The sequence below is a fragment of the Aptenodytes patagonicus genome, chromosome 18 (assembly GCF_965638725.1).
Source record: "Aptenodytes patagonicus chromosome 18, bAptPat1.pri.cur, whole genome shotgun sequence".
Taxonomy (NCBI): Eukaryota; Metazoa; Chordata; class Aves; order Sphenisciformes; family Spheniscidae; genus Aptenodytes; species Aptenodytes patagonicus.
The window spans coordinates 2,445,697-2,515,410 of NC_134966.1; the positions used below are offsets into that span (position 1 = coordinate 2,445,697).

At 49.9% G+C, this 69,714-nt stretch overlaps 3 protein-coding genes across 3 annotated transcripts; 2 read left to right on the forward strand and 1 right to left on the reverse strand.

The window, feature by feature from the left end:
• Positions 1-367: 367 nt before the first annotated feature.
• Positions 368-13,494, reverse strand: LOC143168697 (ectonucleoside triphosphate diphosphohydrolase 2-like). Its single transcript, XM_076355408.1, has 9 exons — positions 13,364-13,494; positions 11,007-11,124; positions 9,155-9,305; positions 8,224-8,383; positions 6,669-6,896; positions 5,296-5,568; positions 4,313-4,408; positions 3,186-3,320; positions 368-2,147 (listed from the first exon to the last, which is right to left on the reverse strand). The coding sequence occupies exons 1-9, from the start codon at positions 13,475-13,477 to the stop codon at positions 1,917-1,919; spliced, it is 1,506 nt and encodes a 501-aa protein (XP_076211523.1). The 5' UTR covers positions 13,478-13,494; the 3' UTR covers positions 368-1,916.
• A 2,667-nt stretch (positions 13,495-16,161) lies between these two features.
• NELFB (negative elongation factor complex member B) lies at positions 16,162-28,935 on the forward strand. Its single transcript, XM_076355407.1, has 13 exons — positions 16,162-16,317; positions 16,571-16,734; positions 16,926-17,025; positions 17,803-18,033; positions 20,107-20,292; positions 21,688-21,800; positions 22,465-22,567; positions 23,550-23,645; positions 24,992-25,134; positions 26,102-26,208; positions 27,170-27,311; positions 28,136-28,244; positions 28,500-28,935. The coding sequence occupies exons 1-13, from the start codon at positions 16,216-16,218 to the stop codon at positions 28,635-28,637; spliced, it is 1,734 nt and encodes a 577-aa protein (XP_076211522.1). The 5' UTR covers positions 16,162-16,215; the 3' UTR covers positions 28,638-28,935.
• Positions 28,936-53,983: 25,048 nt separating this feature from the next.
• On the forward strand, positions 53,984-55,445 carry LOC143168840 (P2Y purinoceptor 4-like). Its single transcript, XM_076355771.1, is given in 4 exon segments — positions 53,984-54,283; positions 54,285-54,827; positions 54,829-54,868; positions 55,303-55,445. Coding segments are annotated over 4 exon segments (1,026 nt in total).
• Positions 55,446-69,714: the final 14,269 nt, after the last annotated feature.

Genomic DNA, 69,714 nt, shown 5'->3' on the forward strand with positions numbered 1-69,714 from the left:
GAAGTCTCAGGAATTTCCCCGATGTCACTGACTCCCTGATAACCCTTTTTTTTTTTTTTCTATGCACGCTTGCCTGAACCCCTCCTATCTTCTTCAGATGGTTTGAGCAAAGAACACATCAAAGATGTAGGCATGTCTCTCATCAACTAAATACCAGCAGCCAGGTTATCTGAAGTAATTTTCTGCCTGCCTGCCACTGGGAAGAAAGTGCCTTCAGGGGTTCTCATTGTGTACCCCGAAAGTATACGGCATAAGAGCTCTTGAGTAAACAGAGGCAAAATCAGCATCCCCCATCCTCCTCACTGAAACACTTTGTATTCACAATAAAACCCCCACTTTGATCTCTTGCCAAGAATAACACAGACAGTCTATTAAAACATCTTTAATAACATGATATAATTAAAAATATCTAATGTGCAACTCAAAGAAATGAATATGAAGCTTGTTTGAATCTGTTTCCACACCCCTCCAAACTTGACTGACAGGTTCCAAACCTTATTAATTGGCCTGAAAATTTATGAATACCCCAATATTATGGGGGAGGGGGATGTCCTATATATGAGTTGGGAGCACAAGGGATTAATCAGAGTTGAAAGGATTTGGGTGCCATGGTAGCTTTAAAAATCCCGCAAGGCACATGACTGCATCTTTGAGCATTTAAATTTCTGTTTAAAGTGGTCTGAAATGAGTAGGAGACACTCGTCCCTTGGGCTTTTAACAGCCTGTGTGTTTGAGTCTCTAAAGCAGTCTGAGAAGTGAACTCTAAATGCTTTAGTCAAAGGACAGTGTTAGTCTGAATTCATCCCTTTTCTTCACAATAACATGGGGAATTTGTACAGCACCTCATCTTCTAGACGACCAGACCAGACCAGAGGAGCTGGAACAACTGCCAAGTCCCAGAGGAATCCCAAGTATTGGATTATAAAGTAACTCTGGTCACAGTCTAATACAAAAGTCATTGGACTGACAATTAGGAAAGCTTCTGTTCCTGGGTCTGCTCTTGTCTGAAGGACAATATTAGATGGGAGACTTCATTTTCAGAGTCAGCGAGACAAGCAGTTCAGTGCAAATGAATGAACTGGTGAACTTCAGCACAGCATGCACCCGATTTTAGTAGATGTGAAATGAAATCTGTTAATTTAAGTCCTGGTTAAAGAGTTTAAATTGGCAATTTTAACCCTGCGTTGCCATGACTCAGCTGAGAGACAGGAACTCAGCTGTGTGTCTGTGCCCTTTGTTTCTCCTTTGATGCTCTGCACGTTTTGTAGAGACCAAGACCAAAACCCATTGCTTTTGAAGGATTCTTGGTCAGCAGGAGCATTCGCTGGAAGGGATGCATGGATACTGTCACTGAGGTGGGAGAACAGACAGATCAGTAGTAGCAGGCAGAAAATACCTGCTTTTTCCCTAGAACATGGAAGCAAGTTGGCTGTTATATTCTGATTATATTTTAATGCTGTTCCAGTCTTCACTAGTGGCGATACTGCAGGTATTGTCTATCTTGTGGGCACAGAAGAGGACAGAGCACCTTCTTCAGACACCACCTCTCCTGATTAGACAGGATTATTCAATATTACCTTTACAATAGCTCAGAGCCTGCCTGCTTCAGAGGCATCGTTTCATTAGGCTGATATGAGTAATCTCAGCTGCAGCCCAAGCAAGACCTGTGCAGGCTGCTCTCTCATTTGGAGAACAAATAGCTTGCCATCCACCGGGAATCACAGGCTTCCTGCAGAGCAGGATCCGTTGTCTCAAAGTACAGTAGTGCAAGTGCTAGCAAGTTGAAATAAGGTACTGAGGCTCTGTGGGTCCTGCAGGAAAATCACTTGCATCCTCCAGTGACTTACACCTGTGTGATTTCTGTATGTACCCTGTTAACTGCCCTCTGGCAAGAGTATCAAGTCCCAGAATAACTGTCAGTAGTCATCAAAAACACTGCTGTTCCTGTTACTGAAGCTGTTTTCCTTGACCATCACTCGGTATGAGATGCGCATGAAAGAGCCAGTGAGCAGCACGACAAAGAGGATAAGGAGCAAAGACCAGACCCCTGGTTCAATCCCCTTGAGGAAGCTTGGGCTGTCCTGGGGGATGCTGTTGGTCAGACTCAGCAGGTAGCCAAGAGTCCAGCCAGATGATGTATTGCCCATCTGAAATAAAAAGGAGAGGTCAGAAGAGAAGGAGACAGTCTGGACCCCAGCTGTGTTTCTGTGCACAGGCCTTGTATACGTTATTTGAGACTGATCCAAGGATGAGGCTTGAAATGAGGAGCTCTCCCACTCTCAGTGCCCCGAGTGCACTAATAGGCCTTAATTGCCCTGACCAGCCTCACTTGGGGCTTCCACCCACCCGCTCCGCCCGTGGGCCTGGGAGCTCCATTTAGGCTCCGGCCTGGGCAGCCACCTCCTTCCTGAGCTATGCAGTAGGTGTGCGCTGTTCCTTCTCCTGCTTACTGACTGGTTTTCCCAGATGGACCTCAGGTCTACATTGTGGTAGTTCTGTCTCTGGCCCTGTTGCCTGGTTGAACCTCAGGCCTATGTTGTAGGTAGCTTGTCTCTGGCTTTCCAGGCTGGGCTCCCTGGATGGACCCTGGACCTACCTCATTACCTTGCCTTAGTCTGATGATCACCACGTGGCTGACTGAACTGTTATCACTGATGTGGCCCTGCTCAATGGGACCATGCCTTTGCTGGTAAGTTGAGAAGAGGTCTGGGAATAGGCTTTCTTTTCTTCTGTGAAGGGGAGGACTTGAATCAAATCCTCCTTTCCTTAGGGGCTCCAGATTCTGAAGCAATTTCAGACCTTATAAACCAGTTACAAGCTCTCACTAGCATAAAGGTGATTGCAAAGAGGTAGGGCAGCATCTTTTGACTCAGGAAATATCGTCAGCAGTTTGTCCTTAGCATTAAGTGGTGATCAAGCCATACCTCCTTCCCTATTGGGCATAGATTCTTGAAGGTGGTATTGCTCCAGATGAGGTTTTGACTCGTGTGTTTTCAGTGGGGACAAGTGTAATCTCTAGCTCTCTGACACTGGTTTTCTTGCTTATCACAACTGTGAATTTATTTCACAAAAACATCTTGCTGGAGAAACCTAGCTGGTTAGGGCCTGTAGGAGCGGGGACAGGCTGGCTTTACTGAAACCAACCCTCCCTTGTAATTGGAAATACCACACTGTGGGTAACTGACCTTCTTCTGGAATGCAGTCCAGACAGACCTGTCAAAGTCAAACGTGTATCCCTTTGTACTGAGATGAAAGATGAAGGCAGACACAATGCAGTAATCAGCAAGTGTATCCAGGCTTGTTTGGGACTCCTTGACCAGCTGGTGTCATTTCCAAAAGAAGATGGGGTGGGGGGGGAAATAAAAGTAGTAAATATTCAGTAGCTGAATTTCAGGCCTGCTATAACCTCTCCTTTCCTGCTCTGGGACTGACTGTGGGACGGGTTTGTGTCCTGTGCAGACTGAAACCATGTTTCCTGCACCCACTGGGCTGGTGTCTGGGAACCAGTGTCATCTCTTAGTGCCTTTGTTCCCATCTTATTAAAGACCAGGCAGTTCCAAGAGCAGCAGGACTGGCAGCCAGGTCTCCTACAGTTGCCTCGCAGGTGAACTGCTTGGTATGATTCTCTGCTCTCTAATTAGGTTGAGCTAATGCTGCAGCCTTTCTCTCAATAGTTAACTAATAAATTCTCTTCTATCCAGAAGAGAAAGCTTTAGGGAACCGCTTATGGGCTTTGCTACCCCATTAGCAAACCCTGTAGAAATGGTCCAATTGCATGTTACTGTGGATGCTCGGTCAGTGTAGGTGCAAATGAGGATGACCTCATAAGCCGCCAACTGAGGGAAAAACTTACAGATTCCCCCTGGCTTGGTCTCTATGGGCCCAGGTGAAGTGGGAAAGCCCCTGAAGTCTGAGTGGATGTGTTCCTTGGACTTAAGGAGAGGAAGATAACAGGAAGACCAAGGTGATGTACAGGAGTGAGTAGACAGCCTTCCTGTTTACTCCTTAATATGCAGTAAAAGGTACTTGTGGCTTTTCATTTAATTAAGTCCAGGTGTTACCAGCAGCTGGGATTTGAGAGGAAGGAAAATAAGTGGGGCTTGTTTCCTCAAAGTAAAAAAAACAAAACACACAAACCCAAAACAAACAAACAAAAACCCAAAAAGAAACACCCCAAACAAACCAGGCAAATCCAAGTTTTTCCCTAAGGAAGACTAACTTATGGCTCTGTCAGTCTGAGCCACGTGGGCTTTTACAACAGACTGTTCCTTGCTTCCCACTCTCCCTGCACACTAAGTTATTCCACAGTTACCTCTTTGACGGACATCCCACAAAGCCTGTTGACTGCCTGACCCAAGTCGGGAGAGGGTACAGTTTCTCTCATGAAGTCCATGGCCTCAGAAATCACCTACAACAGCAGCAGAAATAATCATCAGGTCGGACTGCGCTCTGCATCCTTGCATTGCATACAGTGCCAATAGGAAAGTAAGTGGCAGTAGCTGTGGGGCACACTGCCAGGGTGCCCTCTCTGTGTGCCTGTGTTGGTGGTTACAGTGCCTCTGATGGGTGCAAGGAAAACAAGCAGATCTATTACTGTCTGGAGATGGAAACTGGCCTGCTTCTAGCTTGCTTGCATGCAGCAGCCTTCCTGGCCCTGCCTGGATAAGTAGGCTAGTCCTTATGCTCCTTGGCACAGTGTCTGTGGGAGGCTCTCAGAAGCAGGGAGCTGGGGAGACTTCTGAAATTCCTCCCTCTGCATTCCTTCACTGAAATGTGCTCAGCCTCTTCTAGGATCTTGAGATGGTCCTGGCTTAACAACCCAGTGACTCTGGACACTAGATCTAGGGTCTCAGATATAAGCATGCTTGTGGTGGAGCATGCCCAGATGTTTGCTCAGAGCGGCAGAGGATCTTCAACTTCACCACATACTTGGTGTGGGAAGACCTGCTCAGCACACAACTGCTGACTACCCTATCCTTGCTGGCTCATGTGAGGTCCTTTATGGTGCTGGAGCCCCAAAGTTTGCCTTGCAAGCAGACATTGCTGAAACATGGATGAAGAAAGCCCTACCACAGTCACTGATGGGAAGCCTGTTGTCCATATTTGAACAGCTGTGTGGAAATGAGGGGGAGAGGGCAGGAGAGCATGTGTACAATGTTAGCCAGAGCACTGGCCCTCTTGGCTAGCAGAGGGCACAGTGTGGCTGTTCCCACTGTATTTTTTTAATGACCAAACTGTTCCCATTTCATGGGTTCTCCATACCAGTTGCCTACCCCAGTGTAAATGAGAACCCACCAGAAACCTGGTCCGGAGGGGCTTGAAAATACTGCTGAGGGAATGCTTGAAGAAGCTGCAGGAAGAGGAAGAGTTGAGCAGACTTTGCACAAGTCTCATGCAGGTGGTGGGATTGCTGGAGCCGGTGATGTTGAAGACCTCCTCAGGGCCGGGGATGTCTGATGTGTCATCACTGACAGCACAAGGCCCAGCATGCACTGATTGCCACCGCACTTCCCGGGAGTAGGTGAGGGGCCAGCAGGGATTAGACACAGTTTTAGCACTTCTCTGATCCTAGAGAGGCAGAATAAAACAGGGACACAGGCAGCAAGAAAGGAGGTTGGCATCCCAGGACTTCACAAAGAAAGACAAAATGCAACACAACGAAGAACAGTTTTCCTCTGGCACCACAATGTTGTAAATGAGCAATCAGGCTGCAGAACGTTTGCCAAACCTTATCTCAGCAAGTCAACTGCAGCAGGCTCCCAGCTCCTGCAGAGTTCAGGGCCTGGCAATGCCTGGACCTGCTGTGGGAGGCTGAGGAGTCCCAGCCCTACCTACTCTGCCTTAGGCCAGAAATAAAATTTCAATGAATCCTGTACTCTTTCTAGTTGCAAGAAAGAGGCTGTTCTGGTCTGCCTTCCAAATGGCTCAACCCGTCAAGAATCAGTGTTTCTCATCTCTAGGAATTCCCCTATACAACTGGGGTGAAGTGGGTCTCCATGTGGGACATTCAGGTCTCAAATAAGGGGAGGTGTGGTGTACAGGGAGGCAAGTGGATGGGCAGTGAGTAGTTTATTTCTGAGAAATTCAGTTTTGGTGGAGACTGGTTCCTGACTTTGCATCAGATCCTGCCACCTCCCCCCCCCCGAAATAAAGTTTGGAAGAACCAGAACACCTGTATGTTTTCAAAATGAAATATTGCTCTCTTAAAGACTGCTTCAGGGTTAAAGTCAGCAAAGGACAGAAATATCCCAAATGAAAGGTCCCGGTTTGTTCCTGGGTGCTGTTGTTTAGGCTCCCCTTCTAGGATGGAGGAGTAGTTCAGAGAAGCCAAGGGAAGTCTTTGCCTTGCTCCACCCCGAAGGTGGTCTTAGCACCTCCGGAGAGCAACGCTGTGCTCATGTGTATTAAGTAAGGAGCCAAATAGAGCCTGCAAGTAGGAAACTCTGGAATGGGTGCCTGTGTGTCTGCTTGGAGGGCATCAATTTGGGCATAGAGAGTATGTTTGACAAATGCACTGGGCTTTTTTAGATACATGCAAATGCCTTCTATTAAAGACAGTGATCGACATTTTGCCCATTAGCAGCTATGTCTTATGCAACTGTCATTCAGTGCAGAGGGTTGATATTGTATTCAGGAACCTTGCAAATGCCCTTCTGGCAGGTACTCACTTGAATGAGCATAGACAGCAGCCTGCTGCGGAGCTGGTCTGTGCCGTGGCAGGGGCAGTGATGAGTGTACACGTTGTGCGTCTGTCCATACAGCTGCAGCCTCACTCCCTCTTTTGGTGCCTGGTTCCCTTCTTCCACCTTGGAAGTGAGCTGTGCTGAGGTTCCTCCCACAGATAGGACTCCTGCCATCCCCTTCCTGGAGGGGACCAACTGCCCTCGCCAGTCGTACTGACCCAAAAAGAACCAGAGAGGTCAGTTCTTAAGACTTCTACATCTGGGTCACGGTCAGAAAGAAGCGTTATTGCAGAGAGAGAGAAAGCAGCTTTCTGGTGCAGTACAGCCCAACTTACTTTTTTTGCCCACAGGGCATAAGGATGCTGAACTGGTGGCTTTGGAGGGAACAGAGGAGCCATTGTACAAGCACTGCCACCTGCGCAGAGAGCTCCCCACAGCCAGCAAGAGCAACCAGGGCTCCCCACCCTGGATAGCTGTTCAAAGCACTGGTCTTGGTGGGTAGGAGCAGGGGAGAGAGGAGAGGGTGGTGGTTGTGGTGGGGAATGGGAGGGAAGTTTCCAGGTGGGCAGATATGGGTTTCAAGTGCTGCCTTGATGCTGAAGTGATCCTCCTGTCAGAAGAACCCTGTGGTTTCATCTCCTGTCATCTTGCAGAACTGAGTTTGGCAATGCTGAAGTTAGCAGTACAGAGAGGAAGGTTTACGTGAGTGTAAGCACTCTGTCCCTGGCCGGGGGAGGCTGTGTTGCTGCCAGCAGGGCTAGCAATTCCCTAATCAGTGCATGCTTGCTCCTGGTTATCAGAATAGCTTTTCACTTCCCCAGTGTGGAATAACTCAGTCTAACCCACCTTTCTCTTGCCCGTTGAGTTCTTCTTGAGACCCTTTGGCTTGAGAAGCCATGGGTAGAGCAAGGAAAATTAAATGTATTCTTTTTGTTTAGCGAGTGCCTTCTGAATACAGACCAGGCCCCTATGCTGGGGACACCCAGCTATACTCTTGCTAGTGTCTCAATGAGAGGAAATTTGATGGGCTTTTGCTTTGGCAGCAAAAGACTCTGCTTCTCTGTCCACCATCCACAGGATGTCCCATGGGACAGCTGGACTCCAGTGGCAATCCCACAGCACCCCACAGACATAGCAGCAATGCCTGTTTGACAGTGGTGCTGAGCTAGAGCTGCAGGGACTCGGGGCAGTGGAGTTCTTGTTGACACCCCAGGGCCAGACTGTGTAAGGTTATCTATGTGAGCATCCTGGATGTGCTGTCCAGAAAGCCTCACGTCTGTTAAGCCAACTGCATGAACATGCCCATGAAAGGCTATATTAGAGGTTTAGGCCTTCAGCCTAGTTTTAACCATCTCACATTATGTCCCCCAGCCAGCTGGTGTTGGATATAACCTGCCTTCTCTAAAAGACAATGGAAGTTGTGCTTAAGCATTGTTTAAAGTACAGGGCTTTAACAATCCCTCCACATGTCTCTCTAGCTGTTTGCTAATGGTAGTTGCTCAGCTCAGTTCTGTACTCCCCAGGCAGGATTGTCCTTTACCTTGAAGAAGTTCTCCAGGACATAATTAACAGCAACCCAATTGAATGCTTCCTCGTCTGGACTGGACAGGATTTGTGCTCCCTGAAAGTCAAAGGGGGATGACTTCAGGGCCACAGTCAGGGCTGCAAGGAGACCGCCAGAGAGGGTGGGATGGGTGAGGCTAAACAGAAAAGAAAAAGAAGGCACATTTGTTGTTACAGGACCCTGCCAGGAGCAGCCTGCAGTGGGGGTACAGCTGCAGGGCTTCAGCTGTGCTCCCCACTTTGGGTAGTAGCACAGAGACACCATGACAATCCCACTCCTGCTGCTACTTCCCTCTCCCCTTGCACGGCACTGGGGGCAAAAACAGCAGAGGGATGATTTGAGCAGTTGTGCCACCATTCAAGAATTTAGGAGTTCAGTACCCTCTGCCACTGAGGGATCTTGTGGCCTTGCCCCACTGACCTGGCCCCCTCCAGACCTTACTTTTCCCCAGTGTCTAAAAGGAGATAAAGGTCCCAGTAATGAGGTGACTGAGAACAGGGTCCACAAAAGTGTGTATGATAAGGTGGATCTTCCCACCACCGCTCCCAACCTGCTAACAAGCACCCCTGCAAGCCCATGTGGGTTGTCACACAAACTGAAAACACTTCAGCTTCCAGACTGACAGATGTTTTTCCAAGCACTAATTGTGAAGTCCTAATTGTGAAGGAGACTTTACACAGACTGGTAGCAGTAGCAAGACTGTCATCCTCATGGCTGCTTGAGGGGACAGTATGGAGGCACAGCCATACCGTACTCCCCTTGAGTGCGTGGGGACCTGAGGAAGGTTTACCTGACTAGCAGATTAGGGATGAAACACACTGCAGAGCAGACAAGGTGAGATGCATTTACAGAATGATCCGCATGACGTGTGCTGATCTCTGGGTGTGGGTTTGCAACATTCACTCACTTCAGCTGCCTCATGCTGGCGGTTGCTCCCAGGTAGAGGGGGGTTTGGCTGTGCTGCTCTGCTGGGATCTCTTTCTGGGCCCAGTTCAAACATGGCTCCAAGCTCTTCCCTACTTTCTGAGGAGAATCTGAGTAGCTGGAGACTCCCGGACCTGAGGACCAGGGAAAAGAATGACATTTTCTAAGGAAAGATATGGGAGAAGTATGAGAGCTGTTACCCAAGAGGTTGCTGTCCTAGGGCATGGTTAGAGACAGGACCTGTCACAGGCAGAATGAAGGAGTTCCTCCAGGTAGCCATGCTGCTAAAATATGGTACAGGGAGCAAAATGGCACATGCACATAAATCCCGAATAGCACAAAGAGAACCCTAGCTCTGCTGCTGAGACATCCTGTAAATGACCATGTATCAGCCACAAGTCTGCTGCAACAGCTGAGGCTGTCTCAGCCCACAGAGGAAGAAATGTGGCTTTAGCCACATAAAAGATAAGCAAAAGGACACACTGCCATGCAGCTAGAACTGAGGCTGATGTGTCAGCTCTCTCCTCCATCCACTTCCTCTTGTGTTGGTGGAGGTGGCTTCCGAGCCCCACGCCTGCAAGCAAGACATCTCTGCTCTAGAGGAAGCTGGTGCTGTGTGGAGAGCAGCTGTGTGCAAGCCTTGACTCATCTTTCCAGCAAGATTCAACAGGGTCTTAAAGGCTGGTTTTGAACTACTACCCAAAAAGAGCCTCACTTCCCCATCCTCTGGCCAACTTGTCTTCCTGGCTGTGCGACTCCCTCACCATCTGCTTTGCTCTCCTGGGCCCTGTATAGGGCTGAGCTGCAGCTTGCCTGCAGCCACTCAAAGGCTGTGACCATACTGCCATGCAGACCAAGGACAACTACTCACACCTGGGAGAGAGACCTGCCTGGACCTCTTGTTGCTGCTGACACACTGTTGCAGCAGCAGGTTCAAATAAGTCTTCAAGCACCAAGCTACAGTTGCTGTTTTTAACCCAGCCAGTGAATATGGCAGCAGTCAAGGGACGCATACAAGGTTTCAGGGAGCCCTTATTGCATCTTCTGTATGTGGTTTGTATTGCTTATAGTCTGCAAGGGCACAAACCCTCTTCCCTGCTTGTTGTGCAGCTGCCCTCCTACAGCACGCTGCTACTGAGAGTTCAGGGTTTCCCAGCATCCTGCTATAATCAGACTTCAACATCAAAGCAAGATTGAGAGATAGAGAAGGAAAACCCCAAGCTTTAATGCATGAAACCCTTTCAGCTGGCTTTGGCAGGGCCAAACTGATTCAAACTAGTGAGGAAGACCCTAATATTCTCCAAAATGTGACACCTAAAACCAAACTGAACTCATGCTTGTGCTGTCAAACCTTGCATAGGGGGTTGGAGTCTTCGCACTTCTGTTGTCCTGGAGCTACGCCACTTACTGCCCAGAATACAGTCAGGAGGGGGCAGAAGATACCAGGAGTCACCCTGCAGCCAGATTTGTCTCTGTTGCTGTTCACTGTCTCACCTGGGTGAGAAGCTCAGCAACCTTGGCTCTACTGCTGATCCACGTGGACGTCAGGACCAGCCCCTCTGTGTGCTTCCCTGCCTGCAGCAGGCCAAAAAAACCTGTCACCTGCTACTGCTGAGTGCTCTGATGTCCAGCTGTGTACGGCTAAATCTGCCCATGTTGAGAAGACCCATGCTGAAAATAAGCAACCTGTGCTTCACAGTCACCAATATTTCAGTGTACAGCTAGATGATACAGGAGCTGAGGAAATTGCAGCAATGGTCCATGCACAGATCTCTAGGTTTCCATCCATCCCATGCCAGTCCCACAGACCACCGAGCATGAATCAGGCATCTTACCTTGTACAGAACAGGAACTACATTCCCTGATCACCCCGGTCTTGTTTGCCTTGGTGGTGGTCCACTGGTAGATGAACAGGATGGTGTGGGATGGGCCAGCATCCAGAACAATGCCGTACTGGAAAACCCCCAAAACATTCTAGATAAACACCACTGAATGCATGTTGCTTTGTTATTCTAGGGTTACTCAGCGTTACGTAGGTATTCTGGGTAACCCATGGGCGTGCACTGCAGTATTTGAGTTAGCTTTTTACATTCAAAGAAAGGGTGAAGCCAGAAGATGATGTGGATTTGCAGGGAACCATCTGTATTTCTGAATATACATGAGGAGCAGCAGGAGTGGAGAAACACCCAGAAGTACGTCAGACCTACGGTGGCATGCTCTGCAGCTGTTCCTGAAATCAGGTAGAGGGCTTCCACTGAGAGCTGAGCCATCTGGAGCTCAGGAAAAACAGGTCCTAAAGCAGTGGGAGATGGCACTATACAGGCTCTCGACTGACTCTGGGACTCAAACTGCTGCTGGATTGGTTTGCTAAAGAGGTAAGGGTTTCGTGCAGGAATCGGAGGGCTGTGGCTTGTTCCTGCTTCTGAGGAACCCGAGACTCCCACATCTGTTTGATGCCCCACTGCAGAGATGGTGCGACACGGGCTGGGTTTGCCCCAGTGCGTGCCAGACCTCTGGGAGCTGCAGCGCGCTGGGACCAACCAGCACATACACTGTCCAACGCAGCAGCCCTGAGGAGACCAAGATAATGTCTTGGCAGAAACGGCAGCAGTGAACGTGAGATTTCTCAACACCTTCTCCACTGACAGTTCTCCTATTGCCTAGCAGTGAGGCCGAGGGCTTTCTTAGTCTCTTTGCAGCCCAGCGTCTGGTCTATTTGCTGCTGACTAAGCCTTGCTGAGCTGCATCTCATATGTGAGGTTAGGAAATGAGAGGCCACTGGGGTACCCTGCAGCACAGCTCTGTGGCTGTTTTGGATGTCCCCACACTCAAAATAGCCCCGGGGCTAGCCTAAGGTCTCCTACTCTCCCCTCTATTACATAACCCCAAACTGGGACATCTCCTACACAGACGGGAAAGAAACTCATGAGATCTGGGAGGTACGCGGTAGTGCATGGTTTAAGCTGTATCTTGCACAGAAATAGTTGTATCTGTGACTGAGTGGGAGGAGAAACCTCCTGAGAGGTTGACATTAACACAGTCAGAAGGGTTTTAGCACAAGACAGAGCTTGGCTGCAGCCTCCGAGCAAAGCTGGCTGCCTGCTGCCTTCCTGGGAGCTCCCAGCTGCACCAGACACAGCGCCCAGGCCAGGAGCTGGTGGGACTGGAGCTGGAGCAGAAATGCGGAAGGAGAATGGAACTCCCTGTCCGAGCCTGCTGGCATCCTCCCACACGAGTGACAACTCATATTTCTCGCAGGGCATGTCAGCTGCTGCAGAAGAGGAAGAAACGAATGGTATTGGCGGAGAAACCTCGATTTTCTTCCTTCTTCACAAAATGAGAGGCTGCTGCTGGGAGTGCAAGGGAGAAGGAATCACCACGTTTCTGCCCCAGCTCAACACCAGGGAAGGGCAGAATGCTCGCTGGGCAGAGCATGGAGCAATGAAGGGGTTTTTTAATCCGATTTTGTTTCTGAGAGGAGCGTGGAGGAGGGGTAGTATCTAAATGCGCAGGTTAACCTACTTCTGTTTGAGTAAACCACAGCGTGCCACTGGTCTCACCTCAGCAGTGGTGCACCAAGAGGCAGAGTGGATGGACAGCAACCCCCCAGTCACCGGGCAGATCTGACCCTGCTGCATAAAGCAGGTTGGCTCTTCAGTTAAAATCAAGAGAGGACAGAAGAGGAAAAGGCATGGAAGATATTTTTTTTTTTTTTTAAAGACAGAAGCAGCAGTTCAGTGCCAAATTCCTACTGACTTTCAAGAGGGACCTAGATCTTTCCCTCCACTGACACCACTGGTCCCTTGCTGCTCTGGGGTCGCTCCTGACACGGGCTGCCTCTCCTCAGCCTGTGGTGAACATCTCTGCTGGATGATATCCAGCCTGTATTTCCCTGACCAGCCAAAGGGGTTGGCTTGTTTTTGGTTTGAAAAGCTACAGCATGTTGAAGGATGCAAACCCATCCTCGCAGTCTTGTTCTAGTCCCCTCCTCAGTTTGTTGTTTTGGGCTAGTAACTAAGTCAGTAGTGCAATGAATGTAAAAAGCAACGAAACACACCAGTTTAAATGCCCACCTTGCACAAGGAAACAGGCAGGTTCTCCTTAAGAAGCAGCCCCACAGACGAGGAGAAGGTCTCCTCTGCCCCGCTTGACCCCCAGCTTGGCCGCCCCTTGGGCAGGTGGACGCCCTTACCTTGGTCCTGGGAGGGGTGATGGGCACATCTTTAGTGGAGACACAAAGGAGCATGATGCCCGTCAGTCCCGCTACGATCACCAGCCAGGGGGGAAGGAGTTCACGACAAGACATGAAGCGCTTTCTCCTTTCGCAAAGAGTCAAAAGAGGAAGCAGCGGAGCGGCAAACTGACAGCGGCTGCTTTTTACAACCTTTAAAAAGAGGAGAAAGGCGGGGCTGAGGCCAGGCTCTGACTTCAGCCCAGCCCCAAGCCACAGGGACCACAAGGAGCGCGTGGGCCAAGCTGCGATGTGTCAGGCAGTTCTCCCTTCCATCGCTCCACGCAATAAATAAAACGACGGCTTCATGCCCATTCCAGTGCTAGCTTTGCAAAGGCATCGGTGCAACCTCGAAACTGCCCCAGGCGTCAGGATTGAGGTAAACAGAAATGTGAGGTTAGCTCAGCTGTGTAATAAGCAGAAAGCAGGCAAAACTCATCCGTTTGGTATTCTGCGCCTGGCAGTGCTAGCTGCCAAAATTAGATGCAGGGAAACTCCTTGTCGCTGGGTTTACTTTATACCTGAGGGCTCCAGGGTGGACCCGGGGCGCTTCCCCGCAAGGATGTGTCCACTGGGTTGGGGCAGAACGCGGGCACTCTGTCCAGTTCCTTCAGACTGCCTCCTCGTTCACTCTCGGGCAGCACCCAGGACAGGAAAACATCTGCACGTTTGGGTTTCCACCCACAGGAGACTCTGGCTGGTTTGGTCTTTGCTGTGGGGGGGAGACGGCGGGGAGGACTCAGGTCTTTTGCCCCCAGAAGGCCAGAGTCAGTGTAGGTGACTGTACACCCCTTCGCAACAGCCTCCCTATGAAAGATAACCAACCCCCAGACTTTGCAAAACACGTGCCCACTTTCTCCTTTTTGGTGCCACAAAGACACAGCCCCGAAACCAGAATTTCTGAAGAAAAATCTGTTGGACCCGGGAGAGGTGCTTCTTTCAGGCTGTCCCCATCTGTTTCCCGGTGATTTGGTCTAGGAATAAAAGTGCAGCTCCTTTAAAGAAATGTTTTGATTTGTGTCAGCTGGACCATTTATTGGCAAGGCCATCTTGCCCCCAACCAGAGGACTTCACCAGCCAGGCCTCTGTCTGCAGAACTAAAGGAATGACACCTTCTTGGTCTTGCAGGGATATTTGGAGACACATCTCTCTGTCTTAGAGTTGTTTTAAGCAAAGTGCCAGAATTCCCTCATCTTCCTGCAGACTTTAGACTCCAGTTCAGATTTTGCTGGTCAGTAAGTAGAATGCAGCTGCAGATGTCCTGTAGTGACAGGGCAAGGGGCAACAGTTTTAAACTGAAAAAGGGTATGTTTAAATTGCACATAAGGAAGAAATGAGGGTGGTGAGACCCTGGAACAGGTTGCCCAGAGAAGTTGTGGATGCCCCATCTTTGGAAGTGTTCAAGGTCGGGTTGGACAGGGCTTGGAGCAACCTGATCTAGTGAAAGAAGTCCCTGCCCATGGCAGGGGGATTGGACTAGATGATCTTCAAAAGTCCCTTCCAACCCAAACCATTCTGTGATTCTTTGTTTTGCTTACACTTGCGCTGACAATGCTCTACTTTGCAACGGGGACACGGATTAAATTGCCAGAGTGCTGACAGTCCTCCTCCCTCTGCTCTCGCGTCTGCCCGGGAGGACAGGCAGGCTTTCACGCGCTTCCCTGGTGAGGAGTCGTGCAGCAGTTCAGCTTGCTGCAGTGCCGCAAACAAAACAGGTGCCCCAGGCGTCCTCCTGTCCCAAAGAAATGCTGCACGTGGGATGCGTGGGGCGGCTGCTCGCACTGTGGTGGTTGGCCGATTGCTCATGCCCATGGGCCGGTCATGGTAGTTTATACCAATATCGTGATATACATCAGCACCTGAGGATATCCAGCAGCTACTGAGCATCTGCCAGATCCTGCCGTGGTCAGGCCAGTCGTGCTTTGCTCCCGCAGAAACCACCCACCGGCAGAGCAGTGTGCACCTCAAACTGCGCAGGGGTTGCTTTTGCAGCTGGGACACGGAGAGGAGAAATGAAGGACCTAAGGATGTTGCAGCAGCTCGTGGCTGGGAATAGCAGAGCGCATCCGTTCTCTCATCTGGATGTCGGGGTTCACGGGGGTCTGTTGACAGATCCACGTGGTATGGGGGGCTCTAAATCACATAGGTTTTGCCTCGATAGTTATACTAACTGGTGGGCAGACGCCAAAGGGTTTCTGTGATGGGTTGGACTGACACAGTTTTATACAATCCTAGCGCCTGGCTGCAGATCTCACGAAGGCCAAAGTCGGATTTTTTTCCCCACTCTGTAGCAGCTATGCTGAAAGTACAGGCCTGCAAAGGTCAAATCATGACGGGGAAAGGCCACTTCTTCTTTGTGAGGCTGTTTTTGGTTGCGTTTCTCGTTTTCATCGCTGTCTGCCAGGGGTCAGCCAAGAAGTCGTGGCCGTCCTGCTGGGAGGGACGCCTCATGCACCCGCAGGAACCCCAACATTTGCTGCCACGCTCCCGTATTGGTGTTGATTGGAGCAGCGCGCCTTGGGGCCCTGGGGCCTGGCCGCCTTCCCGAGCGCTCAGCCGGCAGTCGCAGCGAGCTCCCCGGTACGGCGGGTGCTGTGGCCCCGGTGTCGGTGTCGGTGCCGGCGGGGGGTGCGGGGAGCCCGGGCCCCCCCCGGCGGTAGCGGCGGAACCTTTGTGCGGCGGAGCGGGTTCCGCGGGGCGGGGAAGAGCGCCGGACCACGCTGAGCTGGGGGACCCGAGAGCGGGGCGGCCCGCGGAGCGGGGAGGGGAAAGCTGTGGCGGGAGCGGGCCCGGCGGGGCCCGGCCAGGCCGCCATGTACGCGGGGCTGCAGGAGCTGGGGGTGGCCAACGGCGAGGACCTGAAGGAGACGCTGACCAACTGCACGGAGCCGCTGAAGGCCATCGAGCAGTTCCAGGTGGGGCGGGTCGCCATGGAGGTGCCCGGGCGGCGGGGGTGCAGCGGGGCCCTTGGCAGGGGCCGCCCGTGAGGGGCCGGGGCTGTGGGGTGGTAGGGAGCACGAGAAGGCCCGAAGTGGGGTCTGTTTTGTGGGGGTTTTCCTCTTTTTATTTTTTAACCAGCATGTCTTTAGCAGTCCCTGCTGTCGTTTGCTGGCTAGCGGAGCCGGCTTACCCCCCACCTCCGTCCCTGTCCGGTGTTTGTGTTGGCAGACAGAAAATGGAGTGCTCCTGCCCTCGCTGCAGTCGGCCCTGCCCTTCCTGGACCTGCACGGCACCCCCCGGCTGGAGTTCCACCAGTCGGTTTTCGATGAGCTGAGGGAGAAGCTGCTGGAGAGGGTCTCTGCCATCGCTTTGGAAGGGAAAGTTGAGGAGAGGTTTGTTGGCAGTCTTGCTGGTTATTCGGAGTGAGCTGGGAGTTTTGGGTGAAAATTAGTTACAGTGGACGAGTAACGTCTGCAAAGGAGAGTTAGATGCCTGGGGATCAAGTTCCAGTGGCTTTGAGATGAGCCACTTTGGTCCTTTACTGTAACATAGTACTTAGTCTCTTGCTCTTACATGTTTTCAGATACAAGAAGCTGGAAGATCTCCTAGAGAAGAGCTTTTCCCTGGTCAAGATGCCTTCCATACAGCCTGTGGTAATGTGTGTCATGAAGCACTTGCCCAAGGTAAAACCGCTCTGCCGGTTAGCCTGTTCCATTACATCTCTGTTGTATAGCTTCTCTTAGCTGCTCTGGTGGCTGGGCTGCATGCTCCATCTGCAGACCTTCTGCAAGTTCAGTGTTAGGAACTGACTGAAGATTTACTACATTCTTGTATCTGGTAACAACTTAGACTAATTCAAAAAGCATTTTACCTTTTCATAATCAGATGAGACTATTTCCCTATTTTATTCAATATATGCAGCTTCCTAAAAGTAGTCGAGTTCACCGATAGGTGAATTTTTCCACAGCTGATTTAAAAATCTATGATAAGTGGAAAATAAGATTTGAAGAATGCAACTGGAAGTAGACAGGAGTGAGATTCAGCTCAGTGAAACAAAAATCTCTAGGAGTAGCCTTATTAAAAGCATCATATTGTACTTAAGGTAACAGATTCAAAACTACTGCTGGAGCTTTTGTAAGTTGCTGAGTTTTGAAATGTCACCCCAAATCTTAGCATCATAGGTTTAAAGGAAGTCTTACTCTCTTTGAAAGAAATAAGGAAAAGCTTGGTGCGTAATTGGTTGTTGAAGTTAAGTGTCTTAGGACTGGCTTAGTGTTACAGGAGTAGGAAAGGGAAAAGATGAGTCTATGATATTTGCTTTTGTTTAGTTGCATTGTTGTGTAAAGTACCAGACTGCCTGAGATTACGATTTGGATGTCTTCTGTAGTCAGTTACTTCTTACTTGAACAGTCAGGCAGGTAAGCTGCTCTACGCTTTGGTAACTGCTCTGTTGATCATAGGTCCCTGAGAAGAAGCTGAAGTTAGTAATGGCCGATAAGGATTTGTATAAAGCATGTGCAGTGGAGGTGAAGCGCCAGATTTGGCAGGATAACCAGGCTCTGTTTGGTGATGAGGTATCTCCGCTGCTGAAGCAATATATCCTGGAGAAAGAAAATATTCTCTTCAGCAGTGATATTTCTGTCTCGCACAATTTCTTCAGTCCGTCTCCCAAAACAAGACGTCAAGGAGAGGTAAGGACAAGGAAACCTCTTACAACATGCTTGTGAATGGAGTTCATCAGCTTTCAGTCAACCTCATCAAATAACAGAGTGTCCATTTCACCCACCCAACTTTGCTAGTAAACTTGTTTGGCTAGACAAAGTATTTGCAAGAAATACCAGGTCGTTTTCTCCTACATACTTTGATGAAAGCAGCAGGAATTATTTTAATAATTACTCAATGCTGTGATTAATTGATTAATGTTCTAAGCTGTTTATAAGCTTTTAAAAAAATAGCAAGGCAAAAATTTTTTTCCTTTATTGCTCAGTCTGGCTTTAATACCCCTCAGCTGTTCCGAAGACGAAGCATCTCTATCGAATCAGTTTGAATATCTTAAATTTCTTGGGATTTTTTTTTTTAGCAGGACATAGCCCAACAAAAGCTTTTTTCTTTTTTTTTTTTTTTGTAAAAATGGAAAGGAACATTGAAAGTTGTAGCTAAGCCGGCATTCAGAAACATTGCTCTTTGAATGGAATTACATGAGGTGGCTGAGCTGATCCAACACTCAGCCACAGGGAGGGCAGGTGCTGCTCCTCCCCCCCAACCTGTAGCTCTGATGATTATCAGACCCTTCTGTGAGCTGATTCAGCTCAGTAATTGCTACAGAAACTCAGCAAATAAAACCAGTAAGTAGTTTTCCAAGACAGTGAGTTGGATCTGCTCAAAGAAGAGATCAGCTGGCACCAAAGCCATTGCAAGGAGATGGGCTGGATCACACAGGCAGGCTTCGTGTGGGAGGGAACAGTGACATAGGCATTAGGAGGAGCGGGTGTTTCCTCTTCTTGGCAACAGCAAGCCGTTACAGTGGTTCAGCTATAAAGTGTCACTTCACCTCAGGGGGCTTTTGCTCCAGAAGGGAAATGTCAGAGTTTCTGTAAGGACCTTGCTGTCGAGAATGCTAAGGAATTGCAGTGATAAGGCAGTATAAACCTTTAATTTCAGAGAGGGTAGCACGTCTATTACACGGGGGGTTTGGTTTTGGTCTGTTTTGCTTTCAAAGGCCCACTTAGTGTAAGTGCTCCGGTGCAATTTACTTCAGGTTTACACTGCAGACTTGTAGTTTAACCCCGGCCGGCGCCTAAGCACCACACATCCGCTCACTCCCTCCCCCCGCGATGGGATGGGGGGGAGGGTCAGAAGGGTAAAGGCGAGAAAGGAACTCGTGGGTTGAGATAAAAACAGTTTAATAATTAAAAAGAAATTAAAAAAAAAAAATCTTTGTAAGGAAAAAAACAACAAAGAGAGAGGAAAATAAAACCCAAGAAAAAACAAGCGATGCAAATGAAAAGTTGCTCACCACCAACCGACCGATGCCCAGCCAGTCACCGAGCAGCGGCCCCCCCGCCAACCTCCATCCCCAGTTTTATTGCTGAGCATGACGTCGTATGGTGTGGAATACCCCTTGGGTCAGCTGGGGTCAGCTGTCCCCTCCCAACTTCTTGCGCCCCCCCAGCCTGCTCGCTGGTGGGGTGAGGTGAGGAGCAGAAAAGGCCTTGACTCTGTGTCAGCACTGCTCAGCAAAAACATTGCATTATCAACACTGTTGTCAGCACAAACCCAAAATACAGCCCCATACCAGCTACTATGAAGAAATTTAACTCTATCCCAGCCAAAACCAGTGCAAACCTTCATTCTCATGCCCATAGCCTGAAGGTAGATAGAAATACAAAAAGACTTCCAAAGGAAAGTGAGTTTCGTTCATGATACAATAATTGTAAATTATATTCATCAATAACGGGTACTGCTGCTTATCCGTTTCACATAGCTGAGCACCTTATTTTAGAAATGCTTCCATTTCCTTTTGCAAGAGAACCTTTTCTTGACATTCTTTGTTCTTTCATTATGGCTATGAAAGATTTGGTGAACATCTCTTGAACAAACGCTCTTGGAAATCTTGGTATAAATAGTTCCTTTTCAGGAACTCATGTCAGTGCAGATATTTCAGTCTTGATAATTGTGTGAAAGCATTAATTTACATTTTATGTGTGTGTGAAATAACAGTATCTCTTGGTACTGAGTGCACATTTTTTCCACTTTGAGTTTAGGTGGTTCAGAAGCTGACCCAGATGATTGGGAAGAACGTGAAGCTCTACGATATGGTGTTGCAGTTTCTGAGAACCTTGTTCCTTCGGACAAGGAATGTTCATTACTGCACGCTACGGGCAGAACTCCTGATGTCGCTGCATGACCTGGAAATCAGTGAAATCTGCACCGTTGACCCCTGTCATAAGGTATTAAACATGTGGGACAGATAGGAGTATTACTGGAGAATTTTCTGTTTCGCCCACTCCTGTGCATACCTGCTGCCCTGCAGGACTTCAGCCCAGAGAAGATGACTCCTCTCTGTGAAGAGAGTTCAGACCTTGAATCCAAAAGTCATCTTATATTCCTTGGAACTTCAGGTGAAAATTTCATCTTGGTTAACCAGCAGCTTGCTTTCATTTCATAACCCATAAATCATTCAAATTTATGGTACTTGTGCAGTGTTAAAAACAACGTCTAATCTGACCTATGTAGGTGCTGCAAAAAATAATAAACATTAGCTAGCCCCAGGTTCTTAAAGCTTGCTTCCCTCCCTGTTGTGCCTGGTGTGATATGCTCCATCTGTCAGTAAACTGTGTGTGTAACATTAAATAGTTTGGATCTTGAATTATAAGAAAACATTAAAATATTAAAATATTGGGGGGTGACAGATGTGTTAATGTCACACCAGGATCTTGTTACTGGTCCTTTGTCCATGGTTAGCATCACTCTGATCTAGAACAAGGCTTTTTCTCTTAAGCAACGTTGCTAAGTTTTACGTGTATTCTGCTTATAGAGGTTATGTCCTAGAGTGATGATAAATGTTACTGCATGCTTTTTAATGTCTTCTGGTCAAGAGTCCCAAAATCAGTGTACAGACAGCGACTGAATAGAAAAGGGCAATTCTTGTTCAAGTTACAGATCATTTTCAGCCACCTCATTTTGCCACTGCAAAATGCAGTGACTGCTGCAAGGACAGTAAGCCACGATGAAAGCATTTCAGAAAATTCAGCAAGTTGTTCTTTTTTCTTTTCAACAGCTGAAATGTTGGGGGAAAATATATGTTGTTTCCTGAAAGGGGAAAAAAGCCCTTAATTTGGGGTCAAATAAAATGTTTCACTTAACTGTCTTCTTCCATTTTGATAATACAGCTCTAAAGCAGAAGCGCCTCCACTGTTAATATCCCCTACTTAGAGGGTGGGAGTGGTATTTCAATGGTTAAAATATCCCATATTATTACTGCTAAGTGCTGCTGCTTCTTTCTCAGCCTCCTACTTGTGTAAATCCACATTGATCGGGTGTGCTGGGCAGCGGTATATTAATTGCTGCTTCTTAATTGCCAGGGAATGCCTTTCTTGGGAGGGGAGAAAGTGACACCAGGTTAACTTACATTGGTATCTCTGACCTCCTTTTGGGATGTTTGTATTTCTGACCTCCTCTGTATTTGTGACCAGCTTGGTACCATACCTAAGTATATTAATAAAGCGTATTAATTCCATATATTTGGAGGTCATTCTGAGCCTGTTTTCTCTGACATCATATATTTTATTGCCAGTTTAACGAGTTGCTGTGGTTCATAAAACTTTCTCCTTTTTTTGCGACAGTTCACCTGGTGCCTTGATGCTTGCATTCGGGAGAAGTTTGTGGACAACAAGAGAGCTCGGGAATTGCAAGGGTTTCTGGATGGAGTGAAGAAAGGGCAAGAACAAGTGTTGGGGTAAGGCACTTGGGCTGTTTATTGAGAATCTGAAAATGGGTTCCTGGCAGTCATAACATCTGACAGGTATTGTAGGTGTTAATTCTTCCCTAGAGCCAGCTAACAGCCAGTAGCTCTTCGTGCGGTCAAATCCAGTACATTCATGAGCATTAATGCACTAGAACATAGCCAAGCACGTTCTGGTGACATAGCTTGTACTGCTTAAGTTACCACTCTTGAGTCTCCCCTCTGGCCTGGTAACTGACTGTGGGAGATCTCCTGCTTGATTTCAGTGCAGAAGACCTTTAGTAAGTGTTTTCAGATAACATGCTCTTTCAAGTCAAAGAAATAACATTCATGGTGTTTTTACAAGGCAGGAGAAGGTTCATCAGGTGGACACCTGTAGGTAAGAAAAGTCAGAAAGTCAGGTTTTACATTATGATAGTAAGGGTATTGTTACAGTACTTGCACTGTGTCTGCCACTCTTAAACTCAGCAGTGTGTGTGTGTTTATAAAAATACAGTGTACACACACTACTTTGACGTTACGTCTGATTAGGCTCAAACATCTTACTCTAGTGAAACACATGTTCTCAAGAAGCTGGTGTCCTACAGCTGGATATGGAACTGTATGGTAGGGTTGTTTGTTATGTATGACATGTATTTGATTTTTTACTTCTTCTCAGGGACTTATCAATGATCTTGTGTGATCCCTTTGCCATTAACACCTTAGCCTTGAGTACCATAAGGCACCTGCAAGACCTGGTTGGGCAGGACACCTTACCCAGGGTGAGTGTTGCAGCTTGTGTACCTAATCTGAACTGTAGTCTTAATTGAATAGCATTCATCAACAAAGGACTGGCACTGTAGAAGAAGTACGATTAAGTTCTCAAATGCATGTGTAAATTGAAATAAGGGAAACGTGATACTGCCTATCCATTTGTAGCACATACCTTAGAGCTCTGCAGGAGTGCTGTTTGGAGACGGTCATTTTGGAGCCCTCTGAATTGGCAACAAATTCTTTGCATGGCTCATTCTATCCTAACAGCTATGCATATATAGAATCATATATAGATTATGTGCCTCCCTGCTTTGTCCTTCCATCGGTTTGCCTAACAGCAGCAGCCTTTTTTCCCTGCCACGGTAAATGCAACGGATTAGTTTACACTGTTCTGGTCTGTTGGCTGCGATATAATACAGTTCCTGCAAGTAGTGTCTGCAGGAGGTGCTTAAATGTTACAGGAGGGTAGCCTTCACAGGTGTCTGAACAGTGTGAGGCACTTGCTGTTATTTTCCCTGAGTTGTTAAATTTTATTGTTGGATTGAATAACTTCCTCATGAGAGTTTAAGACTGAAAATTGTTTTGGTTTCAGGGCACAATGTAAATGAAAAAACATTGTCGTTCTTACACATGCTTTCTCTTTCTTCTGCTGAGATGACTTGATTTGTCCTGTCACATGTTATATTTCAGTATACTAATTTGGCTGGACACGTTTAAAAACAATGTCGTGATCAGGTCGGCGGCATACTTCTTGGCACATTATAAAATGTTACAAAGAACCACAAACCCTCAGGTGTGTCTGTTACTTGATTCCCATTTGAGGAATCAGTTGTCAATTAAATTGGACAACTGAATGCCTCTAGCAGTCTTTGATAAAGCTGCTAATCCAGGAGAGCTTTGAATGTAAACCACTACTTCCAAATAAATATCTATATGTGCAACTTGTGGAAGATCAAAATAGCTGTTTTTCTCCTTCCCTTAAAATTCGAGGAAAGCCCGGATCTGCTGCTGCTCCTTAGGATGCTGTCTTTGGGACAGGGGGCCTGGGACATGATTGACAGTCAAGTCTTCAAGGAACCAAAAATGGTGAGCCATTTTGATGTTTAGAATTTAACACATTCAATTAAACAAATTTAGACTTGTTTATTATTTTATTGCGTCCCTGATTTAACGTTTATTCTGCATACCTCTCATCATAGCTTTCTTAGAAAAAACATGTAAGTGGTCACAGAGCAGCAGCTCAAGTGGACATGTTATAAGCTTTGTTTACCTGCTTTTTTATTTACATGAATGCCTGGCCCTTACTGGTTTAAAATCAAACTGTACCTCTGTTAAATTCTGCACTGGTTGCTCTTTGTTCCTGGGAGCTTCTACACAACTGACGAGTTTGTTAAAAAGATCTTGTCTGAGGAAAGCAGGATTTCAGAGGCTGGTCTGAAACTCTGGTAGGAGTGTAGAAAGTTTTCATTAACATGAAAAATGTCTTCCCTTCCAGATATCTGTTGTAGCAATTTTGTGTAGTGCCACATTCATCTACAATCTTTCCATGCTTTGGAAATACTTTGCCCAGTATTATAGGCAGCCCTAGTGTAGTTTGGGAGCAGGTATGTTCAGCTGATGGCAGGAAGGCTAACCATGGTGTTGCGCAGCGCGACTGTTTCTCAAGAGAAATTTGCTGTTTCTGTTCTGAACTATAAAGCAGCAAATGTCTACCTAGGGGGACATTTGAAGTCTCCAAAATATATATTACTGGCTGATTGCATGTTTAAATTTACCACAGGAAGGGTGTGCATTAATACTCAGATTGTAACAGTGAGGGTGACCGAAACTCCAAGAGTAGCACTGTGATTTGACTGGCAGAGGTGCTCTCGTGAATCTCTTAGGAAGAAACTGTGAACATTTTTCCTAAAGGGAATCTCCAAATCTGTGTTTAAAATCTGTTTTATTTGTGATTGCCCCAAGCTGTAACCCGCCACTCTGTGAATCTGATACAACATAGGTTGATCTGCCTTGTGCGAGGAGATGCTCTTTATTGTTGCTATTCTAGCTATGCATTGATCCCTGTCGGTTTAGAGAATGAACAAAATGATTTGTAATTCTTGATAAAAGCAGTTTGGTACCATCGTTAGCATGCAGTGCTTGCAGAAGTATTGGAAGAGGTCTCTCAGAAGAAATGCTACGTAATTGTCAAAAGAAAGAATTTGAGCAGGAGGATTTCTGTAGATGTTTTCCTAATTACCCGTGGAGCATGTGGAAGTGAATTATTCAAGAATTTTGACTGGAACTGGATGTCTGAAAGCTTGTTTTCCGAAGTGTAGGATGGGGCTCATAATATTTCCTCACCATTTTTACAGTACTCTAGGACCATTATGTGGCATGAACTGATTGATGAAAGCATTGTTCTTTTCCCTCTGTTATTCCATCCCTCTAAGGAAGCTGAGTTGATCACGAAGTTCTTGCCTATGCTGATGTCCTTTGTGGTGGATGACCACACGTTCAATGTAGATCAGAAACTGCCCTCGGAGGAGAAGGGGCCAATTCCCTACCCCAGCACCATTCCTGAAGCTTTCACCAAGTACGTAATCTGCCTTACCACCTTTGTACATATAGTCTTGTTACCAAAGTAAAACGTCAAGCAGCCAGCCAACATTGACAAGAGAAAATACTGTATGTGGTAAAATGAAGACTTTCTTGGAGTAAGATTTAGTCCTGGTTAATCAAGCCTGAACTCTTCCTTTAGCAGAACAGGTTTCCACTATGATTCCTCAAATAAAATTTATCTACAAAAAATAATATTTCTTGCAATGACCATTCTTTTGGCAGATTGAATATGAAAGTATTTGGTATTACTGCTTTCAAATATGCTGCTTGTGTGGCTTCCCAAGCAGTGAATGATGAGTGTTTGAGTGATACTTGGGTGCAGCTGGACGAGTGCCCATCGTTCTGAAGAGTGCTATTGTAAATCATAAAGTTTGCATTTTTGTTACACAGACACTTATTCTCTGTCAATAACCTATCACTCCAGGGATGTCAGAAAGATAAATAAAACCTCTGTGTGCTCTGTTGTATTCAGATCTTGCACTAATTTCCAGCACAATTCTTATCTGTATGCCAGAATTTGGAGTACTTTACCCTGGTAGTTGTGCTCTGCTCTATGACAGTTTTGATATTTGACCTCTGGGAAACTAAAACAAAACAGTATTGGACTTTGTATCATTTTTGAGTATTTGGGCTTCTTCTAAAACCCATTTTGAATAGCACTTTTATCATTAATACTATTAAAAATGTTCACAATCAAATCCAGCTGCTTGATTGTGAGACAGTGCAATGTTTGCTGAATGGTAAATTTTTCTGGACCATGGTAGTGAACATAGTGATGATCATCTACTGAGTTACTGAGTAGCTGCTCTTCAGTGGGTTTGAGGTTAGCCACTGCTGTAACTGCTTGATTGCTATACAACAGTATTTTGAACCCTCTTTAAAAAAAAAAAAAAATCTGGTTTAGCTTTATTGATTAAGAAACTTTGCTTCTGCCGCAACAGATTCTTGCAGGAGAACAGAATAGCTTGTGAGATTGGGCTGTATTACATCCTTCACATCACTAAACAGAGGAACAAGAATGCTTTCCTTAGGCTCCTGCCGGCACTAGGTAAGTTTTTGTCTCGTCTTCTATTCTATAGCTGTTTGCCTGGTACTGGACACCCAGGATGCAAGTAAACCTGGAGTGAAAGTGATTTCAGAGTCAAAGATGTAATGTTCTGCCTTTGGCTCTTCTGGTGACTTAGTTGTAAGGCCCTGCAGAGGTGTTTGGTTTTGTCTGCAATTCGGATACTTTTCTGCTGATCCAAGAATTTAGAGATAGTGGCTGAAGGTCAGTAGTTCCTTAGATCAAAGGCTGTATTAACAGTGGGATTAGCTGAGAACTGTTTGGAATGAACCTGAAAGATAAAAGAGCAGGTGGCTTAATTCTGCTGCTGCTCATAGGAATTGCATGCGGCCAGAAATTCGTGGGACTTGGCTTTGTGTAGTGAAAAAGCCTGTAATAAAACAGGCCCACAGCCTTAAATTCTTCCCTGGGATTACCTTCTTCACTGACTTCTCCGGGGTAAGTTGCATGAGAGCTCTGAAGCAATCTTAGGAATTGCAGCTCCCAGTAATGGTGGGGGGGGTTCACTTCCCACTCCCTCACCCCAGCTCTGGTGTTCTTTGAACCCTTTGCTGAACTGTCAGCTCACTTACATGGGTGAATTTTCCACTGGTGAGTGATTTGTATCTGCTCACTATGGGGTCTGAGAAGTGCAAGGAAGTGGATGTGGCCCTGAACAGAGGATGGTGGAGGAGGATAGTAGGGGACTTTGTGATTTTTGGCAGGAGCAAGCTACTCTGTGACTTCAGCCTTGGTGGAGACACGGGCTTTCTACATCATCTTCTCACCCCTCTGGCTCCTAATCTTTTATGTCTGGAAGATCAAAGCCACCTGCCTGGGCTACCTGTTTTAAAAGCCACTAAGGGAATCTCACTGCAAAGTTTCCAGCAGGAACATGTGCTGTGTGGTCAGGTTTTGGCACATCCTTGTCAGTCTCAGTCTCTTTCCTTTTCATGTTGTATAGTTGAGACATTCAGTGACTTGGCCTTCAGTGATATTTTTCTGCATCTGCTTACTGGTAACCTCACGCTGCTGGGTGATGAATTTGCACTCGAGGAGTTCTGCACCAGTCTCTTTGATGGCTTCTTTCTCACTGCCTGCTCAAGGTAAATCTGATTCTCCTCAGAGAAGTGAGTTTACAGGATAGCTCAGAGAGGTTATACTACTTTGAACTACAGTTTAATAGTTCAGCAAATTCTTCACATATGGTGGAAATATTAGCCTGATGCTGTTTTTCTGTGAGGAAAGGCTTATGTTTTGTGATCAAGTTTTCATCAGCAAAATTGTTAAGTGTCGATTATGAATTATTACCTAAACTGCAATTCATTATTCGTAAGTTGGAGTTGCAAAAGACAATATCCTTCATGCTTTGCAGTAGCTGTGAATATGAAGAGTTAACTTCAGCTCTTTGCAGTATCAACAGCACACAGAAAATCCATTTGTATCCGTTAACTCTGTTAGGTCAGTGTGGTTCAACTGGTGGCCTGCAGACCAGATCTAACTTCAGGAGGCTTCCCCAGAAGTTCATAGAAGTGCTCTTTGGGCATAGCAGCACATGCTGCTGCTGCTACCACTTCCTCCACACATACGGAGGGACAAACGTCCTCCTGCATGTGCATATGGCCTGTCCAACAGAGACACCAGCTGCTGCCACATGCTACAGTCTGTGCTTAAAATCTCCCCCTCCTTCCTCATGGTTGCTACAGTTAGTCCTCTCCGGTTGAATAATTACATGAATTGCTTGAAAGTCTAAGGCAGGGTTAGCACTTTGTAGCACGCAGGCTACAATGCTCAGGTGTTCTGGAAAATTGTAACAAAGCTGCCAGTCTGTGGGTGTGTGAATTATTCTGGTACTGTTGCTGTAGCTTTCCTGTTCTCAAGATGGTGTTTGTTTATATTAGTTACTCTGCTTTAAAATTGCTTTTTGCAGAAAGGAGAATGTACATAGACATGTGCTAAGACTGCTGCTTCATCTGCATCACAAAGTGGCGCCTGCCAAATTAGAGTCTCTCCAGAAGACTTTGGAACCCACCAAGCAGGTAAGAAGGGAAGCATGAGAAAGGGAAAATTAATTGCAAATGAAAGCAGCTACCTTTCCAGATGTTGCTTAATGGAACATGAGCTCTGCTTTCCAAGTGTACCAAGTTGTGTCTTAATTACCTTGTCACTTCCTCTTTCTGTGTTGGTTTGTGTTAAAACACACAGGGTAATTGCATACTTAGTGTTCTAGCTAGTAGCAGCTAGAATGAAGTATGACTCTTCTGGTTTTCCCCTCCCTAATTCTCGTTCTGCAGAGTGGGGAAGCTGTGAAGGAGCTTTATAACCAACTCACTGAGAAACTGGAGCTTCGCAAGCCAAGTCCAGCCGAAGTGACTGAGACTCCCTCCATGGAACTGCCCTTGCCCGCTGTGCCCACACCAGCCTCACGCTGAGCTATGTCTGTAGTGCAAGAGTGAGACAGAAGAACTAACCTAGTGCTGTGCAGCGTGAAGGCACTGTACTGCCTTTCAAGTGTCTCTGCCTACAGGGTGGAAACAAAAAAAAGCCACTGAAGCTCTTTCAGGAAACACTGCAGTTTACCCATCTCACTGGCTCTTGCTGGTTAGAAAACTCTGTATGCAATGCACTGCAAAAGTTTACTTTTCTTAAAGATAGCTGAGTGTCTTCTTGTAGATCCACTTAAAATCTGACTGTACATTTTTTTTTCAAAAAGAAAATGCATATTTTTAAGCTTGGCATCTTGTATTTTTAAAATCTACTTTAAGAACTGATAAATGAGTGTGTAACTCCATTATGGTTGAGCAGGTAGTGTGAACTCCTGAAGGCTAACCATAGCTTTCTTTGGCCGTTAGTTTGCTCCTCTGGGTCTTTGGAGAAGGTGCTCAACAGAAGGAAATGTCAGAGGAGATAAGCTCCATTGATATAATTTCCTGTTTGAGGTTCTAGCTCTTTTGGTACATGGTAAGACATGCTGCATTAGTCAGAGATGTCCACCACTGTCACTAGACCAAGAAGCAGTGAACAGCCATCTTCTCAGCTAGGCTCTTGCAAAGAAGGCTAGAAATTGAATCATTCTCTCTCCTTTTCTCCCCACTTTTCTCCAAAGGAGTAGCTTGAAATGAGTCCTGGAGCCAGTGAAGAAAACCAAGACTAGCACGTTCCCAAATGACAGTAGGGTTTGAGTGTAGATGGAGTGCAACTCTGTCTGTGAAAAAACAGCCTGTTCTTCATGGCTCATTTGTGTCGCTGTCTGTACTGTTACAGTTAATTCCTGTTCTGCTTTTATTGCTGCCTCAGTGTAAGCCTCAGGTAGAATGTGCAGGAAGATGGGCATGGGAGAAGAATGAGTTGTGTGAGTTTACAACGGACTTCACACTGATTTCAGCGGGTGCAATATGCCTGAAAAGAATCTTGCCAGTCCCCTGTAAGCAGGCAGCTGCCTGCACGAATTATTCTGAACCGCCGAATAATTCAGGTAGGAAGGCACCTCTGAAGGTCTGTGGTCCGCCCCCTGACTCGGAGCAGGACCAGCCTAGGTGAGGTTGCTCAAGAGCAGGACTTTGTATTTACCTTTATTGAGTTTCATGAGGTTTCTGTCAGGCCATTTCTCCAGCCTGTTGGGGGGGGTCCCTTTGAGCAGCAGCCGTGCCCACGACTTGGTATAGTTTGCAAACTTGCTGAGGGCGTGTTCTGTCTTCAGGTTGTAAATAGAGGCATTAAACAGTATTAGCCCCATTAGTGACCCCTGAGGAATGCCGTGAGTAACGGGCTGCCAGTTGGACTTTGTGCTGTTGATCACAACGCTCTGAGCCCGGTGTCCTGCCAGTTTTCTGTGCAGCGATCTGAACTGTATCAAAACGATTTGGCTATATGGATTCTTCAGACAGTTGTGCCAAAAGCTGTTTAAAGTCAAGGTAAGCTACCCACTGCACTCCCCCCACCCACCAAGCCAGGCATCTCTTTGTAGAAGGTTATTGGGTTTGTCAGGCACAATTAACCCTTGGAATTTACCCATCCATGCCGGCCATGCCCTGTCCTTTCTTGTCAGTCATGTTTCTGGATATGATGGGTATTTTTTTTCCCCATCACCCCTTGTTTCCTGGGACTTGAGCACTCCCAGTGCCAAGTCATGCTGATCAGACTTTTCCATTTCCTGAAGCTGTGTCCAAAAAAAAAAAAGAGAAACGGACACTAGTCAAGTAGCGGTGGAAATCCCTTCCCGAAGCTGCTGACTCCCTCTTTGTGTGGTTTTTTTCCTCCTGAGTTCTCGAGTGCTGCCTGAGGAAAGCGAGCGTCACTTCTCTTCATCGCCTCGGTGCTTTATTTCTCCTTTTATGCAGGGACTTGTCTGTATCTTGTGGGAGAACTGGGAAGGTGGGTTAGGTCTGTGTATGAGACAAGGGCACTGTCTTCTAGTCCACGCTGCCTTTGTGCCCCTTAGCTCCCGGGGTCCGTATTGCCTTTGGCAGGCTCTCAGCAGTTCTGGCATCGGACTTGTAGGAAACAGGAACTGTGTATAACAATCAGGTCTTTCTTGCAAAGTTTTGTTTTTAAACTGTTTAAACTGTCATGGTAACTTACACAAAATAACATCCCACGCTGCTGGGGAACCTTTCGCAATGAATCTACTCAGGCCCATGCTCTGCTCAGACTCGAAGGTTATTTTAGGTTTGCGTCAGGGATTCTCTCTGTCACTAAAGCTTTCCCTTTCGCCGCACGCTGATTTGATACTCTCCTGCAGCATGAACTTCTTTTAATCCTGGCTGACTGTGTGATTTACTACTTGGTAGAAAGACCTCTTGTGTTCAGCCTCTACCCACAGTACTGAGATACATGCTGGTGATTTTTTCCAGGTCTTTAGATACACGAAGAAATTGAATCCCAGAGCAGAAACTGGCCATTACCTGTGCTGGTGGCTGCTTCGGCTGAGGAGGGGAAATCGGTGGGCAGCAGAGAGTGGGAGTGGCTGCCAGTCCGTGCTCTCCTGGCCTGCCTTCTACACAAAGATGTGGTAAGAGGAGAGACGCTTTTCAGAAAACATTGTTTTAGTAGCGAACATCTTGGTCTGTTTCCATTCTTTGATATGAGAATGGTTTTACTCCAGTGCCAGAAATTACACAGACTCCTGTTGTATGCGTAAACCTCCGCACAACCTGCGGCAGGAGCTGGCTGCAGCTGCCTGCAGGATGCTCGCTTTCCACCCGGTCCAGGGCCAGGACAACTCTGGGTTCTGCTCTGGGGTTCCCGCTTGAAGGAGCTCACTCTCTTCTACTCCTCCAGATGCTGTTGTATCGGATGGCACTGTCCTGCGGCACAGCTACCAGGTGAAGTACAGCTGGGCTGTGCAAGAGAATTCTTTTTTTTTTAATCGTCATCTTTTTTTTTATAGTGCCTCTGTACTGTGTAAATGGTATCAGCTGAGATGCTGTGCAGTGTGCAACAGGCGTGCACTGCTCTGGATGCACACTAGAGGGTAGTGCACCCCGGCTGCCCTGCCTGTCCCGCCTGTAATGTACTGCTGCTTGAAATCCCTCCCAGTTTGGCATGGCACAGGGAGCTGGAATCGCTCCCTGTTTACACTTATGTCACAGTTTGTCTTTACAACAGGGGTGTGATACCTGTGATACGAAAAAATGTGTATTCTCTCCAAACCTGCCATGCCTGACTGGGGAGTGAATTTTTACAATGAATTCTAATTAGCATGAGCAATCTGGTCCTCTCTGTGTGCTTTTCCTGAGAGATCAGAGTAACTAATAGCCCAGAAAGGTTCTTCAGGCTTTTCGGATGGTTAACGTTTAACTGAAATTTTACGTTGAGCTGTGAAACACATAATTTGGATTGAGCTACGTTAGAAGATTGATAGAGCACTGTAACCTCAATAGTCAATAGAAGTAGCCAGTTACTGAGACCTCTGCTAGCAGAGGAACCAGGTCTTATATAAAATTAGTGGAAAAGACGATTACTATGGTGAAATATTATTTACTGCCAAACTACCTGACACCCAAAGCATGCCTAGCATCATTTCAAAACACAGTCAGATTCCACCTGACTTAGTGATTTGATGTAGGATAGCTCTTTGTGGACCAAGATAAAAGGAGACCGAACAAATCTCCTTGGCCAGAAAGAATACGAAGACCCCCTGGACACCCCTCAGCTATTGTGAGTCCTCTCTATTTTGCCAGGAACTGTTTGGTTTTTAGGTGATTCCTGGCTTTCTCTCTATGCAACAGTAAAGGAAACCTGCAATAAGTTTAACTTCGAAGATAAATGAATTAGTTAATGTGCACGTGCAGTGCGGGTTAGACTGCTTCCTGCTGAAAGCAGGAGCGTGTTTGGTTCAGGAGTCTGGTTTCAGTTCACCGTGCTGGTCTGGGGTATCTGCTCTGTTGGGAGTGTGATACTGGAGACTTGGTGGTGTGTAGGAACGTCAGTTCCCAAAGGAAGGTGATGGGTTGGGCTGAAATTCCAGCTCCAGGATATTGGGGATTTATTATCTTGACTCTCTTGCAAGCACTTTAAGAAAGGAAACAGCTGCAATCCAGAGGAAATAATTTTTTCCCAATTTCTGTGCATTTAACTGCAATCCAAAGCAGTGGAACTTCTTAGCCAAGAGGGCGAAGAGAGGTGTTAGTCCAACCTCAGAAATGGCTAAGCTTAGGCATTGAATTGAAAGAGAGACCCTGTATGAGGGAGATCTTAGAGGTTTCTCCCCAAAACCAAAAGAGGATTCCAGCAGTGAGTACAGCACGGGGAGGAAGTGTGCAGGATATGTTCTTCCAAGATCTGTTTGATCCCTGCGCTGAACTGAAGTGGCCGGGTTTGGGAACGCGCATCACCTCCACGTCTGGCCTGTCTTCTTGCAGAGGTGAATGCAAAACTTGGGTTGTCCTGAACTTCACCCTGTGGTCCCCGTGCGTCTGGCTCCGGAGCACAGGTCCCAGCAGGCCAGGTCTGCCAGCTGGAGTCTGCTCTGCTGGGATGGATGAACGGGTCACTGCTGCCAGCTCCCTCACCGCTCCTTAGGCGATGTGGCTCTGCCTTGCTGGTGGAGCGGCCGGTTCTTTGCAGATGGAGAGTTGTCAGCAATTGCCGGGAACCAGTTTTCACCTTTCAAGGCTGGGCAGGCCTTGGCATAGCCCTGTGCAGAGGAAATGATGCTTTACAGTCATCTCCCCTGCCTTAAACTCAGCAGTAACACCTGGGCCCATCATATTTTTAACCTGAAATGCTAGAAGTAAATAGCAATCCCCTCTTGTTCTTCTAATTTCATGTCTTGGCCCACTGTGCTGCCTCAAGTAAAGCTCGATTTTTGGCCAAAGCAAGGAGCAGGGCGTTAGGCTTACAAGTGACCATCCCTCCTCCCATTCCCAACAGGACTCTGGAGTGGCAGAGGTGCGTTCCTGCAGGGATCTTAATAATTTCAGCAGGCACAGGACCGCAGAGAAGCATCCATGGTGTTTTCACACGATGTGTCCTTTGCTACCTCCTCTGCTGTACCTGTTCATCACCGGACAATGGAGGGAGGACTGCTGGTCCTGAGGGCTTCCCTGGGAAGGGACAGCAGTGGTCAATCCCAGAGAAAACAGCCTTCCTGATCTTTCTCCTTACTACTGGAATGCCTGGAGACCCACCAAATCGTTCTTGCTATGATTTCAAAAGTTGGCTACTGGGGAAGTGTGTGGTGGAAGCAGGTAGATGTGTCTTCCTGGCCTGATGAGACTTCTGCTGTGGAAAAGTGCAAAACTGCATGGTAGGTACTAGTTCCCAATGTGCACCTTTGTCTGGTGTGAGTGGGAGGTCAAGCCAGGGTGTGATGTGACCATCATGCTGGTTGTCCTGTGCTGTTGGGGGTCCTACCCATCCTGGCTTTGTCTGCGGTTCAGCAAGTCTGTTCCTGCTTCCCTGGAGTTCCCTGAGGCTGGGGTGACACCTCCATCTTTGGTTCACTGCTCTTTTTGGGGGAAGGGCACGTCCTTTCACTTGGTAGATGCACAGCCTTTCACTGACCAGCACTAGCTTGCTGACCTGGTGCATCAGCTCAGATGTGCTGTGAGATGTGCCTGACCTTGAAAAATCTTCCTGCAGCTCACCAGGGGTGTTGCTCAGTGGATTCCTCCAGGAGGAAAGAAAAGAGGAGCGGTGGGGTAGCAGCACACTGCTTGCCTGCAGAGCCACACCACAACCGTGCAGTTGGAAAGAAGACGCTGGTGTGGTTCTTGCTGATGCTGTTTCAGTGCCTTGGCAATATCTACCCAGGTCCTGCTTGGCTGGAACGTGCTCAAAAAGAACAAGCATTTTACCTTAAAAAACAAAAAGGTATTTTAGTGCTTCCCTACTACTTAGGCACCTGATTTCCCACTGAGATCCATCCAATTTAGGCATTTAAACCTTGGCCTTTCGACAAGGGACGATGTGTGTCCACCCAGTGCCTTTAGGAGAAGTCTCAACAGGCATTTTATCTCTCACGCCTCCTTTGCTCTGAAGCAGTGGGAGGACAACAAGGAAACTGGGGAGCTTGACAGGGTATAGCTACTGTTACGACAGGGTACTCAGAAGTCTTTCTTTTGAAGAACCCTTCGGTTGTGCTGTGGCCTCAGTAGGATCATTAGGGGTACAGTGAGAAACTTCATTGCACCAATTTCTACCCGTAAGAGGAAGCCTCTTGTTTAAAAAGAGGGCTGGATTCTGACAGCCTGCAACTCCTGCACTTCTCTGGATTAGACCTAAACCTAAATTGGTGGGAAAGAATAGCCATGAAATCCTCCTCCTGGAGACCACTGGTTGCCAACTTCTAGTTTCCAACCCATTGACGCTATTTCCCAAATAGTCCCACAAAAGCCACAGCTGGGACCCTTGTAAAGGGTGGGCTCTGCTAGGCTGTGACTTAAAGGATAATAAGCAATTTGAAGGCATTGTCATGCATCTTCACAAGTCTGAATGCTCAAAAGCATCTGCTTGTTGGCAGAACACCCTGTTCTCCTTAGTGCTGTGGGCAGTGGATCCTTGGAAAAGTGGTCGGGAACAATGGGTTGTGATGCAGATGGCTCCAGGGAAGATGGACATTTAAAAGGAGTGTCTAACAAAGTCTGGAGCAGATGTTGCACAGCAGAAAACTGAATTATCACTCTCCAAGATACTTTTCTGGTGGAGTTGCTATATGGTTCAGGCTTTACAGTCACCTTTAAGTTAATTCTGATGAGTTGTGCATGGTGGGAGGCCTGGTACGTGGCTTTCCCTGTAAGCGAGGATCCCCTTACCCAGCTTCCCTTGAGATGAACATCTTGCTTTGACCTCGGAAGAGTTGTATCTAGCCCAGAAAATGAAGTGACATGAAAAATCTTGTTTATTCCTTTTTCAGAAGAGTTCAGGCATTTCAGGATGGAGAACAACACAGATTTTGCCTGTAGGTCTATATAAAGGTACTTCTACATGCTCTACGTACTATTTTAGATCTCTTTACGCCAGGGTTGTGTCTCAGTCAAAGGGAGGTGGTGTTTGAGGTGACCAGCAGCAGGGCTGTGCGGGGCAGGAGCTCTGCCACAGCCTGTACCCGAGTGGTCTGGGTCTCTCCCAGAAGCAGAGAGGAGACTGAACGACACCGAGTGATTTAGAGAGTTTCTGGCCTTTCTTGCAATTTTGATGGATGACACACAGATGCTGCTTTATGTTTTCTTTTGTACAGCAGTAAGAAGTCTGTCCTGGCATACAAATGCCATTATTAATACAGCTGTCTCTCTGGAGAGATGTCTCGATGGAGCAGCTTTTCAGGATGAGTAAGTATTTCTGCGCAGTTATCTTTGCAGCTCTGATAGATCCCACTGTGACCTGCAGAGCTCTCTACATTCTCCAGCTTGCTTTCTCACATTTATTTCCCCATCAGGCTGTTATGTTAATAAGGGCTGAGCCCAGCAGGCTCGTGGACCCGTCCAAGCTTTGTCCCCGTGGCTCTGAACCCACAGACATGCTCTGGGTATCCTTGCCAGCACTCTCCCTCCACCAGAGCCAGGCTCAGCATTAAAAACAAGGGGCAAGTCAGCTTCAGGTGGGTGTAAAACAGGGATTAAGGACAGCTCCACCCAAGTTCAGGTCACTCGCAATGTTGTCAGGGTTTTGGCTCTATGGTTGCTCCAGACTTTGCCATTCATGGATATCCTCCGCATTCACTGCTCTTTCCCAGGTCCTCTCTTCTCTACTTCTTGCCCTGGGGCACCTGACACTTATTGCCATCATCTTCAGCTCCATTGTCTTCTCTGCTGTCTCCTCTCCCTTTTCTGATCCCAGCAAACCAGGCAGTGTAATTGGCAGAGATCTTTCCCATCTAGGTGAGGGCAGGCACCTTAACCCTTTCCTCCAGCTGGGTTCCTGAGGGAGGCTGACACACGGTGCTTTTACGGCCAGGGTAGCAGGTCATTCAGCTGGGTCCTGCTTCGGTGGCTTGGCTGGGCAGAGAGAGGGGTGATGTGTGGCTGCGTGTGCTCAAGCCCCAGCTCTCGCTGCGTTTACAGCTTGGTGCCCTCTGCTTGGGGGCAAAGCGCAGCTCAGCTTGGGGTGTTTATGGACCTGGGGTTCACACACGTTATGAGCAGCTTGTGCTTGCCTATTGTTAATCTTGTGTGCTGGGAATTCACTTAGAAGATGCCTCTAGCTTTGTGCTGGGTTTATATGTCAGCCCCTAATAATGACATTTTTCTGGCAGGAGGCACTGATGTTGGAAAGTTTCTTGCTTTCTAGGGGAATCGGATTTGAAACCTGGCTAATACCGTCCCCTGTAGCGCAAGCAGGACCATCAGTGACCATAAGAGCATCCATTAGCATGTAGAGACCATACTGACCATACGAGGTCAGTCCAGCCTGAAGGATAACTTCACAGAAAGCAACTAAGTGATCTGTGTGGGTGGATTTTGGCCTGCGGGACCTGCAAGGGGAGTTTGATGAGAAGGGCAAAGCTGAACAACTGGATGCAGTGAAACCAGCTTCCTTTTGTTGCAAAACAATTGCACAAGGGGCAAAGGTATCTCACCTGGCCTTATAGACGGCTACGCTGGGATGAGTTCATGTCGCTGCTTCTCCTGATCAGCACGGCCTGTGCTCAGGAAAGAGGAAAAGCACCAGTATTAGACCACAGCTTCTGTATCTGCCTGCATTAAAGGCAGCAGCCGGGAAGGGAGTATCGGTGTCTTTCTCTCCTTGTTCTCCAGGTTCTGCGAATGTCAGTTCTATTCTATGGCAAGGAAGGAAGAAAGTAATTCCTGTAACCAGCCATCCAGCTCGAGTCAGACTAAACCCTTGCTGGTTCCTGTGCTGTTGTCATAGAAAAAAAAGTCCAGAAGTCAGGAGACTATTATTATTATTACTAGTTTTTAAGAAATTTTTTTTTTTCCCTCAGACTAGCCTCAATTTGCTGTGCCAAAGCTGTGTTGGCTGATCAGGGTTAACAGAATTAAAAAGCGATGAAATGTTTATAAAATCCTAGTGATGAGTCATTAGCAATCTGATACAAAGCAATCTGATGATTAAGAGTGCAAGTTTCATATTACCGCTTTTTCAACCACATTTATAGGTAGGAGCAATTAAAAATCCTCAGAAGAAATATGTCTCAGAGCATCTGTTCTTTGTCTTTTATTAACTGTTGACTCATGTGAGGCTATGGAAGGTGCTGACAGATTCTGCGGTACCTCTTTTTCTTTTTAACTCTGAAAATCCATTTTCCTGCCTGCTGTGAAGGCTGAGATCTGCTCTCTTCTGGCTCTGTTGGCAGTTGTATTTCCACTTTTCCCTCTGGTTCCAGATCTGTTTGACTTCTGAGCTTAGGAAGGAGACACTGCATGTGAATGAGAGAGAAAAGAGAGAGAGATGTGTCTGCAGGAGAAGTTTATTCCCCTGAACTGCACATGAAGCCTCATTCAAGATGTCAGAGTCACTGGGCCAGAGTCACTACTGACTTGTGGAATGAAGCCTGGGTAGCAACAACAAAACATCTGGTCCAGTAGGTCATAGCCAGATTTGTTACCAACCCATGGCCTACTCCAGGTGAGCACCACGGTCTCTGTTTAATGAATAATCATATAATTACAGAAGGCTTTTTACAAGCAGGTTCCTTGAAGAGTGGCCAAAGGCCAGAGCAGGGAGTCTGTTTTCCATCTCACCTGTCCCGGCAGAACAGCATTCATGGGCTTTGGCTGAGGACAAGTGTGTATGGAGATGCGGGAAGCACCCCGGCAGCTAACAGGGTCCTGCTGGGGGAATTTGAATACACCAGACCTCAGATCCACCTTCGCTAGCACTGTATCTACGTGGAGGGACTTCCACTCGCAGATACTTGTGGCCTGACTGCTACCTGGGGGGGATCACTGTATCTTCTGGACTCCACAGGAATTTTGGACCATGACCCTGTGGCCTGTTTTCAGAGCTGCTTCGCCTGATCTTTCAGTTTGGCCTGCGTGGGAGAGGTTTGATGTTTCCAGCCCTTGACTACCCTGTTAGCTAGAGGAACCCCTGCAGGCTTTGGGCCCTGTACAAGGGGAATGCAGATCGCTGTCTTTTCAGTGAAGCTCAGAAGTTCCTTCTAAAAAGCCAGTAATTGCAACAAGTCAAACACACAGTTCAGGTCAACCCTGATTTACTGTAACAAAACAATTATTTCTGCCTTTCTGTGATGCAGGTTGGAGATTGTGAGTTCTGGGTCAACGGTGAGCCTGAAGGGTGGGTTTTCTGGTTTGTTAGTCAGTTATGCCATCTCCCAAGTGGAAGAATGGGGAGATGAGTGCTTCCAAGGAGCCTGAAGGAAGGTGATCTTTGGTGTTGCAGTGTGCCCTTGGGGCTGCAATGAATATAAATACTAACTGGCACCTACCACCTCCATTTTTTTAAAATCTCTTTAACAGTAAAGAGGCCTAGATTGTCATCCAGCAAAGAGGGAAGTAGGCCCCGAGTAGCAGAATGACACAGTTCTGTACCTCAATGCCTTTGCTCTAACAATACACAGCCCAAAAGAATGGGAACGCTGCAGCACTCAAGCTGGTGGAAGTGCTTTGTGCCACTTGCAAGGAATGAAGGGCTCAGTGACTACTCAAGTATTCTGGGTTTTTCTTCCAGCCCAACTAGGTGGACTGAGTGCCTTGGACAAAGGAGCCTGGCCTCATTTCCACCCTGGTTTCACAAAGGAATGGCAAACCTGCACATGCTGCTGCTTCTACTGCTTCAGTGTGAGAGCTTATCAGTGCGTCAGTGGCTCAGCTATGTCGCCGTTCCTTTTGTGGCTGCTTAAACTGTGAGCTGAAAGAGTTATCCTCTGCAGGGGTTTCTGCCCCACCAAAACTGGGGCGGGCTGCTTTGCACCCCAGAGCCTGCTTTTCATTTTCTTCTGCTCTTTAGAGCCTACCTGAGTCCCAGGCTCTCTCCTGTCATCTCAGGTCCTGCTCCCCTCTCACTTCAGGCTTGGGGAACTTTTTTCCATGCCACTTCTTTCACACAGCCTTCATCCGTATTTGACCTACTTGGTCATTTTTGTACAGAGTTGTCTGAAAACAGCAGAAGAGAGAGATGATGTATCTGAGGAGTGCTGGCTCTTAACTAAAATCATTTGCAGAACAATGGACAACTCGAGAGGCATATCAAGGCTCTGGTCTGCAGGTAAGGTCTGTTTCAGCACTCAGGTGCCTATGTTATGTGATAGTCTTGAATACACATTTTATTGGCATCTGTCTTGTACTGATGACTATCAAAGTGTGCAACAGCGCAGTTAATATTTGCTCCAAGCCCTTAGGAGTCCCCAGTGAGTTTGTGAACTGCTTCTTGACTCTGCTTGGAGGTTATTTGCACAAACTGAAGGACTCGCGCAGGTTCTTCCATTTCCACCAAACCTCTCCAGCACAGCCCCGAGGCTGTGCCCTTGGGCTGAATTTACGCACCAGTGCGGACTTGGGGGGCAGAGGGGAAACACCCACAGCTTCGTGGGGGGTCTCGGGGTACCCTGCTGCTGTGGGAAGGGTCCTGTACCCCCGCACCCTGCAGCCGCCATGGGGCCCTTCAGCACCACGGCTAGCTCCTGCCCCGCCCTGCCCCGCCCTGCCCTCCCAAATTGCGCTTTCATCACCCTACAATCAGCCTTTCCAGTTCCTTTTTTGAATCATTTGTCAAAGAACTTACAGCTTGTGACTAGTGACCGAGCTGTTTGGAAACCAACTGCCCTATTAAGAGCTGTTGGCTCTGGCAATAATTCACGGGTTACTGGCTTTTCTACCTTACGTAGTACTGAGGATAAATTGGTGAAATTTTTAACAAAAAATTGCGTGTTAAAGTTCAGATAACTTTTTAAAGACTCAAGAAGATTTTCAGACTTAGGCAGTGTTTGCTTGAGTATTGAGGATGGTAAAAGAGCAGAGGCAGTCTGCTGTCTGTTGGGATTTTAAAAGGAGCATTAGTCAATCGAGCTGTAATGTTCAGCAACAGGCAGATTTTTTAAAATTATTTTGTATTCATAAGATGGAGCACCTAATACAAAACTAGGATTAAGTTGGAATGAGTTATCCTGCCAATCTTACCCCAGTAATTTCTCTCTTTGATTTTGTGTAAAAAGCTGCTCTCCCCTGGAACAAAGGAGTCGCATTGTCTTTACTCATTAAAAATTGCATATGTATAAAATTTCAGTGTTGTCTTTAGTCTAAAATCCCTCGCTACGTATGACTTGTACCAGACATCAGAACCCATCTCCCGCAGCCTGGCAACTGTCTCTGTTGCTATAGGAACGGCTCCACTATCCTTTCATGGAGAACTTCAAGTATTCCCATTTTCGTAGCTGCTAGAACACCTCCAGTCCTTGCTTGTTTCATTCACTTGCTCACTCCCATCCATGAGATCTTCTCCTCCCAATTTAGAGAGTTACTCAGCACTTCTGGACTCATAAATGAAAGAACATTAGTTAGCTGAAGAAAAGTCACACAGTACTTTGAGGTGCACATTTGACTGGGACGTTGCTACTGCCATTGGGTTTGTTTAACGTGCAGACATACCGGGTAATTAGCATCCCCTAATGCGCATTAAATTTGTACTTAATATAAAACTATCAAAATCCCTGGCTTCTGCGTGCTTGTCTGCAGTTATATACCAAAGGGCAAAAGTTTCTAAGAAACATCTAACCTCAAGTGTTAAATCCGCAGGTAACATAACCTGAGTTAGTGGAGAAGAAACTTCCTCGTGGTTAAGCTTATTGTGAGATTGGGTATTATGTGGCTGTCACGCCTGTCCTTGAAGAATCACACTGACCAGCGTGTCGAACCCTGCACCATGTTAGACGGCAAGCCCAGCGGTCCATGTGTTTATGTAGGAGCTGTGGAGTTGAAGATCATGAAGGTCACTGTATTTGTCCCTCATCTGGGCCTCCTTTTCTGCACTGAATTGGCACAGCTCCATTAAGCAAAGGTAGGTTGGTCAATCTGCCTTCTTGCTTCTAGATGATCCTGATAATTAAATAATTGTTGAGGGCTTACTGTTTTACCTACAGAAAGATTTCACTGGGATAACATGAATTTTGCGAAAGATGCTCTTAGAAACACAAGGTAGATATTGATAAGGCTTGATTTTTAAATGCTGAAAAAAGGGCTTTTTTTTTTTTGTTCTATTTATACAAGTGTCTAAACAAGACTGGGCTATGCTTTTATCCTGCTAGAAATACCAGGCACGTGTATTGCATCGTGTCCTGGGGCTCTCCATGGGGGAAGGGAGAGGCCAAGGTGATCTGGTGTCACAAGCAGATGTCAGTTGAGCAAGATCCTATGCTGCGAAACAGAAAGAGGTGGAGGGGCTGGGAGAGGAGCTGTGGTGTGGAAAAGACTGGAAGCTCTGGCACCAGGGTTTTCCTGCACATCAGGTACCCCGCCAGAGCTTTACCACCGGGGAAACAGCAGCTGAAGATTTAGGTAAGGAATAATAACAAGGAGAACAAAATAAGAGTGTGAGAAAAGTGAGCAGAAGAAAAGATTTCTCAGCTGCAAAATACTCAGTAACGCTCCCAATCAACATTGGCTCAGTGCAGCCCAAAATCCTGAGACACTGGGAAGAGGCAGCTCGGAGAATCCCTAGTCATTGACTGGGGATTTTAATTTATTCTTTGCAGCCAGACAGTGCTCCCGTTGCTGGCTTGCGGGCACGGCAGCCAACTCTCCCCCACTGCTGCCAATCAAAGGGGCGCTGCCGAAGCGGGGCTGCTCCTGCGATAAAAGTGTAGGAAGCTCATGGCTGCAGAGTAATGCAGACAAAGCACAAGCGAGAGGCAGACAAAAGGGATGGAGTCCCAGAAGATGTGATCCACCCCGTTAAAGGAACCGTCCGTAGCCTCTGCAGCTGTGTTTATGCTGCTTCACGCAATAGGCACCAGCCTGTCATCCCCCTGGGAGATTTTTACAGCATTAATTCACTCTGCACAAAACCCAGCCTGCAAGGCTCCTCTCCAGCAGCGACCTTTTCATCCCTCCAGCTCCCCCTGTTCCCGAGAGACCTGCCCGCAGGAGCTGCACCCCTCCAGCTGACCTCCCACTGCTCTAGATCAAATGTCACCTGTACCAAATGAAGCAGACCCCGAAGTGCCACGAATGGATCCCAGGATTCTTATTTTCCTTCTCTACGTGATGATCCTTCATGAGCTGGTGAGTGGCTGGATGGAGTACCAGAAGCAGATAGCCAAGCCGAAGAAGCAGGCGGGTCCAGTTTGGTCTTCCAGGTGAGTTAATGCCTATTATGTTTCCAAAAGGTGAACAGCTCAGGTGTGTTTTGATGGGGAAGATTGCCTTTTGTGTATGTACATCGGTCCTTATAGATGTGTGTGTGTGTGTATCATCTGTTGTGTATAAATGCACAGAGGTAGGATTAAGGTCCGTTAATCTTTTGAGCCTGCATTGTCTGAACATGCTGTGCATTTGACACACTCACAGATAAATATGCCTGTGATTTGGGGTTTTTTTGGGGGAAAATGTGCTGTAACTCAGTATATATCCTGTGACTCAGGTTCCCAAACAACATACCTGGAAGCGAAAAATGTGGGTAGCACAAGGAGCCACGCTTCATGCGTGTTATTCATCAATGAGGCACAAACCTCTAATGACTCTTCGCAATCGGAGTATTTAATGTTAAATCACTAGCGTGCATGTCACTATCTCGCCGTCTCCTCCCACTCTCTGGACTGTGCCCACTACACTAATCCCTTCCTTGTTTTCTGCCCAACAACAAAAATGAGCTGGAAAAATAAGGGCGTAAAAGAAAAACGCTGCATGTCCTTAAAATTCAGATATGTTCCTGCAAACATTGTTCACGTATTGTTCACTTGTAATAGTGTTTGGGGTAACTGTGGTCTTAATATGGTTGGGGTCTTATAATGAAAGATATCTTGACAGCTGTGTATCAGCTGTGTGGTTAGAGACTCACACCCCGGGACCCAAAATTCACCTCCTGCCAGATCTCAGGCAATGGCACACCAACACGTCGTAGCTTTGGACCTAAAAATGCCTGTGACCCAGTTTGCTCTAGGTCTGACAGCTGCAGCTCGAGTGACCTGAGCTTACAGCTCACTCCTTATCCTAATCCTCTGATGTGCAGGAATCCCAGCCGCAATTACAGCCCCACTGTGCTTGGTGCTGCACATAACACCCCAAAGGTGTCTCCATAGACGAGACCACCAAGAGAAAGCAGTGGTGCAAGGATGCACCCATGGCTTGCTGAAAATCAGTAGCCAGCAGATACCAGTCTCTTCGTCTGCAGTTCAGGGATAAATTCACTGGCTGAATTTCCAGACCCGCAAAGCTGAACTGCACCTTGCACTGTCTCGTTGTACAAGTAAAATGATTAGCACTGGGAATGCAGCCATGGGTGGAGACAGCTCCAGTGCAGAAATAGCTTGAAAGCAATGGGGCTGGCTGGGTTATAATTGAGGTTAGAGGCAGATTTCCTTGCTGTCTTCAAGGAGGAGTGCAGGGAGGCACTGAACAATAACTTGCACTGAGGTCTGAGGTATCCCAGCGCTAGCAAAAGGATGCAATGCAGAAAACTTAATGGAATAATTTTATTTACTAGAGGCCACCAAACAACTTGCATCAAGCAGCCAGGATAATGTCAAAGGACTGATTTTTTTTTTTTTTTTAAGAGAACCTAAGGTAATTAGGTACCCCATCAAAACCAAAAATCTCTTGGGGCTGCCATCTAACCCAACCTCATTTGGGGAGGGGGGACCAAGCCGGATGATTTGTGCAGGGCCCCGCACCGTGCAGCCCACCCTGCCTGCTGTCACAGCAGGCTTTGCCCCGCCTGTCCCTGCCCTGATACCTGCTCCTGCTGCTCCTCTAGCTGACTCCAGCCAGTTTGGGAAAGCAGAGCCACCAGGTCTGTGTGCGCCACAGGGATCGTTCACAGATTGCACCATAAACAGGTGAAGCCCTGCAGCCCGGAGAACTGGAAAATTACAGGATGATTTGGGATCCTCTTAGTGGAATTAAGATTGTCCTGCATGGACACCCTGATTCTGGTGTAGCCTGGGCTCATACAGCCGCGCTGCAATAATGCTGAAGCTTTCTTGAGTGATGAGCCCTCGAGGCCAGGTTTTCCAGTGCTCAGAGAGCACAGCTGGAGCCAGATGTTCACCCTTCAGTATAGGCTTGGGCTTAGAAAACGCTCAGAAATGGTTGCGACATCTGTAGCCTGGTTCTCCAAAGAGTTCAAGCCATGGCTCAGCAGTGCAAGGAAGCTTCCTCATGCCTTGCGTCAGGTCAGGTGCACCACAGCACAAAGCCAGCTCAGAAGTGAGGTTCACACCAGTTGGTTTAATGCTGGACCAGGTACCATCTGTCCATGGCAGCCTGGCCTGAGAATCACCTGTCCTCTCGCAGCTGATACGGCGCCAGCATGAGAGTGTAAAGCAAGCTGCAAATCGGCTTTGATTTAATTGACAGAAAGTGACTGTACGCCCACACCTGCACCGGATTGGATGTACGGATCTGGGGCACCCAGCCGAGCTCAGCCCTGGTGTCAGCGGCGGTGGAGCGTGATGGCTGCTCCCACTGTGCACGCAGCCGTCGAGCCGCCTCTCGCTGCTGGGTACCATCTCGAGCTAGGAGGAATGAGAGCGAGGGGCTGGTGTGATCAGAGATCCCAGGATTATTGACTTTTAGGAAGGATTTGCAGACATTGCCAAGGAAGTCACCCAAACCCGTCCTGTAAGAGCTTAAACCTGAGATAACAGCAAGGCAGACCTCCTTGGAAGAGATGGATGTAAGGCCACCTCGCTTCCCAGCACGGCCTGGAACTGGGCCAGTGCTGTAGAGGTGAAGCTTCATCTCCTGCCACAGGGCCTGAGCTGCCACTTCCCCAGCCTTAAATTAAATTAAAACTAATTAACTTGAAAACCAATTAGGAAATTAAGTTATAAAGCAGCAAGCGAATTAGGACATGAGAGAACTGTCTCTTGACTGTACCCTCAGCACAGGCAGGGATTTCAGGGCTCTTCCTCCTTTTGTGAATGTTGAATAGTAACAAGCTCTGTTGTAAAGCAGCTTTTTTTTCACATTCACAGCTTTTCCCCAGTTCTGTCTTCCTCCGCTCCTGGAGTGGCTGGCAGCTCCCCCACTCCCTGCCTCCATTCATCAGCCACTTCTGGCATCCCACATCACTTCTGCTCTCCACCAGCCTTTCCTCACTGTCCCCCTCCACTGCTTACGGGCACGGGGGGAAATGATACCTGGATAACTTTTATTGACAAAGCCACTGGGGATCACAGGAGGCACGTCTCTGAGCAGGATCTAGAAAGAGGGGAGATCTCTAATCGCCAGCCCCAGAGATCACCACTGCACCGCCCTTTTTGCAGCGATGGGGAGGGGATGCGCCTCACCCCATATGAATTTCACTGCAAATTCCTACAGTCACTGTTGTGCCCCACATCACCCTTTGCACTGGCAGGAGAACGTGCACGTTTACTGCAGCAGTCTTTTGCAATCTTTGCAAAAGCTAGATATAAAAACGGGTAGTGAAGGTGTTAGCCAGGAGGAAGGAAAGAAAAGCCTGGGACACAGCGCCTAGGGAGAGTAGAAATGCCCAGGGCAATTGAGTCATTGCAGAAGAGCCGCAGGTGGACACAGCCCCGCTGCTCCTGCAGCCAAGCCAGCTCTGCTAGACTGTCCTGGGTGCCCCTGCACGTGGCGTGGTTGACCGTGGTTTGGTTGGTTCAAGGCATGGTTGGTTCGCACCCTGGATAACCCCCCGAGAGAATGCGGCTGTAACAAGGGTGGCAAAAGCCCAAAGAAGTGCCAGGTGTGCACGTTGTTGGGTTTAGTGGTTTTAAGGAAAACTGCTCAAAGGCATTTGAAGTGGAAGTTTTGAAGAGCCAAGGGGTTTGGTTTCAGTGACCCGCCTGGCCAGAGGGGATGGTCCTCAGGGCTCTGGCAGGCTGTTTATGGGGTTCTGAGCTCACACTTGTGCACTTGTAGTTCAGCAGCTGTTTCCAAGACCTCCAGTAGCTGGGACGGGGAGGGTCCCCGTCACCACTTCAGGTGCATAGGGGCCTCACCCCTGGGTCTCTGCAGTCCAGGCACCTTGAGCATCAGGGGCTGCAGCAGGATCCAGCACTGGCCCTTCTCTTGGCAGCAGCGGTGGTGAACCCTGTTCTGCTGACCAAAATTCCCTGTCCTTTTAGGAGCCTCCACTAGATGCAGGAGATGTGCCCCGGCTCTGATCCACACCAGTAATGATATCTCACTTTGTTCCTCACTAGCAACGCCACCAGATCAAACCACTCCAGCTTCTCCAGGCCTCTGGTCCACTCGGTGCGCAGGGAGAGGTACAGGGACTGGAGGAAACCGGGGCGGATCATCCGGAAAGCGTGAGATGCCTCTGCTGGAGAGCGTGGGGAGAGATTACTGAGCCAGAGGCAACCATCCCTCACAAGGTCTGCACCGACTTACCACCTCGCAGCAGCAGCTGGCATGAGAGCATCCTCCAGGCACCGTGATCTGCAACCTGCAGCTTTCTTCTCTTCACTGAGCCTGGCACGGCCGAGAAGGAACGAGCCCCTTCCTCCGGGGAATCTGTCCCTGCGTGGTGAGGAGCCAGGGTGGAGACGCCTCAGTCCTCAGCGGGACCGCCGGAGGTGGGACGAGGCTTTTGCCACCCAACACAGCGAAGTAACTTTTCTTTCTTCTTCCCAAAAGGTTGAGTAGATGGAGAGTAGATTTCTTGGGGGAAGAATGAAATTTGCTCCTGCATGGGTAACCCTGGGAAGTCTCCAAATGGTTTCAGGCTCCTCTCCTCCCGCTCGAGGACTGCGTGGCCGGTAAGCAGCATTTCCCAAAGTGACTGGAAAATCTTTGGTGTCCAGTTTGTCACCATTCCCAGGAGAACTTGCCTCCACTGGGGCACCCAGAAGTCCCTACACTTTGGAAATGCTGGCTCCCCGTTAAGTCTTATGCACTGGGAATCTGTAAATTTTTTTCTGTGTTTCTTCACCCTTGTCAAATGAGTTACTCCAGGGTGGAAGGGGGAAAGCGCCCTGAAGGGGTGACTCAGAGTTATGCCACCGAATGCAATTTACTGCAATGACCTTGTAATTAGCTTTCTTCGGAGCATTCCCAGCAGCTGAGCCAAATGCAAGAGCGACTTTCTAATGAGCAGATAGATGGGAAAGGAATGCAATATTGCTCATTTATTAGAGTCTGCGGCTTAGGCATAAAATTAGATTTTAGAGGCAAAAGTTAGTTGTTGCGTCCTGCCACCCCACGTAGCAGTTGTACGCAGGATGGGAATCGCTGAGCACTGGAGGGATTCTGACACTGAGCTCTAACAGCAACTGTCCATGGCAAAACTGCCTGCCTTATTTGCTGAACATAATGTTTGGCTCAAACGCAGCCTGTTTTTCTCGTTGCCAACCATTTATAAACCTGACTCAGGCTCACAGATGCATTATCCAGAAGTAGATAGGGAAGGGAGTCGGAATAGATTATGCATTCATTATCCAGAAGTAGCCACCAGATACATTTGCACATTTATCTGCTTCTCAGTTGTTTGCAAATTGTTCCTGTCGGTTGACACTGTGTTTGTTCAGTCACCCACGGCAGGAGTCACCTGGCCCAAGGTAGAGCTCTGCACCTGAGCTAGGCATCCAGACCCCTGTGCTGCAGAGGGGCACGTGAGGGGCTGTGATTCGTCTCCTCCAAAGTTAAACATCAAAAGAAAGCTGGCTGAACTATGCTCTTGAAGTGCCCAATCCTCTATCCCAGGCAGGCTGGATAAATAACTCAAACATAGATCTCTACTGTTAGGGGAGATGAAGTTTTTGCCTTGGGAGATGAAGTTCATGCCTTGTGTTCGGATATTTTTGAAAAAGGAGATGGGAGTAGCAATTAACACTTTCTGCACATTTCAAAGCATAAACTCTCTGCAAAGATGTGCCTCAGCTCTGTGACACTGTGGCTATTTCCCAAGGTGTCCACTGCCTATCCCAATACATGCAGTTACATCCACAAGTAACAGAGCAACAAATGGAGAAGGTGTCAGGAGGAAAAATATTCAGAAAGCGTTTCTGGGTGGTGGGGGACTTTGCTTTCCTAGAGTTGAGCCTGCCCTGGTCTTACGGGGGACGTGCAGCTGGATGTTCTCCCTGCTCTTCTGCTAAGTGTGTGTGAATTTGCTGGGAGCACTTCCTATGCAGAAAATGTTTAAATTAATTACTGAAGTGGTGCAGGATAGGACCGGCCTCGCTGCACGAGCTGGGCTCCCAGCCTCAACAGGACAGATGGACCTGAGCAGGGACAGACAGACCTGAATGGGGACAGATGGACCTGAATGGGGCAGGCAGATGTCCTGACTGCTGCACCCTTAAAGAACGGTGAAGGGACTGGAATGCCTTGCTCTGCTGATCACATGCTGGATTTATCCCTGTAAATATCGTCATGTTTACTTCCAATAAACTTTTTTACATATATGGTGTTTGGATTGTCTCCATTCTCATTCAGGCCTTGCATCTTTCTCTGCTGGTTTTGACTTTCCCAGCCTGGGAGCCAGCAAAGGCGGTGGCTGGAAGCCACCTCAGCGGGACAGCTGGTGGTGTAAGGGGTGATCCAGTATGGCTAAAAGCGTCTTTGATGCTGAATTTATAGCACAAATGGTTGTTCTCTCGTCATTTATGCAGAGGAACACGTGACTGCAAACCAGAGTCTTGTTTCAGATGGTTGTATGCTTTGCTTTGTTTTTTTGCAAATATTCAAGTTGCTCTTCAGCTCTGTTGGAGAAAGTCCTGCCCAAGAAACACACCTCGTGGTGGGAGCCGATGATGGCGGAGAGCTCAAGATCCACTAGTCTTCAGTGGTGTGGACCTCCAGAGGCCTGAGGGAGCGATGCAACCCAACGGCCTGAGTCCAGACCCCTGTGGGGGCTCACCTGCAAGTCCGTTTTTGCACAATTAACTGGGTTGTCCAAAGGTCCGGGCTAACAAGGATGCAGTCAAGGGCGGCCAGCTTGCATCTGTCTGCTGAGGTAACTTAAGTCCCCTGGGGCGTTTGGGTCTGATTCTGCACTCTCACCCCTCTGTTCCCCCATAGCACCCTTGAACACACGTTTACCCCCCCGTGCAGGGGAAGCAGGTGACTCCTCAGTGAGGAAGGGCTGTGCCGTGACGTCACGATACACAAGAAATGACTCCGAACAGGAACTCCTGAGAAGACAACCCATGCACTGTAGCCAGCAAGGTCTCTGACACAAAACCACCACAGCCGCTGCACTGAGCTGTGCTCTTTATTATTAAAAAAAGGAACATTCCCCCCCCCCCCAAAAAAAAAAAGAACACAGCACTTACTGTAAGCCCTGCCGCAGCCCCTCGCCCCAGGCCACGATGTGCAGCGCTTTCCCTTGAGTGCTGCACGGTGCAATGGAAGGAAGTCACCTTGTGTGGCTTCAGATCGCGTTAGATGAAGTCCCGGGGCGGGAAGCTGTGGGGGTTGTTGGCTCTGCTCTAAATAGGGCTGTAGGCTGTACGCTAAACCACACTTTTCTTAGAAACTTCCCGTTTGGCTTGAAATGGTTCAGAGAAGTTTCCAATCCTTCTGCGGTGAGCCAGTGAAAGCCCCGATCGCCCCGGTGCTGGGTGCTAGCAGGAGCGTTCAGGGAGGTTTTAAAGCATCAAGTTTTGACCATCCATGCAGTAACCTTCCTGCAGGGACTGTTCCCATCTGGTCCCAAAGAGTTCATTGGGATGGAGCATCAGGATTTCACCCTCTGGGCTTTTAATTTCAGCTATGGATGTTGTCCTGCCTTTACGAAGCAAAGGGTTTGTACAAGTTAGAGCTGGTGGCAGTGAGTTTCACAAGTTGGGCTTGGACCAGAAGACTGACGGAGTCAACAGACCGGAGATCATCTTCTGAATATCTCAACAAAGCCCTTTGGGGGGTTTCTTTTGCTTGGGAAAGAAGCAGGGAGACAGTTTCAGAAATTCACATTTTCTGACCTACAGTATGATGCTTGTTTGGAGTATTTGGTGTGACTCAGGGGCACGCCTCCCCATCCAGAACTTATGATCCCACCAAGTCTGCAGCTTTTACTGAGCCAGAAGAGTAAACAGCACCCCAAAACTGCTGGATTTAAATGCTGCAGCTGAGGTCTTGGGCTGGGTCAAACCAGAGAGCTGAAGCCCTCCCTTTGGCATCAAATTCTGCCTTTGAGGTTACAGCTACTCACATTTATTAGTGTCTGCAGTACCTGGAAACCCTGACTTGACTGCCCAGCTCACCCCACGTGGTCCCGCTGCTGTGGTCGCCGACCTGCTGGCACTCCAGCAGTTTGGGGGAGCGGTGTCACCTCAGCCCTGCTGAGCTCTGCACCCCTCGATGCTTCCTGCTGAGGTTGGACCCCGCTCCCCGGTGCTTGGCAGGGTCATCAAAGCAACCGCTTCACCTGCATCCTTGACTTGCAGGGACTGTGCTCCACTCACTGGCATCCTCTAGATCTTCCCCTGGTGAGAGCAACCCCAGAGGCTCCTGCTTTTGGTGGATTTTGAGCAAAAGCAAGCTGTTCTCATAAATCAGCTACTGCTTTTCCTGCCTGCACTTCTCCGAGCTGCTGCAGTTTCACCACCGTACTCTCCTTTCCATCATACAACCAGGGGGTCACCGGAGCTTCTTCCTGCCCATCGGTTCTTCTTCTTTTGGCAAGTCTGAAGGAGCTTGGGTGCTTCTGCCGCTCTGTCACCAGCTGCACCACGGACTGACCCTCGTGGGAGGAGGGGGTAAGTCTCCCCTGTGGCTGCGTGCGATGTTTTATTCATATGCTGTTTTAACAGGAATCAGTTTCTAAAGACAAAACTCTCCATGGGTGTAATCCCATGCAACGCTGTTGAGGTTTCATAAGGGCTGAAACAGGTAAGTTTTTTTTACGTAAAGAGCAAGCAAAACCCCTGTAGTGCTCAGAGACGCAGGGCTGGATGCTAGTCCTGATTACTCCCCTTCGCAACCAGATTAGCTCTAATTCTACTGCTGTTTTCCAGGTAAGCGTGTGGCTAATGGCTTGTGTGATTCACCTTCAAGTTAAGTGAAAATTAACTCTCTTTTCTTCCTGCTTTGCCTTGTTAAAGCAGATTTTAAATTTTTGAGTAATCCCTAGGTGTTTTCTTCTTACCACTCAAAATTTCTCTTCTCACTCAGAGTACAGATCCTCTGCCTCTTTCATTAAGAAATTATTGCATATATTAAAACTTGCTTTCTACAGAGTGGGCATCAAATCCAGGCCACGGCTAGTATGGGGAAAATGAAGCCCATGACCTTGTAGATTTTTGTCACCCTGAGAGCTGAGCGGGTCGTTGCCACCACAGCCGTTCTGCTCTGGGTAGAAAAGAAAGGATCCACTTGTTGCCAGTGTGGCTGCTCTCTGCAACGGGGTGGGATTTCTGGAGCTTTGTGGATGATGATGATGCCAGAAAGCAGCAACAAAACATTATTTAAAAGTCCTTAATTTGGAAAGGTTCATTTTTTGGGAAAAGTAGTGAAAGATAGAGGAAAGCAAATGGTTAATGGCTGCAATAGCCATAGACCTCTCTGTATTAGAAGCCGCTGTCTTTAGCTGGTGGCTTAGCAAATAATAATCAGCATTCCCCGACCCCTGGGGTTAGACTCCCAGTTTTACCAAAATGGGAGTTAAAGGCTAGATTAAGCAAATGACACCCTGTTTCATTCAGGCTTGAGGAAGCCCTGGTGAGGACAAACTGGTTCTCAATCCCTCCTGAGCTGTTCAAGCCACGTTCCTTCATCATCTGCCACATTCAGCCACCCCAGAGCATGCAGGAAGGTGCAGTTTAACTGCAAGTTTCTCTGGCTGACTGAAGCCAGGAGAGACCGAAGGTGGCTCTGTCTAAAAAAGCACCAGCTGTAAAAATGCCTTCAAGCCTGTTTTCTCCCCGGGGTCTGTCCCGCATCCCAGGGGATGCAGTGCAGAGCTGTGAGCTGTGGCTGCAGCAGGGCAGGCTGAAAACATCTTCCTGGAAATGGCTCATTACACGGAGCCATTATCCCAAAGTGGCCCTGAGCATTTTGGGGAGATGCTGGCATGCCACACGGTCATACCCCAAAGGCAGAGTGAGCAAGGACCGGTACAAGAGCCAGGGTGTAAATCCAAGTGCTTAAACATAATCAAACGTGTCTGATTTCAGAATCATCCACATACGGATGTGAGGCTCCCAAATGGCCAGGGAAATGTTTTACCACTGGTGAGACACCAACGGGCTTAAAAGCTGCGTCCCAAAAAGGGACAGGCTCGGTGCCTGCCAGGCAGAGCTCGGTGCTGATGTGACGGTCTCACTCCTCGCCCCGCCGTCGCTCCTGCCAACAGGAGCCTGGCACAATTTTGGGTCACCCCATGGTTACAATTGTGCTCAATGGAAAGAGCAGCTTTGGAGGATGCTGTGCCCCCAACCAGCCTCCCTGCTGTTGGTGCCACTGGTGATGAAGAGGTACCTCAAGGGCATGAGCTGGCGTGGGTGGAGGGAGCAGCATCAGCCACCTGCCCTGTGGTCCTTCCTCCAGGGGAGAGACCCAACTCATGCACTGGAGATGCTCCCTTCACCAGGCTGTGAATAAACAGCAGCACCTCATACCTAACGGGGTGTCCCGCTTGGCGGGACAGTGGGAGAAGTTTGGGTATGACAGCCGAGCAAGGCGGACGGAGGGTGCACGGGGGCTGCTCTGTCTGCAGGGCTGGGAAGTCTGAGTAGGGAGTAGGTTGGTGAGCCGCTTGCCAACTGCGCTGTAACAAAACCAGCTGAAATAATTGTAGTGTGGGTGATGCTGGGATCTCACTAGTGATTTTAAATGCAGAGGCTTTTGGAGCCAAGCGAGAACAGCATCATCTATTTCATCTTCCCCTATCAGCAGTTAGTAGTGGTGAACATTTAAGCTGCTCCTGCGGTTCCTTTGTAGCCCTCTCTCTTTCCTTTGTAGCACAACCAGAGAAAGTCAAACGGAGCGTGGCAGGTTCGAGTCTGATTCCCACGAGGTCATATATTTACGTGTGAAAAGCAAGACTTGGCCCCTTGCCCCTGCCAGGTCTCCTCCTGTGGAGGCTAGGATAAATAGTGGTCAACTTTTGGCCACAGATCTTCAGGATCAGGGATCATTTGAAAACCTGCCTCTGCTGCTTCAGCCACTGTTGCCTCTGATCCAGCTCAGCCTTAAGATGATGAGCTCGGGTGGTTTCACTGCTTTCTCTTTTCCATCCCACCTCTTGCCGCTGGCCTCTCTCACCTTCATGAACACCAGCGTGGACCATGTGCCCCAGTCCTGTCCTGGGGACCCTTCTCCTGCTGGGCTGCGTCCTGCTGAACGGCATGAACTTCTGGGTGTTCTGTTTCTGCATCAGGCAGTGGGATTCAGGCATGATCCTGCAGTTCAGCCTGGTCCTGGGAGATGTCCTGATCGTCCCTATTGCTTCACTCAGGATTTCCTACCTCAGCCTTGGCAACCAGTGGCCATTTGGGCAGCTTCTCTGCCAGTTCGAAGTCTTCCTGCGCAGCACCCACATGTACAGCAGCATCTGTTTCCTGATGCTCATCTGCATTCACCGGTACTTTTGTCGTTGTACGGTACAAGAGCAAGTCCCTCTGGAAGAAGAAGAGCTGCTTGAGAAGGCTATGCTTGTTCATCTGGCTTGTCCTCTTTGTCCAAGGGCTGCCTTTCTTCTTCCTCCTCAAGACTTCAGTTATTGACGGCTCAGCAAAATGCTTAAATATTCATCAGAGTTGTCCTCTGTTTACTTCTTCTGCAACATGGTTTTGGTTGTGCTCTTTCCTCCTGCTCTTTGTCCTTTCCTTGACCTGCAGAGCTCTGTTGGGAGCTGCCATTGCTAAAGCAGCAAAGAAAAGCTCCAGAGGCAAGAAGATGAAGAGCAGGTCTCTGCAGATGACAAAAGTGTCTCTGGTGATTTTTGCCGTCTGCTTTGGCTCCCTGCACATCTGCAGGACCATCGGCATCATTGCGAAGTACCATGGCAAGTCTTGCAAGCTCTTGCACCAAGTAGAAGATGCCTACTATGTCAGCTGGGTGTTCACCATGTCGAACACCTGTCTGGATCCCCCGATTTATCTGTTTGCTAATGACAAGTTTAAGAGAAGCTTTGCTGACTCCTTTCAAAAACGCTGGGGCACCAACTGAGTGTGAAAAGTCCGGGAGCCACCCCAGACCGTCCCGGGGAATCCCATGGGGTGGCTGCTGAAGATCCAGACCCTGAGCTTCCTCCTCCTCCTCCTGTTCTGTCCCAAGTCCCCAGAGCTACTTGTAGCAGCATTGCAGGGGTTTCAGGGTTTCTCTATGTTCCTCCAGTGTTATTGAAGGGTTGTTCCTGCGGGCAGGGACTCCCTGGGCTATAAGGAAGCTCCGACCAGGTGCCACTCCTGCCAGTACCCTGGGTGGCTGGATCTCCCAAATGTGGGCTTCTTTACACTGCTGAAGTGGCCAAAGCCTGTTGGGCACAAGGGGAAGTAGGGGGAGAATTTACACCTGAAGTCATAAATCATGAGAAAGCCCAGTGAAAACTGCCACGAATTTCCTGCCCATGATTTCCTGTTTTTTTCTTTTCCATCAGGAGCAGGGTCTCTGCGAGCACTGAGCCAAGGAGTGTACAGGTCTGAGTCCAGCACCCCGGCACAGGGGAAAATAACCCACATCCAGGCACCTGATTGTCCCTTGGCCACCCAGAAGTTGGCAGCTCCCCAGCCCTGGAGGCAATCCTGACCTGAGTGTCGTTGTGATGGGACCAGACGCACTCTTACCCATCAGTCAGCTCTTTCCAGATGAAAGTAAAATGTGGCAATGGATGAGCAGTACAGGAGGGAGATGCACAGATGGGGAAAGGTGCTTTATCAGTCTGGTAGGAAACCTGAATTTAGTCTGTTGGAAAGTCCTGAGAAACAGGAGTCTAGCCTTATCCCCAGAAACATTGGTTTGAAAGCCTGCAAGGAGCTACCTCCATCCCGCCCTGGGTGGCAGCCAGGGAAGAACAAGGCCTCTTACAAGAGTACGGGTGAAGGACGCAGAAACCTGGAGACTAAATGCAAAGCCTGTGCCCATTTTGTTTTGGCATGTTGCCTGGTTCGCATGAAGTTGAAGGTGAGCAGGGCCAGACCCCTGCCTGCTGCCTGCTCCCGTTCAACGGTCCCTTTACCTCGTGGAAGGGAACCAGCCTCATGGTCTTCTCCTTCCTCCACCGTCCTATGGAGATGGGTGCCTGAGCCCTGGGAACCCGACAGCCCCGGGACAAGCAGCTTCTCCTTCCAGGTGGTGGAAAGTGGCCACTCTCTGCTGCTCGGGGAGGGAGCCCAGCAGGAGCAGAGGGAGTGGAAGAGATTGAGCTCATGGAGACAAAACTGGTGAGCTGGGAGCTGGGTTGACTGAGACAGAGGAGGAGTTGTAGAAGGCAGCATATCTTGGGCTGGCCAGGGTTTCTACAGATCAGAAATACAGTATAACTTTAAAAAAAAAAAAAAATCATAATTTTGTGTGGGGGAGAGGGGCTTTTCTAACTCTGTGTTTCACGCTGGAGGATGCAAGAGGGAAGTGCTGGGGGCACTGGTTGCAGGAGCTTCAAACTGGAGTTTCATAATGGAAAGTGAGGTGCAAAAATGACGTTACAGAGCTGTAATGTCGTTCCCTTCAGTGCCGCATGCTCCAGCCCTTCCCCTGCCTCGATTCACCTCTGATGAAGCAGAGTTGTGCTGATTAAATGCAGTTGCACCTTTGAGCAAGTTTTCATGTTGTTATAGTGTTGCAAACTGTGGGAAAGAAGGCAGTGGAGCAAGTGCTAGAGCCAGGGGCCAGAGAGAGGAGATGCTTTTCTAGTTAGGGCAACAGCTTGGAAGTTCAGGGTTTATTTTTAGGCTTTTCTGTAATCTTACTCTGTGAGCATGACACAGGATCCAGGTTTCGCGTCTCCATCTCTCAAATCAGTCTAAATTGTCTTTCCCTTTTCTCTCTTGCCACTTTCAAGGGAAAACCTGCTGTTACACATAGTAGCTGTAATTTGCTTTTTGTATCAGCAAAGTGAGACACGGAGATCCTGGTTTTGTCTGGGTTTTCTGGAGAATGCTGTAGTAAGTGCTGCTATTAGGACAACAGGGAGAAAATCCTCACCTTCTAAGAGGAGCTGGGCTGTAGTTGGGATTTTCATCAAGGTTTTGCTTCCCAGTGCTCCACTTCAGTTTGGGTTTGGGTATCTTGGCTTTTGGATCTGCCCCCGTGGCCGCTTCTGACCACCTCTGCAAACGCAGCCCGTGCCGGCAGAGCACACACGGGTTGCCAGCAAGGTTGCTTAGGGCAGGGGTGGTGGGTGCCATATTCGTGTCCACCTGTGAGGAGGGGTGCAGCGACCTTCCCCAGCACTCATCGTGCTGACGGCATCGAAGCAGGATCTGGGAGGGCGACTATTTGGGAGGTTTCTAGTGCAGCGGTAGGTGCAGAAATACAGCTTGCAGGGGTCTGCCCAACAAATAACGTGTTTATCCTAGAAACTCATATCAGGGGCAAGGTAGAAGTGACTGAGAGACTCGTTTTCTAAGTTGGCTTCTCTCTACTAATTAATTTTTTGACTAATCCCCACCCATCTGCCTCACAGGGGCTTGCTGTGAAGTTTAATTGAATTTGTGTCTGTAATGCACCTTGCAAGCTCAGAGGAAAGGTGTTGTTCCCTGCTGTTAGTAACACTCTTGTTGGATAAACCCTGTTGCAAAACCCAGGCAGGCTCCAGAGCCCTGCCTCACGTCGGCACGTGGGTGGCAGCAAAGAGCAGCTGGGTTTCAGGCTCTTTCTTAGAGGAGGAAATACTTTTGTGTTATTGATTTGATGCATGAATAAGGGGACATTTGTATACGTCTGTGGAAAAGGGGGCTGTCCCTGTCCCCAGTCGCAGCATTTGCCAAAGTGCCCAGCAAAACGATGAAGCCTCATATTTCAAAACCCAGGTGAGCAAGTGATGGGGAGGAACCGAATCAGGATAATCCCTTTTTATTCCACCAGGGAGCATAACTCTAATGATTTTAATGCTAAACACTTCTCCAGGTCAACATTCACCCTTCTATTCCTGACTAACTGCCACTTAGTAATTCACTCAGGGCAACCAGCTTTAAAACCCATAGTTGCTCAGGCAAGTGCAGATATGGCAAATAATCAGAAACTAAAATGTATCTGTGGTCCTGCAAGCGACTATATCTCATCCTACGTTTAAAACCAAAAACCTACCCTAAGCACCACCACAAATCCTGTTGTCTTTCCTTGGTTTGAGCAGTTACTGAGTATTTAGTAACTCCAGTAAAGTAATCCCATTCCAGACATGTTTGATTTGAAGAAACTTCTGGGAATATGGTCCCTATTCACTTGCTATGAGGAAAAAGGTTTTAAGCTTTTCGTATTTTAAGGTGATTTTCTTATGCCTTTCTGACATGAACTCGTGTGCTTATAAGGAGCATGACCATACCATTAATTGGTTAAATCCAGATTGTCACCGCTCAATAGCTGCATCTTTACTGGATCTGACCCCTTGCCCTGGAGGAACAAGATGGACCACTTGCCCGGGGCACCGAAGGTCTGGTTCACAGTTTCTAGCTTTGAGCAAAGATGAAGATACTGATGGCTTCGGATGACTGACCTCCGCCACTTTCAGGTTTCCAGATCTTGACACCATCTTTTCCAACTTGGTTTAAACTGACATTTGTTCCCCCAAACCCTGGTTCACCCCTGAAATGCAGCCGAGGGCTGAGATTGGAAAATGGGGATCAACTAACTCTCCGTAGCTGGGAAGGGGAGAGGGAAGCCCGAGCCCAGCAGGAACGTTACAGGCTATGGCCGGTGATGAACACTCATCTCCAGATCGGTTCACACATGGAAGTCGCTGCCCCGGGCTGACTGATCCTTTACCCACCCAAGGAGGTGGATTACCATCGCCTGGTCTGCAGAGACCGGCATGTGTGATCACTGGCGGAGGTTGCTGACCCTCTTGTAGGGCCACGATGTGAGATCTCTTTTGTTAAAAATGCACAGAAGCGGCTTGTGATTTCCAGTAATATTCCCTAGAGAGAGATCTTTTTGAGGCAGGGAAGAGCCATCAGGTCCTCACTCACTGTGCACGTGGCAGAGCTTGAATGGGACAGACTGTAAAGGGCTCAGTTACTGGCTGAGCTCTCGTGAATGGTGGTGACCAAGGGAACAGGATTTATAATCCTATTACTGGTCTCCTAAATCCTCCTGACTGTTTAGAGAATGGCTGTTGGTGGTGCTGTGATGGATCTCAACTGGGAGCCTGCTGCGGCACGGCTGTGGGAGCACGTGCGGTGTCATTTCAGTGACTTGAGTCCTTGCACTCATAAGTGAGAGACAGGCAAATAAACAAAAGTCTGACTTGAGCATTGCAGCTGGCTTTCTGCAGAGAATGATGATCTTCTGGAAAAGCCCTGGTGAACCCAGGCCCAGAAAACCACCATGGCACTAAGTCCCCCTGTATGACCTGGCAACATGAAGGTCCTGGTCCCATGTTGATCCACCAGCTTCTCTTTTCGGTTTTGGTATTTAAGCTCACTGAGCAGCACAGCAAAGGTGGTGCTGTGGGAGAGAAGCTCGTTAAAAGACTATAAACCACGGCGATGTCTTGGACTGCAGGCAGATAGTGCCTTTCCGTGGTGCAGCTGGGTTCAACCTTTGGATTAAGCCAATGGTTTCTTCCCAGATGACACCAAACCCAAACCATGTGTCAGGCTTTGCAAAGTACAACAGCACTCTGTTGAGGCTTGCACAGTGTCGTTTTGTACTGTATGGTGCAGTGCATTGAGGTTTGCATCGTGTGGTGCTGCAGCACACGGCACACAGGGGAGCAGGGGTGTTATAAACAGGTCCTACCCCAAAGGCTGGAGAGCCGCACCTCAATGTTTCAGCAGAAAGCTACCACTTTGGGTGCAAACACTTCACTCTGCAGATTCCCTGGTTTTCCCACAACCCCTCCTCCCCGAGGGAAATATCAGCCTATTTGATATTAAACAACATGCTGGATGATGAGCTATTGAGAGGCTTTCTCATGATGTCAGAGCACTTCTGAGCATTTCCAGTGGTCACCCGTGGGAGGAAGGACTCCCTGGGGCCGGCTGGCTGCTGACGTAGGGTTGGGGAAAACCCTCGGCTTTGCCTTGCTGCGCAGGGCTGAGGATCTATTTCATCCCTTGCGTTAGGATCCCGGCAGCACCAGTCTGGTGTGTGGGCAGCCCGCGCTGATAGAGCCTGCTTGCCCAGCAGGAATGATGTCCGCTGTACCCACATTTTTAGCTGGTGACTTGCAAATGTGCTTCCTGTTCATGAGATGGTAAAACCTAACCACAGCCTGGACGAACATGCCATGCCAAAGCTCAGCTCATCCCCCTCTGACGGCACTTACTGGATGCTGCCTGGACTTGGTGCTATTGTGAAAGCTTTCTTCCGTTTCCACAGAGTGGTTGAGGTGGGGAGGGACCTCCGGAGGTCATGTGGTCCAACCCACCTGCTCAAGCAGGGTCACCCAGAGATGGTTGCCCAGGACCGTGTCCAGGTGGCTTTTGAGTGTCTGCAAGGATGGAGACTCCACAGTGTCCCTGGGCATCCTGTGCCAGCCCTCGGTCACCCTCACTGTAAAAAAAGTGTTTCCTGACGTTCAGATGGAGCCTCCTGTGTTTCCGATTGTGCCCCTTGCCTCTTGTCCTTCCACTGGGCGCCACTGAAAAGAGCCTGGCTCCTTCTTCTCTGCTCCTGGCTCTGTCCTCTCTGCACCCTCCTTCGGGTATTTCAAGACATTGATGAGATCCCCGTGAGCCTTCTCTCCTCCAGGCTGAACAGTCCCAGCTCCCTTAGCCTCTCCTCAAACGTCAGATGCTGCAGTCCCTTCATTGTCTTCATGGCCCTTCCTTGCACTCTCTCCAGTATGTCCACGTCTCTCTTGTCCTGGGGAGCCCAACACAAGAGCAAGGAGCCCAGAACACAGCGCTCTAGGTGGCTTGAGCAGCCTCGGGTGCTACAGACACCATTCGGCTGCAGGGCAAGACCCCACCCACCAGCCCAGACGCTGCTTTCTGCATCCGTTACCTGGACCCAGCTTCTTTTCCATATTGATCCCTCGGATGCATCAGGAGTTGCCACTGATTACAGGAGCAGTCCCTCATCATGCTCGTGTAACTCCAGTGCATCCTGCTTCTTGCCAGGGAGAAGTCAGAACTACCTATATTAGCCTTCCCTACCTTTGTGCTGTTGTTACTGCCCTCGCTATCGCTGACTGATAGGGGGTCTGCTGCTGACATCTTTGTTTTGGGCCTACTTATTTTTTATGTGCACTACAGGAACTTTATTCCCATCTACAGTATGTAAAAGTTCTGACTGGGCAGGGCCTGCTCGATTGGCAGATCCCCTCGTGTTGACTAACCAGGTGGCCTTTGCTAAATGCGTATCCCAATGTTTGAACGTCCCACCACCCATTGCTCTCAGCGTAGTCTTTAACAGTCCATTGTATTGTTCAATTTTCCCAGAGGCTGGTGCATGACAGGGGATGTGATACACCCACTCAATGCCGTGCTCTTTGGCCCAGGTGTCTATGAGGTTGTTTCGGAAATGAGTCCCATTGTCTGACTCAATTCTTTCTGGGGTGCCATGTCGCCATAGGACTTGCTTTTCAAGGCCCAGGATAGTGTTCCGGGCAGTGGCATGGGGCACGGGATATGTTTCCAGCCATCCGGTGGTTGCCTCCACCATTGTCAGCACATGGCACTTGCCTTGGCGGGTTTGTGGGAGTGTGATATAATCGATCTGCCAGGCCTCCCCATATTTATATTTCAACCATCGTCCTCCATACCAAAAAGGATAGGTCCTACTCCCCACCTGTACGGACCAATATCTCGGCTATTAGGAGTCAGTGTTCTTTTGCTCAAGAGAGAGGATCTAAAGGGTACACACCACGGGGCACCCTATGGTTTTATCTGTGTGACCACGGAGAGGACATGAGGAAGTGGGATGGGAAACCTACCTCAGCTCTAGGGGCATGGGTACGCGAATTGCAAGGGAAAACAATCACAATGTACTTAAGTACATTCCCATCATCTCATTTGATTAAACACTAGTTAATTACTCTCTTGACAACGTAGGTCTATAAAGCTCTCCCTCCCTTCTGATTGTTAGTCTCTGCTAAATTCTCGAGCAGCCTGAAGTTACAGTTTGCCCACAGCCAGAGAGGATGCAGTCTCTGCCCGTGGATAAAGCAATAGCTAAATCACCATTTTTTCTCTCTGCCACTCTTGAGAGACGGAAACCTTTCTCCACCGACTGCCCGCAGCTGCCTCCCTACTTTGCAAAGGATCTGAGCAAAAGATGCCTCCAGTTTCTTGCCCAAAACCTCCACAGCCAGGGTAAGAAGCACATGAAAGTGCACAACAGAGAAGGAGAGGTACACTTTAGGAGGCAAAATAGGTAGGAAAGAAGTCCCAAATTAAATGTCACACAATGGTAAAAGCCCCACATGGGCTCAAGGCCTTTCTCTTATCGGGTGGATGATCATCACGTGCCTTGGGGGAACATGTGCCTGGGTAAGCAGCACCAGATCCAGAAGCTGCAGCGCGGCTCTTCTGGCTCTGGCCTTGCCTCTGAGCACATCCTCGTGGAAACAACTCCCCTTCCGTGCCTCTGCTGTGCTATACGTCTTCAAAAGCAAACTTCAGGCTGGCATATCAGCTTACTGTCTTGCTTGGCTGGAGGTGTGCAGAGGCCTTGAGATCGGCCCTGCTACCCCTGTGCTCCTGAGCTCTTTTGTAACGCTCCAGCAGCCTCTGCAGCTCTGCAGCTCAGACAGGGACATGCTGCAAAGGCTCAAAAAGCTGCATGGTGGCTCCTGAACTTTGCTGTGCTTTGATTTCAATTTGGGACCCTTTCCTTGAGGGGCTATAGGGATGGGCCTACCTCTCGCAAATGTCAGGTATGTGCAAACTTCAGGGGGGCTCAGAAAAGGCAGCTTTTCTGAACTCACCTGAAACGACAAACTCCCCGTTCCTCCCCAAGTGCAGCTTCATCCCTTGCTGTCTCTTCTGGGTAAGCAGCTGCAGTTACGGGGGTGGGGGGGGAGACAGCTGGAGCCCCTGCTACACTAGTGACAAACTAGTAGAAACAAGGAGAACGGGAGGCAAGACTTTAGTCGGGTGCTTATTCGGCCTCGTGCACTAAGTGTGGCAGCAGCCACAGGATCGAAAGTTGCCCCAAATTCAGCACCACTGTGCAGGGAGCAACATGTGTCCATCCACCTGCAGCTCGGCCTCCCTCATAAGGCCACGTATCCTGGCCATACCTGAGCACAACCAGCCATGCTGGGACAGTGCTTCTGTCTCCCTGGAAAGCCTTGGTGTACGTGTTATCCCCCTTGATGTCATTTGAAGGTAATTTCTTCTGTGATGTCATTGCCTTTGGTTTTAAAGGAGAAAGTCATCATGCTGCACGGCTGGCTGCAACGCTGTAACAGGGCACAAAGGGTGGGAAGTGTTGTGATGCTGAGGATGGACAGAGAAGGAGGACGAAACTGCAGGTTATATCCATGAAAGTCTTGGCACTGAATATCCCCTCTGCCCCATTCAGGCACCAACCAGAAGGTCATGACAGTGCGTGATGTGAACGTGATAAACCACACCGTGATGACCACTGGCTGACAACCGGCACGTTACTGGAAACTAGCAACGAGTCCAAAGCCAAGGCAGTATGCTGTAGCAGGAAGAAAAAAGAAGCAGTTTGCCCATGCCAGCAGGCTGCGACTCATGCCTGGTGCTGCCACATGGGGAACAAACACAGACTTCACACAAGTCCCAGGAATCAGCCAGGTTGAGGTTGGAAGGCACCTCTGGAGGTCATCTGGGCCAAGCCCTCTGCTCAAGCAGGGCCACCCAGAGCTAGTTGCCCAGGTCCCTGTCCCAGGCAATGGACCATGTCCATCGCCATAGCCCCTCTCCAAACCAGACTGACCCCATAGGCCTCAGGAGGTGCTAGAGACACCATCCAGCTGGCATGGCCCAAGGCAATGGCTGACGTCCATCGCCGTAGCCCCTCTCCCACCAGACTGACCCCGTAGGCCTTAGGGCCCAGTGGAGCTGAGAGGAAAAGGTGGGCCGAGCACCAGGAAAAGGGGGAGAAAGCAGCACACGTGGGGATAACGATGCCAGCCGCATTGTTAATAATACTTAGACTCTTTCTGTCATTTTCGTGTCTTTATTTTCTGGGAGAGCTAGGTTTTCGAGTACTGAGCAGACCCTGTGGGGGTCGGCGCGTGGCCCCGCTGCTGGCCCGGCCCTCCTTTCGCCACCTGCCGGGGCCGCCCTCTAGCATCACCGGCGGGGTGGCTTCCTGGCGGGCGCGGCAGAGTCCTCGGAGCTGCTAGCCTTCCTCTTCAGAGGGCGCCGGGGCGCCCGACGTGAGCAGCCCCTGGCCTGGCTGGGAGCAGAGGCACCTGCCGCAGCCTCCCCCGGCTCCTTGTGCAGCTCTTCTTGCTCCCCTGGGATGGGAGCGGGGACGGAGGGGGGGCAGCTGGGACCCCCACGAAGAGCAGCGGTCAAGGTGCCCGGGAGTTCACCTGCGTCCGCTGCCGCAGCGCTGCTGGAGGGGGCTGGTCCGGGCGCAGGAGTCCCCTCTCGGGAGGCAGCGGAGCTGGTGCTGGCCACGGGGCTGCGGTCCCGTCCCCCTCGTGACGCAGCAGAGCTGGTGCTGGCCACGGGGCTGCGGTCCCGTCCCCCTCGGGAGGCAGCGGAGCTGGTGCTGGCCAAGGGGCTGCGGTCCCGTCCCCCTCGGCAGTCAACCCAGCTGGTGCTGGTCACAAGGCGGCCCTCTCCTCTCCCTTGGAAGCCAGTGGTGGTGGTTCTGGCCATGAAGTTGCCCTCCCGTCTCTCTTGGCAGGCAGCCCAGCTTGTGCTGGCCACAGGGCTGCCCTCCCGCCACCTCATGAAGGCAGCGGAGCAGATGACGCCCCCGGGGTTGTCCTCTGACTGCCTGGCAGCACGGATGGCGTCGTGGAGCTGGAGGTGGTAGGCTGCCCTCCTGCACCGTTCCACGGTGGACCGAATGAGTCCTCGCACGAACGTTGTCGTGCGGCTTCCGAGGTCGGCCTGCAGCGACTCGACCAGGTCCTCTTCCTGCAGGCCCATGACGGGCAGGACATTCTGGATCATGTGTTCCAGCATGAGCGCCTGAGAATGCTCTTCCCCAAAGATGCGCCCCAGCTCCTGACGCAGCCAGGGCCGCAGGAGCTGGAAGAGACCTGGGTGGTTCCGGAAAAGGCTCCCCCAGGCCCAGGGGGGAAGGCCGCCCACGAACCCTGGATCCGGATTCCACGGTTGGTGTTCCCTGGGTGCTCTTGGCGCTGGCAGTCCGTAAGCTCCCTCCTCTTGGGCACTGCCCAGCGATGCCGCAGGCGGTCTTATGGGGAACTCTTCAAATTCGTCCCCCCGCAGCGAGTGCCGGATGGAAGTCACCCTCCTCTTGCAGAGGGGGCACTCGGGCTTGGTCTCTGCCCACCGCCGGATACAGTTGAAACAGAAGCGGTGGAGGCACGGCATGGTACAGGCTGCGTTGTCCCAGGTGTCGAGGCATATCGGGCAGCGGTCCTCCGAGGCCGTGGCCATGCTCAGCACGCGCTGCGGTGGGCTGGGGAGAGCTGGTGGGGATGGCCGACTCCTCCTCTCCGACGCTGCAGCGGCGGGTGTCCCGCTAGAAGAGGAAGAGAGGCCACGGTCACTGGCTGGCCCGGGGAGGGGTGGAAGAGAAGGCCAGGTCCCTCAAGAAGGAAACCCGCCCAGCTCCCCAGGGTGAAGTCTGCCCGCACAGCTCACCTCTGCTGCGGCGAGCGCGCCTCCTGGGTGCCCCGGCTGCCTGAACCAGGCAGGGCCAGGGAAAAACCTGCAGTGGCTCCGGGGATGGGCGCTGAGAGCTGCAGCCACCAGTTGCCAGGGCACAAGCCCAGCACCGAGCCACAGGCTTGCTCCACACTCCAAGCCTCGCCGAAATGCTCAGCTGGAGTGAAGGCACGAGCCGGCTGGGAGAGGCTGGGCGCCCGACTATAAGCAGCGAGGGCCGCGATGTCACAGTGCATGGCTGGGGGACGTCACAGTCCACCGCTGGGGGATGTCACAGTCCACCGCTGGGGGATGTCACCATAGGCCATCCTCGCCTGCAGCGCTCGCCCCAGCAGCCCTGCAGCCCTGGCACACGCCTCGGGGCTTACCACAGTGCCACTTCCCGCTCCGTCCCCCACGTCTTCTGTCGTGTGCTCGGCATTGGCGCTTCAAGCCAGGCACCGAGGCCTTGGCCGTGTCTTCCCAGGGCCCCGTCACGTCGCTCTGGCCTGAGGTGGCACACGTCTCCAGGCACAGCAGCAAGAGGGTTCCTGGGGAGCCCAGCACAAGAAGAAGGAGGCCAGAACACAGCGCTCTAGGTGTGGCCTCACCACTGCTGAGTGACTTGGAGGATCACCTCCCTCGACCTACTGGCTGTCTAATGCAGCCCAGGTTGCCGTTAGCCCTCTTTGCAGCAGGGGCGCATTGGTGGCTCATGTTCAACTTGGGGTCCCCCAGGTCCTTTTCTGCCAAGCTGCTTTCTAGCTGGGGAGTTCCCAGCATATATAGAATCACAGAACAGTTTGGGTTGGAGGGGACCTTTAAAGGTCACCTAGTCCAACCCCCCTGCCGTGGGCAGGGGCATCTGCAAGTAGATCAGGTTGCTCAGAGCCCCGTCCAACCTGACCTGGAATGTTTCCAGGGATGGGGCATCCACCACCTCTCCGGGCAACCTGGGCCAGTGCTTCACCACCCTCAGCGTAAAAAATTTCGTCCTTATATCTAGTCTAAATCGACCCCCCTTCAGTTTAAAGCCGTTCCCCCTTGTCCTGTCGCAACAGGCCCTGCTAAAAAGTTTGCCGCCGTCTTTTTTATCAGCCCCCTTTAAGTACTGATAGGCTGCAAGAAGGTCTCCCCGAAGCCTTCTCTTCTCTAGGCTGAACAACCCCACCTCTCTCAGCCTTTCTTCACAGGAGAGGTGTTCCATCCCCCCGATCATTTTTGTGGCCCTCCTCTGGACCCGCTCCAACAGGTCCATGTCTTTCCTGTGCTGAGGGCTCCAGAGCTGGAGGCAGTGCTCCGGGTGGGGTCTCACCAGAGCAGAGTAGAGGGGCAGAATCATCTCCCTCGACCTGCTGGCCACGCTTCTTGTGATGCAGCCCAGGACACGATTGGCCTTCAGGGCCAAGTCCCAGGAATCAGCCAGGTTGAGGTTGGAAGGCACCTCTGGAGGTCATCTGGGCCAAGCCCTCTGCTCAAGCAGGGCCACCCAGAGCTAGTTGCCCAGGTCCCTGTCCCAGGCAATGGACCATGTCCATCGCCATAGCCCCTCTCCAAACCAGACTGACCCCATAGGCCTCAGGAGGTGCTAGAGACACCATCCAGCTGGCATGGCCCAAGGCAATGGCTGACGTCCATCGCCGTAGCCCCTCTCCCACCAGACTGACCCCGTAGGCCTTAGGGCCCAGTGGAGCTGAGAGGAAAAGGTGGGCCGAGCACCAGGAAAAGGGGGAGAAAGCAGCACACGTGGGGATAACGATGCCAGCCGCGTTGTTAATAATACTTAGACTCTTTCTGTCATTTTCGTGTCTTTATTTTCTGGGAGAGCTAGGTTTTCGAGTACTGAGCAGACCCTGTGGGGGTCGGCGCGTGGCCCCGCTGCTGGCCCGGCCCTCCTTTCGCCACCTGCCGGGGCCGCCCTCTAGCATCACCGGCGGGGTGGCTTCCTGGCGGGTGCGGCAGAGTCCTCGGAGCTGCTAGCCTTCCTCTTCAGAGGGCGCCGGGGCGCCCGACGTGAGCAGCCCCTGGCCTGGCTGGGAGCAGAGGCACCTGCCGCAGCCTCCCCCGGCTCCTTGTGCAGCTCTTCTTGCTCCCCTGGGATGGGAGCGGGGACGGAGGGGGGGCAGCTGGGACCCCCGCGAAGAGCAGCGGTCGAGGTGCCCGGGAGTTCGCCTGCGTCCGCTGCCGCAGCGCTGCTGGAGGGGGCTGGTCCGGGCGCAGGAGTCCCCCCTCGGGAGGCAGCGGAGCTGGTGCTGGCCACGGGGCTGCGGTCCCGTCCCCCTCGGGAGGCAGCGGAGCTGGTGCTGGCCAAAGGGCTGCGGTCCTGTCCCCCTCGGGAGGCAGCGGAGCTGGTGCTGGCCAAGGGGCTGCGGTCCCGTCCCCCTCGTGACGCAGCAGAGCTGGTGCTGGCCAAAGGGCTGCGGTCCCGTCCCCCTCGTGACGCAGCAGAGCTGGTGCTGGCCAAGGGGCTGCGGTCCCGTCCCCCTCGGGAGGCAGCAGAGCTGGTGCTGGCCAAGGGGCTGCGGTCCCGTCCCCCTCGGCAGTCAACCCAGCTGGTGCTGGTCACAAGGCGGCCCTCTCCTCTCCCTTGGAAGCCAGTGGTGGTGGTTCTGGCCATGAAGTTGCCCTCCCGTCTCTCTTGGCAGGCAGCCCAGCTTGTGCTGGCCACAGGGCTGCCCTCCCGCCACCTCATGAAGGCAGCGGAGCAGATGACGCCCCCGGGGTTGTCCTCTGACTGCCTGGCAGCACGGATGGCGTCGTGGAGCTGGAGGTGGTAGGCTGCCCTCCTGCACCGTTCCACGGTGGACCGAATGAGTCCTCGCACGAACGTTGTCGTGCGGCTTCCGAGGTCGGCCTGCAGCGACTCGACCAGGTCCTCTTCCTGCAGGCCCATGACGGGCAGGACATTCTGGATCATGTGTTCCAGCATGAGCGCCTGAGAATGCTCTTCCCCAAAGATGCGCCCCAGCTCCTGACGCAGCCAGGGCCGCAGGAGCTGGAAGAGACCTGGGTGGTTCCGGAAAAGGCTCCCCCAGGCCCAGGGGGGAAGGCCGCCCACGAACCCTGGATCCGGATTCCACGGTTGGTGTTCCCTGGGTGCTCTTGGCGCTGGCAGTCCGTAAGCTCCCTCCTCTTGGGCACTGCCCAGCGATGCCGCAGGTGGTCTTATGGGGAACTCTTCAAATTCGTCCCCCCGCAGCGAGTGCCGGATGGAAGTCACCCTCCTCTTGCAGAGGGGGCACTCGGGCTTGATCTCTGCCCACCGCCGGATACAGTTGAAACAGAAGCGGTGGAGGCACGGCATGGTACAGGCTGCGTTGTCCCAGGTGTCGAGGCATATCGGGCAGCGGTCCTCCGAGGCCGTGGCCATGCTCAGCACGCGCTGCGGTGGGCTGGGGAGAGCTGGTGGGGATGGCCGACTCCTCCTCTCCGACGCTGCAGCGGCGGGTGTCCCGCTAGAAGAGGAAGAGAGGCCACGGTCACTGGCTGGCCCGGGGAGGGGTGGAAGAGAAGGCCAGGTCCCTCAAGAAGGAAACCCGCCCAGCTCCCCAGGGTGAAGTCTGCCCGCACAGCTCACCTCTGCTGCGGCGAGCGCGCCTCCTGGGTGCCCCGGCTGCCTGAACCAGGCAGGGCCAGGGAAAAACCTGCAGTGGCTCCGGGGATGGGCGCTGAGAGCTGCAGCCACCAGTTGCCAGGGCACAAGCCCAGCACCGAGCCACAGGCTTGCTCCACACTCCAAGCCTCGCCGAAATGCTCAGCTGGAGTGAAGGCACGAGCCGGCTGGGAGAGGCTGGGCGCCCGACTATAAGCAGCGAGGGCCGCGATGTCACAGTGCATGGCTGGGGGACGTCACAGTCCACCGCTGGGGGATGTCACCATAGGCCATCCTCGCCTGCAGCGCTCGCCCCAGCAGCCCTGCAGCCCTGGCACACGCCTCGGGGCTTACCACAGTGCCACTTCCCGCTCCGTCCCCCACGTCTTCTGTCGTGTGCTCGGCATTGGCGCTTCAAGCCAGGCACCGAGGCCTTGGCCGTGTCTTCCCAGGGCCCCGTCACGTCGCTCTGGCCTGAGGTGGCACACGTCTCCAGGCACAGCAGCAAGAGGGTTCCTGGGGAGCCCAGCACAAGAAGAAGGAGGCCAGAACACAG

Bases quoted from the DNA above. Each gene is read 5' to 3' on its own strand.
- LOC143168697 (XM_076355408.1), bottom strand. From the start codon at position 13,477: ATGTCTTGTCGTGAACTCCTTCCCCCCTGGCTGGTGATCGTAGCGGGA. The intron at 11,125-13,363 runs GTAAGGGCGTCC...GGGGTTTTCCAG, and splicing joins TCACCCCTCCCAGGACCAAG to TACGGCATTGTTCTGGATGC. The intron at 5,569-6,668 runs GTGAGTACCTGC...CTGCCTCTCTAG, and splicing joins TGCTGTCTATGCTCATTCAA to GATCAGAGAAGTGCTAAAAC.
- NELFB (XM_076355407.1), top strand. From the start codon at position 16,216: ATGTACGCGGGGCTGCAGGAGCTGGGGGTGGCCAACGGCGAGGACCTG. The intron at 18,034-20,106 runs GTAAGGACAAGG...CTTTGAGTTTAG, and splicing joins AAACAAGACGTCAAGGAGAG to GTGGTTCAGAAGCTGACCCA. The intron at 21,801-22,464 runs GTAAGGCACTTG...ACTTCTTCTCAG, and splicing joins GGGCAAGAACAAGTGTTGGG to GGACTTATCAATGATCTTGT.